Genomic DNA, 71,215 nt, shown 5'->3' on the forward strand with positions numbered 1-71,215 from the left:
TGTTTAGACCACCGAGCCTTTCACCATCTTTTTTGTACCAGACCCTTTTGGGCTACCAACCAGCTCCCAAATCACGACATAGAGACTTAATAGTTTTGAATGTTCAGCCTTTTAACTTAATTCATTTCTTTTCATCTATATTTTGCCTTGGGGCTTTTTAACCTTTTCTTACTTTCTGACTGTCTCTATTGCTGGCTGATGTCTCCCTGGCTTCTGGCCCTGTGCATGTCCCCCATCATTTTCCTCCTCTTGAGCCTAGAGTTCTATTATTCTCTCTGCCTGTTTGCCCCGCCTATCCTTTCTCTGCTTAGCTATTGATTTTTCAGCTCAAAGTTAGACCTATCACATACATTAGCTAGGCAAGGTGAAACATGTAACACATCTTTACATCCCTACATCGTCAAATACACCTTTACACAGTTAAAGTAATATTCTACAGCATAAACAAATGCAACACATCTTTGCCTAGTTAAAATAATATTCTACAACAGCATTTTTTTTTTTTCTTTTTAGACTGGTATTGCCAGAGTGCCACTTGCTGGAGCTGCTGGGGGGCCAGGTATCGGCAGAGCTGCTGGTAGAGGAATCCCGGCTGGTGTTCCCATGCCCCAGGCCCCGGCAGGACTTGCTGGGCCAGTCCGTGGGGTAGGAGGACCATCGCAGCAGGTGAGGCACTGGAAGAGGACTGCTGGTTTCTGGTCGCTAAAAGGATAGGGCAGAATCCATAGACATGAGTGACCAATCTCATGATGAGTCCGGGTTGTCAGGCTAACAGTGTTTGTGTGAAGAGGTGAACAGAAGATATTCCGGCCAACTGAACTGAGCAGTGTCCGGTGACGTTACGTGTACTTTCTCCTTCCATGTCGCCAGTCTTTTTTGGATAAGATCTTTCTCAAAAATATTTTATTTACTTACTTTTTTTTTTTAAAGATTTATTTATTTATTTATTATGTATACAACATTCTGCCTCCATGTATGCCTGTACACCAGAAGAGGGCGCCAGATCTCATTACAGATGGTTGTGAGCCACCATGTGGTTGCTGGGAATTGAACTCAGGACCTCTGGAAGAGCAGCCAGTGCTCTTAACCACTGAGCCATCTCTCCAGCCCATATTTACTTACTTTACACGTCAATCCCAGTTCCCCCTCCTCTCCTCCCACTTCTTCCCTTTTCCCCGACTCTACCCCATCTCCTGGGAATGTCTCCCCTGGGAAGTCAACTAAGTCTGTACTCAACTCCTTGTTGAGGTGGGATCAAGCCAGCGCCCCCTCCCCCCACCAAGTCTGAGCAAACATGTCACCAGTATTAACTAAAAGTGCAAGTGGTTTTTCCCAGGTTGGATTGGAAACACTTAATGTTAATGTCAGGCTAAGAGGCTAGAAATTAGGCATTTGGGCTTCCTGATAGCTGACTTTTACATGGGAAATCTGATGGCATGAGTTGTAACATTAGGAGACTTCAGGCTCAGTGTAATTGAGTTAGTGTTTTGTTTAATTCTTCTTTGTTATTTTAGGTGATGACTCCACAAGGAAGAGGCACTGTTGCGGCGGCTGCAGCTGCAGCCACAGCCAGTATTGCAGGAGCTCCAACTCAGTACCCACCTGGTCGTGGGGGTCCTCCTCCACCTATGGGCCGAGGGGCGCCTCCTCCAGGTGAGTATTTTCTCAGGAGACCAGTACTAATCGATCACAAATGCCTTAGCTGGATTCGTGATGACATAGATCCTTGACTGAAACTGATGATGAGTTTGCGTAGTTAAGCAGGATTACTCTGAGATCCAGCCTGGCTGACTGAGTTGGGAACTAGCTGGACAAGAGCAATTAGGAGCCCCACTCTGGCTCAAGGGACCCTTTGCTTTAGAGGCTGTGAGGATGGATTGATTGGGCTATTTGACTTGGTAGACAGCTTCATATGCTTTCCTTCCAGCTTTTAAGAAGTCTCTTGGGCTTTTTTTCTTTAGGTATGATGGGCCCTCCTCCTGGCATGAGGCCTCCTATGGGTCCCCCAATGGGGATCCCTCCTGGCCGAGGAACTCCAATGGGCATGCCTCCTCCTGGGATGCGACCTCCTCCTCCAGGGATGCGAGGTAAGTGCCTACAATAGTGGCTTTGGCTTCCTTTCCTAGAGTTTATTGAATTGGAAACTGAAGATTGACTTTAGACCAGATCTGGTTTTGAACCTCAAATTTAGGGAAGTGAGCTCTTGGAGGACGGCCGTGTCCAGAATGTAGAGAGGAGGGAGTAAGCATTAGCAGGTTGGCCTTGTCTCCTTAGTGGGACAGAAGTATATTCAGTGTCCAGTCCATCAGCCCTGGATGCAAGATGAGAGTCCCTGAGATCACAGTAGAGACTGTCCGATGCCCTTGACTATGTAATTAGAGAGTCTCTTTGCTGGGTATGGTGGCTCATGACTTTAATCCCAGCATTCCAGAGGCAGGTGGATTTCTGAGTTTGAGGACAGCCAGGTCTACACAGTGAGTCTCTTTGTCAAAACAAACAAAAGCCCAGAGAGCATCCTCACTACCAGCCCTGCGTTCTTTCTGTGAAGTCATGGTAGATCTTAAGATAAAAAATGATCAAATTTCATGACCATCTTATTTCTCTTTGATTTTGCTTTTGTGTTTTTTCTGGGCATAGCCCAATTAACCCATCCATGTCGTCACTTGCAGAGTATGGGAAGCTGGGGCTTGGGTTATAGATCAGGTTGTGACTAAACTTTCTCTTGCTTCAGGTCTGCTTTGATCTTCGCACAGCATTATGGCAGTAGTTTCACTGAGGTGTGGGTCCTAGTTCCCGGAGCTGAGTTACCACACGCCTCTTTGTTTGTATGCTGTTCATGGAGTCTCCCGGATCGTCTGGTTTCCCTTTCAGGGCCCCCCTCCCTGGGGAATTTGCCCTCCAAGGCTCTAGGCTCATCTTGGTTCTCCTCATCTCCTTGCCTGTTTCCCAAAAGGCTGTACATAGTCCTGTTTTTTTCCCGCTGTGACCCTTGAAGCTGGTTTATAATAAACTCTTAAGAGACTGTTATACATGCACGCGATATATCTGTTTGTCTTTAGAAGAGCCTTTGATTTGTTGAGTGCCTAATGGTTACCTTAGAAAAATTAACCCTACTCTTAGCTGCTTCCTGATATTTTACAAAACTGACCTACAATGAGGCTTTTTGTCCATCAGGTTTAAAGATGAGTTTGAGGAAATAATCATATGCTGTTGAGTGTTAAATACCCTGGGCTAGGCAGGTCTTTATGAAGCAAACACTAAAGGAGAGAACCTTGTGGGATGGGGTACTGCTAGAACATTGTCTCGGGGGTCACACATTCACAAACTGTCCCCTGACTTTTAAATGGACTTGCCATGATTTCTACTACCCACTTTGGATGGTAAGGTAATGAGCAGCATTTTGGTGCTTAGCACAGCAAGACTAGTGGTGAACCGTGGAAGGCCACGACAGCTCCAGGAAATCAAAGCAATAGCAGAGGTGAAGGTCAGGGTTATCTCAATAACACAGAGAACATTTGATTAAATCCTTTCATGGTCGAACTGGGAACAGAAGGAATTTCTAAACAAAACTCCCTCAACTAGGGCCTGGTAGGACAGTGGTCTGTAGCTTAGTGATGGAATATTTGCCCAGTGTCTGCAAAGCTGGATTGGATCTCTAGTACTGTCATAAGGTGGAGGAGTGGCTGTACAGGCAACAGCATAACAAGTTCCTGCTTATTCTCTTACTCCTTCCACTTGGTGCTGGAAGCTTAAGCTAGAGCAGTTGTGAAGAAAATGTATAGTTAGTGAAATAAATTATCTGCACGTAACAGGATCATGTGTCTAAGAAGTTGCAAACAATTCATAAGGCCAGTCAGTAGTGAATGAATAAAGCAAAGTTGTAGGGTAGTGGTCAGTCTGAAAAGGAAACTAAGAATTGTACGTGGAAATAGTTTATTAGAATTCTCTAGAACAGAATGTGTGTGTGTATTTATTAGAACATCTTACAACCTGCGGTCCACTTAGTCCAACAATGATTACCATTGGAAGATCAGGAATCCAGAAGTTGTTCAATCCACAATGCTGAATGTCTTAGTTCTTTAGTGTTTGCCAGAGTCCTGGAGAAATATACTCTGAAGGAATGGACTTGCCAGCAAGAGCAAGCAGAGTAGACTACTATATTTATATAGGCTGCCAGCAGGTGTGGCTTAGATTAAATATGGATCTTTCCACCTCAAAAGATCCAGATTAAAAGGGGGTCTTCCTACTTCAAATGATTTAATTAAGAAAAAAATCCCTCTTAGGTATACTCAGCTGCTTTGGTTTTAGTTGATTCCACATGGAATCACAGCAAAGAATAAGAATCAAAGAGGTCTAAGGTTCCACTCTGAAAATTGAAAACTTGTGAAAGGAAATGAGGAAAGACCTGTTTACGGGTTGCACCAGCTCATTGAATTCAGTACTCTTAAAAATTCTAGTGGTATAGTCAGAAGAAACATGTTAATTTTGTGTGCTGTTCTGAATAGCTCAAATCTTGTAAGATTTTTAAGGTATAGTTATCTGTCAAAGCTATAATAGTTCATTAATAGCATCTAGGTACAAACCTGTGAGTAGAGAATGGTACTGAGAGAAGCCCTTGAGGGAGGTAAGGTTGACAATCATTAAAGAGTACCTAGAACACATAATGCTGAGACAGAAATAACCACAGACCTCTACCTCACTCGACAATCTAGGAAAGTTATAACTATAGACTAATTAGAAGGAAATATAAACCATTCACTGAATTTACGGTGGTGGGTTTTAGATTTGGCACTGAAAGCACAAGCAACATCAGAATTATGAAGCCAACATTGAAAGAAGCATCTTAACGTGGTAGGATGACTTGGAAGAAAATGAGTCCTAGTAGTCAATCCTCGCCTTTTCTTTGTGCATTGGTTGCTTCTTTTTTTGCTTATTATATACTCAAAAATAAGTTTTCCCGTGCTGGAGAGATGGCTCAGAGGTAAAGAGCACTGGCTGCTTTTCCAGAGGTCCTGAGTTCAATTCCCAGCAACCACATGGTGGCTCACAATCATCTGTAATAAGATCTGGTGTCCTCTTCTGTAGTGCAGGATACATGCAGGAAGAACCCTGTATACATAATGAATAAAAATCTTCTAAAAAAAATAAGTTTTCCCATTTTTAAGGATACATATTTGAGTATTTTGGCTGTGTGTACCTAAGCACACTCTTGTCTGTTCAGTGTCCTCAGGCCAGAAGTTGCCAGATCCTGTGGTAAGTCACCATGTGGATGCTAGGAATGGAGCCTAACTCTCCAAGAGCAGCCAAAACTGTTAACCACTGTTCCATCTCTTTAGCCCAGCCTCTCTAATTACTAAATTTAGTGTGTGTGTATTAAGGTATATGGACCATGGTGTCAGAGGACACCTTGGAGTCATTTCACTCCTTGTGGTCCCAGAGAACAAAGAGTCACCATGAAAGCACTTCTACCTGTTGAACCATCTTAACAGCCCATAAAGAAATTTTGTTGTTGTCCTGGGGATTGACTCTTTAAGGACCCTGACCATACTGGGCAATTGTTCTGCTGAAGCCAATCTTCAGCCTTCTTTATTTTGAGATAATGTCTAAATTGCCCACTTTGTCTTTGAACGTACTCAAATCCAGACAGACCTTAAATTTAATCTCTTTTGCCACTTCCTGCATAGCTGGGATTACAGACTTGTACTGTCAAAAACATCCTCAAATCTTAAAAACATAAACCACTATTGATCCTTCTCTGTGACTGGACATTTAACTTATTTTTTCATTAACAATATGATGGCTGTATTTTGCATAAATATTATTCTATATTTAGCTAATTAAATGGAATTTCTGAGTTAAAGGAGGTAAACATTTTAATTATCAAGAAAGTTGATTAAAGTTAATTATATTGAAAGTGAGTTTATTTGGCCTGTTACAAATTAGACACACTTGACAGTTTACTAGGTGTGCCTTAGAATTGGTAACTACTAAGAAAAAGCAATCTACTCTGACAATCAAAAGATGGTTTGCCATTTATATATGTATTCTTATTTCACAGTGTGAAGTTAATTTCATCCACTGTGTTGAGGAAAAGATTGTGGGGACAATCATGCTTCGTGTGACCTCATAATGATTGTGATGGACACACTCATTTGGTCATTCCATTTTGAGAATTCATATCACTGATTTTTTTTAATGACCACAAATCAGACAGTAATGAATTAGATTGTGGGGAAATACTTTTCTTTTGATTTTCCAGTTTTTTTAGGAGCTATATGATTTAAAGGCAAAAGTCAGAAAGAAGACAAATGTTGAATCCAGATGCCCATATCCCTAGTCACTGCATCTAAGGAAATGGCCGATAGAGTTGTTTATGGGGGGAACCTGCTTTGAGAGGAGCAAGAATGAAAGGGAAAATCTACACTGAATATCATGTGGTGCCTGGTAAATATGTTTATCACCTTGCTTTAAAAATCAGACATATTTAAAATGATGAACTTTGCAACATCCACCAGGAGGCAGCATCGCTCTGCGGTGAGAATTGGGACGGCATGTGTGGGCTCTTGTACCTGATAGAAAGACTGGGGTTTGTGTCTTTGCTGTCTCCGTTTCTCCCTTCCTCCTTCCCTTACGGCATTCTTTTTTTTTTCAGGAGTGAGTCTGTAGCTGTGGACTTGCTGTGGAGTTTGGTTTTGTGCGTGTTGTATCTTTGTCTTTTTCTGTCTGGTAAACCAGTGTTTAGCTAGGTGTCATGAAAAACAAGCCCATTGCCAGAATTCCTCATTAAGGGCTGTGAACATGGCTGGGTGCTTCACTTAAGATGGGCCCGAGTGCATGAACTGACAGAACACAAGTCAGTCTTAAGTGGGAATTTTTTTTTATAAAGTTGATTCCTATGATTTATCATTTCAGTACTAAAACATGCACCCAATAGAAATGCTGACATTCACAAAAAGACATGTATAAAAATATACACAAAGCTGTCTGTATACAAAACTGTACTCACAAATTGGACACTACTTAAATACACATCAGTATTACATTAGACTACTTGTATATTAATGCAGTGGAGCATTTCACACCCAAGGAGATGCACAGTGGGTCTGCAACAACGCATGGCAGCTTGACTCTTCTACACAGGTTGTCAAGTAGAGGACGTCAAAGCCCAAACTCAAAACATCCGAACAATGTAATTCCATTCACAAAGTGTAAGAACTAACTGCTATAGTTGAGCTTGACCCAGACAGGGTCACACAGATGGCACAGGTGGGGGGCTGGGATGCTTTTTTTATCTGAGCCCTGGTTCCCCCAGGAGTGTGTGTGTGTGTGCGTGCATACTAGCCTGTGACAGAATTCAGTGAACTGTACCTGTTTTCATTGGTTGCTTTGCTAAGTAACTCAGGCTGGCCTTAAACTAATGATCTTCCAGCTCCAGCCCCCACCCCCACCCCCAGTTCTGCACATTCTTGATGTGAGTAAAGTTCTGTGTGTGAATAAACCCTGTAAGGATGGAAGAGCAAACAACCAGGAGCTCTTGGAGGCAGTCTAAAGAGGCATTTGAAATGTGGGAGCTGTCCAGATGACTCTGGCTGGTATTTGTCCTCTCGCTATGTGGTCCTAACATAATTCATTGATTCATCATTTTCATTGTGCACCTACTGTGAGTGCTAGACACCATTCTTTTCAGCTCTGAAGAGTAAGTAAACTCTGATTGCCTGTGCCCGAGGAGATTGCATTTTAGAGGGGACGGTAAAAACTGAAGGGCTATGTAAAGGAAGGATGCTGAGCGGTGAGAATTTCTGGTGGGGGAGATGGACTGTGTCTGGAATGTGATTCTGTTTTCTTAGTGACTGGAAAAGGTCCTCTTCATAAAGAACAAGTTCACCAGAAGCCTATAGGAAGCAAAGCAAGGGGACAGCTCATGTGGCTATGAGGCGAGCTGAGGGAGCCTTCCATAGAGTGTTAGCGCAGAAGGTGCTGGCTGGCCTTGCTTGGTTTTCCAGAGAACACCAGGAAGGTTTTCTGTCACCGCAGCTCCATCTCCATACACCTTGGTTTGTTTTTGTGATCAGGGGCAGATTTTCAAGTTTGTCAGTAGAGGGTGCTGGAGAGACATTGTCAAGCAAGGCTTTCTCTCTCTCTCTCTCTCTCTCTCTCTCTCGCTCTCTCTCTCTGAAAACGTGAATTTATTTTATTTTAAAAACAACCTTTTTTAACATACCAATTCCAGTTCCCTCTCCCTCTCTTCCTCCCACTCCCCTCACTTTCCCTACACCCCACCTCCCATCCACTCAGCAGAGAGGGTGAGGCCTCCCATGGGGAGTCAACAAAATCTGTCGCTTGAGGCAGTACTAAGGCCCTCCTTGCTGTATCTAGGCTGAGCAAGGTATTCCTCCATATGGAATGGGCTCCAAAGACTCCGTTCGTGCACTAGGGATAAAGACTGCCAGTGGCCCCACAAACTGCCCAAGCCACACAACTGTCACCCACATTCAGAGGCCTAATCTGGCCATATGCAGGCAGGTTCCTCAGCTGTCAGTCTCACTAGCTCAGGTCAGGTGTTTCCCCATCATGGTTTTGGCCCCTTTGCCCATAATATTGCTTTCTCCTCTCTATGACTGGACTCCAGGAGTTTGGCCCAGTGCTTAGCTGTGGATCTCTGCATCTGCTTCCATCAGTTACTGGATGAAGGTTCTCTGGTGATAGGATCAATCTAAGTACAAGGTAAGGTCATTTTAGGAACTTTCTCCTCTATTGCTTAGATTCTTAGCTGGGGTCGTCCTTGTGGAGGCAATAAAGAAAGCATAAACGGGGGCTGGAGAGATGGCTCCGTGGTTAAGAGCACTGACTGCTCGTCCAGAGGCCTAAGTTCAATTTCCAGCAACCACATGGTGGCTCACAACCATCTGTAATGAGATCTGGTGCCCTCCTCTGGCATGCGGGCATATATGGAGGCAGAATGTTATATACATAATAAATAAATAAATCTTTAAAAAAAAAAGACACAAATGGAGGGAATTCTGGAAATGGGAAATCTGAGTAATCTATCAGGAGGCCTTTTCTCTTGCAGCCCAGGTGGGGTGATTTCTCTGGCACCAAGATTCTGCAGGGAGATGGCTTTTGTAATGCACAGTAGGCACTGGCACTTAGCACCCTCTCTGGCATTCTTGGGTAGTGGTGCCACAGGGCCTGTGGGCAGCTCCTCAGCAAGGCTTTCCCCTGCAGATTTACTGCAAGTTCTGCTAAGATGTTACAGGAGCTTCTCCATCGATCCACAGCCTCCCTGCCCAGCAAGGCCTGGCTCTCAGGCCTGTTAGGGATGAACAGGGGACTATGCCTTTCCCCGGACACTCTGTCTCAGCCGTTGAAGTGGCATCTGCTCTAGAAACCCGTGCCTCTGCTCTTTGGTGCTCCGTTTCTTACTAACATCCTTACAGAACTCCTGCCTTCCGAGGAGGCCTGACCGATGTAGACGCCCAGTTCCACAAGAGTTAAATTATAATCAAAGCTGAATTCAGAGGAGTCAGGGAACCCCGAAGGACACTTGCTTTCACTCTGGGTGAAATGGGAAGCCTAAAGAGGGGAAGTTTTCTGGAGGGGGGATGGGGCAGGCACTGCAGAATCCCCAGCAAGGTGACAGCATGGGTCAGGGTGGAGTTGGTGATGATGGGAAGCATATTCTGGGTATTTATTGAAGGAAAACAGAAATAGATTTCTTTTTTTTTGAGACAGATTTTTCTGATTCTTGGTTGTCCTGGAACTTACACTGTAGACCAGGCTAGACTTGAACTCACAGAGATCTGCCTTCCTCTGCCTCCTGAGTGCTGGGATTAAATGTGTGTGCCACCACTGCCCGGCTCACATGGGACATTCTTGAGGATACATCATTCTAGGCTGTAAAATAAATCCCAATTACTTTTTAAAATTAAGTCTATTATTTTAAAATAACTAGATTCACATGCAACTGAAAAAAACAGTTCACCTAAGTTCCTCGTATCCTTCAGGAATGTTGGCCCGGTGCTAACATTGAAAAGCTGTAGGGCAATATTGTAGCTAGGGTGTTAGCCTTGATGTGATCATGGCAGGATGGTCCATTCCAGAAGACTTGTATGTGATTCCTTATATCCATTCTCACACTCTTTTCACTATATCCTAGACTTTGGGCAACTAGAAATTTGTTCTCCTTTCCTATCATTTTCTCATTTTAAGACTTTTAAGTGGAATCACAAAGGATGTGACCTTTTAGAATTTTTTTTTTTTAGGCAGGATCTCAAGTACCCAAGGTGGCCTTGAACTTACTATTTAGCCAAGAATAATCTTGAATTTCTCATTTTCCAAACGCTAGGATCACCACACCGAGTTTATGCAGGGCTAGAGAGTAAGCTTAGGGATTTGTGTGTACTAGGTGAGTACTCTGCCAACTGAGTGACATCCTAGCTCCAAGGTTGGTTTTTAAAACAAAAAATTGACATAATTCTGAGACATTCTTCCAGGTATATTACAAGATGTTTAAACACCAGTTGAAGGACAGACGTGTTCCACTTTGGGATTATGATAAACAGAGCTGCTGCAAGCATCTACGCACAGGTTTTTGTATGAGCACCATTTCTCTGGGTTAAATAAACAGAATTACAGTTGATGGACTGTATATGTGAAGTTGGGACTTTTTCCAGGGTCTTGGCTGGACCTGAGAATTAATCCCAGCTCCAAAGACATAACTTTAGAGGGTGTTCACCAGGACACAAAATGCAGAGAATCTGGATCTTTCCTCTGCAGCCCAGATCTATTGTTGAGGTCCTGGAGCAAAGTTTGCATTATGTTTAGTATGTTTCAACTCCAGAGTTTCTGTTTGATTCCTATAGAGAATATCTACTCCTTGGTGACAGTCTTTAGCTTAAGACGCTATTTCCATCATCGTTTAGCTTTTTATATATTTCTCCTGTGTGTATGGTGTATGCATATGTGTGTGTATGGAAGCCAAGGGTTGATTTGGGTGTCATCCTCACTCATTCTCTGCCTTGTTTTTGAGCCAGGGTCTCTTACTGAGCCTGGGGATCACCGGTTTGTCTAGACTGGCCCTGAGCTTCCAGGGAACCGCAGCCCTAGAACTCACATTACAGGCTCCTGCTTCCTGGTCCTCATGCTTGCACAGCGCTTCACTGACTGCGCTGTCCCTCTGTCATCTTTTAGCTCTTTGAACATTTAAAACAGCTGATTCGTGTAGGCTTATTGTCTGGGCTTCCTCAGGGAGAGTCTGTTTCAGAGGTTGTTGTTTCGGACCTGTGCCAGGTCTTGTTGCTTCTTGTATGTAACCTCACCTCTGCCCCAGAACTTGAGCTAATACAGCATGGTGAATCTGGAAGCAAGCTCCCTGCCTCCCCAGTGGGTATTGCTGTGGGTTTTTGTTGTTTGTTGGTGAATTTCTTGACCTAATTCTGTAGAGCTGTGTGTAGAAACTGGAACCTTGGTATATTAGCTGGTAAGTGCCTTAAATGGGAGACTCCCGGGCTTTACCAAGGTTCTCTGTGCTGTGGCACTCCTTCATTCTTTGGCAGGAAGTTTGCCACTCCTCATTGTCCCCCTACTTCCTGCTTGTGCACACCTGCAAAGTCAGCTAGAGGTGGGGTGATTGCTTAGGACTCCCAGTCTTTCCTGGGCAGTGCCCAGCCCTGGCTTGTGTGCAGTGCCCAGTCCTGCCCCGTCCTGGGGCTTGTGTGCAGTGCTGGGCAGGCTCCCTAGATCCTAGGCCCGTGTCAGAGCACATCAAAGTCTCCTATGACCAGCTAGCTTCCATCTTTCCTCTATTTAGATCTCCAGTCTGATTTTTGTTGAACTTCAACTTTGGGAAGCTATTGTGTTTTCTTACTTTACTGCCCTGGGGTCTGCAGTACAGCAGAAGAGCAATATGATAATGCCCAAACTCCCCATGGTTCAACCACACTGGGCACCCGAGAATGTACACGGAAATGCATCCCAGTGCCTCTGTCATTGGACTAGCTCAGGCCTGTGCAACGAAAGGCCTACATTAAATGAAAAGGTTTGAGTCCCAGGTCTCGCATCTTGAGGCTCACACAGCTCACAGACAGCAGCCAACCCCACAGGCACCTTCCTGACAACTCCTGAGGGAGGAGAGTGCGCAAAGGGACACTGCAGACTGGGCTGTGTCCCTTGACCTTTATCCTAGTAAGCAGGAGTTAGGAAACCAGCCTCATCCAGAAGCGCTTTAAATCTGAGGGATTCTTGGGACTGAATGAATAAGAAGGTATCTTCTTGAAAGAGTGCCTTTGGGCAGCCAGATGCCATATGGTGAGGAAGCCCAGGACAGGTGGAGGGATTGCGGGTGTGTGTTCAGGCCAGGTGTTCAATCCGGGGAGTCTGACCTGCTTCTGGTTGCTGAGAGCAGCTCTCCCCTCCAAACTCCATCCAGATTGCAGACGTATGAGCAATTTGTCATCATCTTAAGCTTTAAATTGTGGGCTGCTTTGTTACACAGCAGTCGATACCTGAACACAGCAAATGTGCTGTGGTAGAAGTCAACTAGCTAGGTCATTACTGAGGGTTCTGCCACCACCAGAAACACCTTTGCACATTTCCTCCGTCCTAATTTCTAAGGGCAAAGTTCCAGGACATGGCTGTCTGGGGCAGGGTCCTCAGCTTGGCCTGTGCTGGGGGAATGCTGCAGAAGGTTTAGTGTTTCGAAGAGGAAGAGGCTGTTGAGATGGAAGCCAAGAGTCACTTTGGGAAAGATGTCCTTGCTATCCAGGGAACCCTGCCACGCTTCTGATAGGTGTCCCATGGGTCCGTGTGGTCCCTGCTGTGGTACCCTCAGTGGATACTGGAGCTTTTAAGAGGCCTTGCTGGAAATCTGGTTACATAAGGGCAGACATTTGAAGTGGGTAAGACCCTGATCTCTCCTCTTAGCCCTTTTCATTTCTTGGTTACCATGGGTAAGGAATTTTGCTCCACCATGGGCTCCTTCCCATTATGCACTGCCTCAACATGGACCCAAGAGTAGCAAGGCCAAATAACCACAAAATGAATCTCCAAAACCATGAACCAAGGCGAGCATTTTCCTTTCCTTGCTTTTATTTATTTTCTTTATGTGTATGGGTGTCTTGACTGCACTTATGCCTATTTATCATGTGTGTGCCTCTTCCCTGTGGAGGCCAGAAGAGGGCATTGATCCTCTGGAACTGGAGTTACGGATATTTGTGAGCCACTGTGTGGATGCTGGGAATTGAACTTAGCCAGTGCTTAACCACTGGGCTATCTGTCCAGCTCCCAAACATTTCCATATTCATATATTGATTATCTCTGGTGTTTTGTTACGGTAACAGAAAGCTAAGGCAAACCCTAAACTTTCCTCTGACTGGAACAGGGTTTCCTAGACCTTTGTACAGCTGGCTCTTCACATGAAACAAACTTCAGATACCACAGACCACCACTTAGGTGTGTTAAGATTCTGGGATTGCTCAGAGATTCCCCAGTCTGACAATTAAGATTTTTTTCTCAGGTTTTATTAAATACTGGCTAGGACTATGAAAACTGGCCAGATCCATACCTGAGACTCATGCTCAGAATATGGTGTCAAATGACATTAAGTCAGGGACTTATAGAGGCAAAACCACAAGGCTGCGTACTTCCTGTCTTTGTGCAATTGGAGACAAGTACACATCCTGACATATTCCCTGACTATGTATGATCAAGCACACATTCTGTGCCCTTTGGGGCAACCAGACTTGTTTACAGATGCAAAAATACTGCCTTGTTATCTCACATGAACAACAGCCCCCAGCATTCCAGTTATCTGTCCTTAGGCAGGTGGGGCTCACAGTTAGAGGCATTTTTGCTTTATAGCTCTCTTAAGCACAGTCATTTAAACGTAATACATAATGAAAACCATCACAGGTGCTGTGTGATTGTCTGCAAGCGACCCTGTGTTTCTTTCTCAGTTGCAACGAGGGGACATGAGAGAGCCTTCGCAGGGAGTTGCTGTGAAAGAAAGACGAACATTTGTAAGGATCCTGAAGTCGCTCCCAACATGCACACTAGTTTGAGCACTATTTTTTTTATTGTAATTAAAACCCCAGCCTTCTTCTCGGAGAGTCTTTCTCTCTAAAAATAGGGCCATCACTTTGAGGGAGGGGTTGTCACTTTTGTTTTCTTTTTGGCACTCAACACTGAATTCAATTAGTCGATGTATTCAATAATCCGCTTATGTGTTTACTTCTGCTTCTCCTTCTATGTGTCATGCTAGAAAATGTCCCAAAGGACACCTGTCTTCACTGACTGAAGAGTGTGTGAGGGACATCTGGCACAGTCTTGTCCTTGGACTTACATAGCAGTCAGCGTGGGGACCGGACACAGCCCAGAGCCCCTTCGGTGGCGCTAATTGCTCACTGGTAGAGAGCACCACCAGTAGGATGTTATTGTCCATCCAGCGACATCCCAGCTGTAGAGCCCTCTCCTAATCAGCATCGTGTTCCTAGGCAAATCAGCGATGGCTTCCATCAGAGGAGAACAGCCCTGCCCATCATCCTGGACACTCTGACAGGCCATTCAAGCTCTGGAGCTACCTGAGGTGAGGAGAGGGGGACACATTGCCCAAGGCTGTCCCAGGGCCTCTACCATGGCTCAGCTCCTCTCTCTGCTCACGCCAGCTCTCCCAAGCCTGACCATGGGTGCTGGACCCCAGGTTCTACTCAGTCAATAGCTTGTACTCTGAACTCCACCTTCAAGGGGCTTCCCGGGAAGCCCAACCCTGAGGATGATGTGTTGGAGGAGCTAGGAGCCCCTTTCCACTGCTCTGCCATGACTCCTGCTGTGGAGAGAAGCATCCCTTTCAGTAGTAGCAGCAGGCGACTTTCTGTCCTGAGTTGGTATTGTCAATATCTCTCTGGGGGACATACATCAGAAGAGGGGACCTGATCAGATGTTCTGTGAGCTGGTTGGATTTTTGTCAACTTGATACAAACATAAACAAACCTGGGAAGAGAGGGTTTTTTTTTTTCTTTTTGATTTTTCAATACAGGGCTTCTCTGTGTAACAGCTGCCTCTGCCTCCAGAATGCGGGAGTTAAAGCTGTGCACCACCATTGCCTGGAAGAGAGACTCTTGAGGAGTTGCCTCGATCAGATTGTTCTGTGAGAAGTCTGTGGGGCATTTTCATGATAATGACAGCTGTGGAAGAGTCCAGCTCACTGTGGACAGTTCCAGTTTTGGGTCAGTGGTCTTGGGCTGAGTAAGCCATGCAGAACAAGAAAGCACAGCCCTCCATGGTCTCCTTCAGTTTCAGCCTTGACTTCCCTCAGCGATGGACTGTGATGTAGAAGTGAAAGCTGAAATAAATCCTTTCGTCACGATGATGCTTTGGTCGTGGTGTTTATTACAGCAGTAGAAATCTTGACTAAGCCACTGTGGGGACCACACCGGATACGGCTTCTTTCAGTGAGGACTGGGGCGGGCGGGGTGGGATCACATCAGATTTCAGTATTTCTGCCCCATATCCTTGAAGAGAAAGAAAGGCGATGCTTCGAGACCTGGCCCAGGCAGACAGTCATTTCCGCTCAGTGACTGGGACAGCAGATTTGGGTCCCATTTTAGAAGCCCAGCTTTAGAGAGAACAGCTGAAGCCAAGGCCTAGAGCCAGATCTCACCAAGGCTAGGGGTCTGTCTAGGGTCAGGAGTCAATAAAGAGGTTAGAGTCAGATCCTTGTGTCAGGTGGGAACCACAGTCTGGCCTCAGAGTTGCTATGGAGTTGGTCCAGGGGCAGTGTTAGTGTGGATTCTGCTTGGTACTAGCCAGGTCTTGATAACAAGGGTTAGGATCTGGTTTAGTGTCGGAGTTAATGATCCAGCCCCGATCTGAATCGCAATTCAATCTAGAATCGCTGTCCCAAGCTGAGAGTTTATCTTGTTTCGCTCTGGAGATCCTCAAAGCTTGCCTTAGCCCTGATGTGAGCTGAATGCTAGCATTTGAGTTAGCCTGCTGTTCTGTGGAAGGGTTGGACAGCTCCAACCCAGGGTGGGCTTGGCCTGCAGCCTATTTTAGATAACGTTTATCATACCACATATTTGGTTGTGCACTGTCTGTGTTAACCTAAACGCTGTAGAATCAAAGTTGAGCAGTTACAACAGAGGCCTCCTGGTTTGCAAAGCCCGAAAAACGTATGCTGGGCCTTGACATTGGCTTACAAACCCTAGGAAAGGGAGGGACTTGACTGTAGAAGACCAGATCCCTCACCTCTCGGTGTTCAGAACTTTCTAGAAAGCAGGTGGTCTTTCCTGAAAGCTGGAGTGGCTTACAGGAAACAGAAAATCCGAGTCTCAGATAAAGTCTCGGTGCTGCCAGTCAGAGCGAGACCATGCGTGAGGTCAGTTTGGTTCCATTAAAGTCCTGTCTCAGGTCAGCAGGGATGCACCGTGGAAAACAGCTGCCTGGCAGGCTATTCTCGTCCCCTAAACACAACACTGTCCCATTGGGTTTAGTTGCAGGATTGTGCAAGCCCCCACCCTCCTGGCTGTCACAGGGCCTTCAGCAGAGAGGTCACTCCCCCTGTTTACTTCTGCTCCCTCGACCTCTACCAGTGCTGATCCCTTGTCCTCAACATACTGTGACTCAGGTTGACCTTAACTCACTGTGTAGCTCAGGTTGGCCTTGAACTCATGGCAATCCTCCTGCTTCAAGCCTCTGACACATCTACTGGCCACCACATTACACATTTTGTAGACTTGTCAGAACGTGTGTGGGGGCACCTCAGGAATCACCTAGCAAATACTGTGTATTTGCTTGATTCTCAACATAAATTATTCTCATCTGTATTTAAAAAAAGGTTTTATTTTATTTCAGTTGCAGGCGTTTGGGAGGAGGGTGTATGTACACATAAATGCAGTTGCCCACAGAGACCAGAAGTGTTCGACCCCTGGAGCTGGAGTTACAGAAGGTTGTGAGCTGTCTGACATGGCGCCTGGGAACCACACTCAGACCCTCTAGAAGAGCAGAAAGTTCTCTTAACTGCTGAGCCATCTCTCGGGCTCCCTCATCTTCATTTGTATCCAAGAGCACCACATTGCTGATGCACCTGCTGTGGTCTCCAAAGCTCTTAAACTGTAGCTTGATTTTTAATTTCTTGGGCTGTCCAGGAAATTTCAGCGTTAAATTTCATATCCAGTGTCATATTCTTCGTGGCCCCGTGGTGACTCTGGTTCTTACCCCGGGTACCCGGGTCCTGCTTCGATTCCAAGTGTAAGATCTGCACAGTTGGCAGCCATCCTGGTTCCAAGAAAGGGTGGCTGACTGATCCAGGGTGATTCTGTGAACTCCAGGACGGCCAAACCCAGAGCACATCTGTACTACCTAGTTTAGGGGAGAGTTCCTTTGTCTTCTTCAACTGCTCCCAGGCAGCTTTAGCCCCTCAAATCCAGAGCCGGTGTCTCCACTGAGGGGAAAATCTGTTGCTGAAGGTCCAGTGCTTTTTCTTAAGACCATGAGTTTGGGGTAACAGTTGGGTGGATGGCATGGTTCTCAGTCCTGCTTCTGCTTTGCTTTATGCCTTCAGCAGGGTTCCTCTATCATGGCAGTGTTTTGGCCTGGAGAATTCTTGGGCCCAAATGTGTCCAGGACATTTGAAAAAAATGAAAGAAAAGCAAGGAGCGGTGAGTTGCCTGGGATGGATGAGCTGGCAGAACTAACGAGGCCAGGGCTCTCAGGAGGCTGGGACAAGCCATTCTTCCAGCAGAAAGGTGACGAGTGTTGGAGGATCCCTCAGCGCTTACATCACCCACTTGTCCCGAAGGGGAAGGATTACTGAGTCCAGCACCTCAGTGCACTGGGAAGGACCTTGCCTAAACTTGTGTAGTAGGGCAAAGACAGAAGCTAACCTAGGACTCCTGGATCTTATTTGGGAGAAACAAGCAAAGGGACAGAATCCTCCCAAAGTCACTCAAGGTCCCTCACTTGGCTGTAGCCACATGGATGACCACAAAGCCCTTGATGTCTGGGAACTGCGGGCTGACAAGGTCCACCTGCAGCTGCCTTGGGCCACTCTTGGAGGGGGTAATGTTGAACTGGATCAAGGCCCTCTCTTGAGGCTGCAAGCTGGGCACCCTGGAGGCAAGAGCATGGGAAAAGGCAGATAGTTAATCCTCTCTCCTTGAGTCTAACTCCCGTCCCTGAATCAACAGCTTTACCCTCATCTATCACTTTCTTCGCTTTGGCCATGTTAGCCCCTCCCTCGCCAGTGCTGGCCGTGAGCATGCCTTGCGCTTCCCTCCTTGGCTCTGGATGTAGCATTCCTTCCACCTTACTGCCCCTTTTCTTTACCAACCCACCAGAAACCCAGAACCAGATTCTCTCCCTAAAGAGACCTTCCCTTTCCATCAGAGACCTCTGCCTGGGAACCCCGTCTTCCTTCTCTATGCCGGAAAAGTACCTCGTGTTATTGTTATCATTTAGGGACCAGCCCAGATGCCAGTGGTACCAACGCTTCTCCCTAACCCCACCCCACCCCACCCCACCTTCTTTCAAGGACTGCCTCCGGTCCCCTAGAGTGTGAGGATTCATCCCTCACACTCTTCTCATGGCAACAGCCATTTTAATATCCCCAATAACATCCATGTGGCTCAGGGCACAGATTAGTATGGCAGGATTAAATGAGCAGAGAGTAAATGAACGCATGAATGAAGGTGGGCAAAGGAGAGAGCAAATTAAACAACGGAGGGCTAGGTGAGTGAACCAGTCAAAGCTGAGCTGAGCGGCTGAATAACTGATGAATGAGCTATGAATTAAAGAGTGGATAATGAATGAACTAAAGACAGACAATGAGGCCGGGGAGGTGGTTCAGAGGACCTACATTTGATTCCCAGCACCCTCATGGGGGCTCATAACCAAATGTAACTCCAGATCCATGGGATCCTAATGCCTTCTTGTGGACTCAGCGGGGACCAGGGCCACACATGGCACACAGGCATGCGGGTAGCACAACACGCTTATATATAAATATGAAAGATTAGAAGGCAAGTGCATGTTAAGTGAGTGGGAAATTGAATGAAAATGAGTGATATGTGTGAATTGTCCTGAAGGGTCTGCTAAGCAAGTGAAGCAATGGTTGAATGGATAAGGGCTGATATTACGGGCAGTGGGTGTGTCCCCGAAGCACACAGTCTCTCCTGCTGCCTTCTCAGTACCTTCTTTTTGGGCCCTGCCCTTGTCAATCAACAGTCCAGCACTTACTCAATACTGAGCTGCCCTTGGAGAAGGCCACTGCCCTCTACCATCAGCGTACAGTCCTTGACGCTCTCCGAGAGGGGGTTGATCACCATCACTTCCACAGCCACCGCCACTCCTACCACCGCTGGGCCCAGCACCTGGAGAGGCAGCATCCATGAGTCACCCAGCATCTTCTGCATCCCCACTTCCTGAAGCCCACGGCTCTGACTGGGCCAAAGAATGTGGCACCAATCACCCACCTCTGCCTCCACATACCCTGTTAAAATAGCACAGGCTTCCCTACTCTTGAGAGATGGAGCTGGTGCCCGAGGCTCAGACCCCAGTTTTGGATACCCTGCATCAGCCCTGTCAGAGACAGGGTGGTAGATGTGGACAGGAGTCACCTTGATGGTGATGAAATCCTCCAGAGTAATGTCCTTCTCCACCAGGAGCTTCTCCCCTTTACTGACAAGACACATGGCGGCCAACAGGATCTTCTTGTCCTCCGTCAGATCTTCTTTGTACTGAGAGTAAGATATTGTGACTGGGATCTTTTTCTCTGAAAGGCGGAGCACACAGGAAGCCAAACCTAAGGCTCAAAGAAGGTATTTTCCTACCCAAAGTCACACAGCAAGTACACCGAAGAATCCACATACACCTGGGTTCAAATCTAGGCCAGTGAATACCAGGATACCAGACTGTTTCTCCAAGGATGCCAAGACATCTGCACAAACTCCTCATAATTATGCAAGATGGAAATGTTTGCTACACCATCTGTCTGTACCACCTGAAATTTGTTTACTGCTTACTGAGGGCTTACTATATTTCCGGTCCAGAGAAGCGAGAACAAACAATAGCCTTCAACTTCCAAACTCATGGGGGCAACTTCCTTGTAATGCCTCCAAATATTGCTTGGCCATGAAGGGTTGACTTTAATCAGCTCCACCAATGGTGGACAGGCTTCACTGCTATTCCTTGCCTACACTCTCATACTTGAATTCCCATGGTCCAGATCTTTTGTGTGTCTCTCTCTCACCAGCTACACACGTCACCTAGGCACTCTCTTATGTAGCTCTCTACAAGTCATAGCTAGGTCTTGGTTCTGTTTGGATACCACACACATATGCAAGGGCTCCTCTTTTGCTTGACCCAGGCTCTATCATAATTCTATTGTTCTGCCATTTTATTTCCCTTTATTTCTGACCCCAGAAGCATTTGGGTTTCTACTTAGGAAAGATCCTTAAATGTCCCTGTTGGCTCAGAGCTTTGCACATAGCATGGTGTTCCTATACACCAGGAGCTTGGCCTCTGTGTTAGACTCTCTAAGGCACATCATATTGGTAAATTGTCATGCGTTGTTCAGCTCACTGAGAAGCTGGCTCTAGAAAAGTGGTTGTCCCTGTCCCCATTTCAGACATAAACATGTTTGTTTCATAGTGTCCTCCAAGGTCTGGGTATAGACTGCCCTACTCCGATCTGTGACAGGGAGGGGAGAGAACAGTAAAATATCCACAGAGTGAGACACTCTGTCCTTGAGAAGAGCTGGAAGGCAAACCATTTCCAGCAGAAATTACCAGTGTTTACCACACATGCTGAAGGGGCCTGGAGTGGGGAAGAGGTTCCACAAACTCAGCCACAGTGCACTCAACCGTGGAAAGAAAACTCAACTGGGAGTTCCAGCTGTCAGCCTCAACTTTCTCTTTAGTTTCTGTTGGAGGTTGTGAACACCAGAATTGGCAATGGTATCGCTGTAGCTGTTGCTATGTGTTAGACACCTCATCAGAGGGGGCATTACCCTGTCCTGACTCTCTTGATCGGGAATTCCAGCTGGCTGCCTTACAGGGGCTTCCCTCAAGTGCTGGGATCAAAGGCATGACTCCCTACTACTGGAGTTAAAGGAGTAGGCCACCACCACCTGTGGATTTGTTTCTGCATTGATCTTGTGTAGCCCAGGGTATTGAACTCACAGAGATCCATCTGCCCCTGTTTCCCAAATCCTGGGATTAAAGGTGTGTGTCACCATTACCTGACCTCTAGTGGCTTTAACTCCGCCTGGTCTTCAGACAACATTTATTTATTAAAATACAAATAATATACCACTATAGTATATTTGTTAGATGTGAGGTATTATGCCAAATATTTTATATTTATCCTTTACTTCCTTCATGGTCATAGACCATGGTTCTCGAAGAGTGGTCCTGGGAAACTCATTGGAATGCAAATTCCCGAGTTCCATTTTGGAGAACTAGCGTCTGTTACCAGTGATACCCTTGGGCAGAGCATTGGCACCAGTTCAGAGCCCTGAGAAAGGTGGCCCCTGTAAAGTGCAGATCCCGTGTCATGGATCTCATTCTTCATTAAGAACTCTGAGCCCCTTCCCCCCAGGCAGAGATTCTCCACAGCATCTCAGTCAGACGGGAGAGATAGACAATGGCCGACTATCCATCCAACACAGCAGACACACTTTCTTCTCAAGCTCACATGGAACACTCACCAAGACAGCATATTCTGTGCCACAAATAACATATTAATAACTGTAAAATATAGAACTAATGCAGTGTGTGCCCTCAGACCACGGGGAATCTAACAGAAAACAATAATAAAGAGAACTGGAAAATCCAAAATGCTGGTGATGAAAGGATATAATGCTTTAAATAAAAAGATAGACCTGCTACTTAACTCAGGCTGGCCTTGGACTCTGGCTCTGCCTGCTTAATCCTCCTGACCACTAGGATTAGATGTTCCACTGTGCCTAGCTCAATACACATGTAAAAGCATACGAGCCAAAGCAGAGATGTCAAGATAAAATTTTAATATTTTGAACAAAATGAAAATAAAAATATTTTGTGAGGAATGTCATAAATAGGGCTTAGGAGGAAACTTTTATTATATATATAAATAAGTAATTATATACATATATATAATTATATATAATGGCAGGTTTAAAATTATTAATCTAGGTGTCCACAGGAAACAGAAAAAATTAAAACCACTATATACCAGAGAAAAAGAAATAATAAGAGCTGGGCCTGGGAGGCTGAAGTAGAAGGATCACAAATTCAAAGCCTGCTGAGCCTACAGGGTAAGTCAAGGCTAGCCTGAGCAAACTGGTGAGACTGTCTCAAAATAAAGTAAAAACATGGAGGGGGCAGGGATGGTACTGGATAGGGAAGAACCGTCAAAGCATAAAGCTCCACACTCATTCAACAGCATAACAGCAACCACCAACCAGAAAAAGAAAAGAAGAAAGGAATCATACAAAAGGCACAACACAAAAGAAAGATAAAGGGAATAGCACTGATTAGAGTAGAAATCAATGAAAGCTAAAGCAAAAAAGAAAAAAAAATCAGTATTGAGAATCCACCAAATCTAAAGCTAGTCTTTTAAAAAAATTATCTTGAATTTATTTAAAAATTTAAACCAAGTAAAAGGATACCTAAGACGAGCTTTTAAAATGATCTGTAATATGCTATGTATGAAGGGTGCGCAGCGTGGCAATATTTAATTAGGACTATGCTTTTCAAAAGGCAAACAGGCAGTGCACATTTAGAAGGAAAACCTGTCAACAGTTTGTAGGTAGGTGGTGAGATAAGAGGCGAGTTTTCTCTTTTGCTTTTTGAGTTCTTTAATGAATATGCATTATTTTGAACATGAAAAAATGCTACGAGCCAGGAGATGTTAATTTATTCTATTACAAAGTGTCACTCTGTGATTTAGAGTTTGTGACAAGAAAATGACAAAGAGCTAACATCGTGTGGTGCCTCCTTCGTGCGTTTTTCTGCCTAAGTCCTCAAGGTGTCTGTGCAAGGAACTGTGCAAAGGGATGACGGTGGTTAAACTTCGTCCAGCTGTATCCTTAGAATTCAGACAGTGTGGGAGAGAAGTGACAGAGACAGACAGATGCCACACACAGACATACACAGTGCACACATGTGTTTAGAGAATTAGGGAAAGACAGAAATGGGAGACAGACAGAGACAGAGAGAACAGCGACACGCAGCTAGGGAGGCAGAAAGAGGGGCGATAGTGTGAAGAGTGAGGTAGAGACAGAACCAGAGGGAGAGAGACAGATTAGGAAAAGGAAGGAAGAATAAACAAATAGGGTCCATCTGGGAATTCACACATGAAGCGTGACTTGTTCAAGGCTCATGAAAAATATCCCTGACTGATTAAAAGAAAAACAACAAAGCCAGTTAAAATCATTCAAAAAAATTTCTACAGGCTATTTCACAGTGAAATGCCAAGGATGGATTTTGGATACATGCCCCACATGGGACGAGCCATCCACTGTGCATCCTGGAGATAAACGACTGAGTGCCGAGGTGCTAGGCGCTGGCAGTGTTCTGGGTGTGGAACCCTAGCCCCTCTCCACCCTGGGTAAGGAGTTCCTCTAAACCTGGCTGCCTGGGTTTGGGTCCTGCCACCACATGCACCAGGTGTGAATTTGAACTCTGGGCGTGAGTCTACTTCTCTGAAGGATGGAGCCATTGCTGGTATCTAGGATGTCTGTGGACTTTAGCAGCGTGACACAGAGCGTGTCCTGTGTCTGGTGACATGTTCCCAGCATGTGCTTATTTGGTCTGTAAATCATCACTTTGTTTGTGATGACTAGGTGATAAGTCACCTCACTCTCAAGGCCAGTTTGCCATTAGGTGACTGTGGACTTGACTTGCCAGTCTAGTAAAGTGAACCACAGGGCCATGATTTCCTCCCCTGACCTTCAATTTTCTTATCTGTAGAGTGGGGATGAGAGGCAGGGCACTGACATCAAAGCTTAGAGCTATCCTTCCTGGGGGTGAACATCAATCTGGGAATCTCCCTGCCTGCTGCTCATCCCAGTTAACCTGGAAGCGGAGGCTATTGACCAGATCCCCGCGAGGCCACCTGATCTTACCTTCTTGCGGCCCCAGCTTCACTGTGTGCGATTCACGCAGGATCTCTGCCACTGGCTTGCGGGTATAGAGGATGGTGGCGCCACTCAGATTGACTCGGACCCGCTGGGCCCTGGTGGTGAGGCTGGTCAAGCACAGAGCTAGCTTCAGATCCTGGCCAAGCACCGGTGGTTCCAGCACTTTGAACTTGCCAGTGATGCTGGGTTTGGTGGCCAGTTCCAGGAGGTCATCGCGCCAGACAGCACGCACACCGGCCCTGCGGATCCGCCTCCTCCTCCCCCAGGGTTCTATGCTGAGCAGTTTCTTCATAGCTTTGCTGTACACCTGCCTCTCCTTCCGGGACCCTGCAGGGCATCCTTACATCAGACACAGGCAGTACGCGCTCCCTCTACCCAGGTCCAGACTCTGCTGCTCTGGGCAAACCGCTTGTCACTTTGTATTCCCGTGGCTCTTGGGGGGCTCAAACTGGAAGCCCGAGAATCATAGGGAGCCCTTTGCCAAATGCCGGTGTTTGCTTCTCTCTTTAAATATCCTCTACAACAGTTGCTAACACATTAGGTCAGGAAATTTCACATAAAAATGCAGGTTTTCAGCATCTCTGACAACTAACTGGGGGAAAAGAAACTCATTAATGCCATCATTTTTGGCTGACTTCTTCTCGGGCCAAAAAACACCCCAAGACTCCACGTTCTGAGTTCCAGAAAATCTCTACAATGGCAGATGAGCTCTTCCCCCCACCAGCCTACCCTGATGTATCAAGAAGAGGACAAAGGGCTGGTGATCTCCAACAGAGAGGGGAACCAAGGCAATGCTGGTGCCTCTGAGGTACGGATGCTTGAGAGAGTTGAGGCGAGGTTTGGGGTGTGAACATGGAACACCCTACCACAAGGGGGAGGTGACCCCAAGGCAGTCTTACCAGTCTTATGGGGCCTCAGATTATCTGGGCAATACCTGAAAGACATGCTGTGGTGAGCACACCAGCCCTGGCAGGGACTTCTAGAACAGACTCACGCTGAACTCCCATAACGGCTAGCTTCCCTGGTTTGTGTTCAGGGAGCAGCAGGGACAAAGTCTGATTCCAGTTAGAACTAGATTTAATCACTTGGTAGCGTTTCTTAACAAGCATAAATGACTGGCCTTATGGGGTAGATTGCCACCCACCCCACCCAAGGATCAACTTCCCTATGGAAAAAAAAGACCTTTAGAGTAGAGTGTTGGAGGTGGCAATGAGAATAACATCCACCTGTCTTGTTTTTGTACCCCAACAAGTGCAGGTTCTTCCATAAACCAGGGACTGGGGCTGTGGCAGAGGTCTGGGAGGTGACAGACTCCAGTGGCTGCCACTGCTGCTTTGCACTGTGCCCAGTCCATGTTTCCTGCTTGTGCTATTGCTACCACCTGCTCCTGTTCCCGTGATCACTCCCTGTACAATTACTATCCCATTTGCATAGCTCCGCAGTGCTTGGCATATGGCTAATGCTTGAGGAAACAGCACTATTATTGCTGTATATGGGAAAGCTAGCCCAGGAGAGGTGGGGAGCAAGCAGAGAAGGCAGATGCCGGCAGCACAGACAACGCTGAGCTGCGGTTACTGTTGCCATGTTCACATTCGGAGAAGCTCTGGCTCCAGATTTTCCGTGGGCCTTCTGCAGCCCACAGACCATCGTGAGGAGGCTGATAAAGTCTATTCCATGGGCCTCACCTTCTGGATACTTGTAGAGGCCCGTGATGTCCACACGAGAGTCACTGCCCACTGCCTTGGTACTGATGCACCTGCCAATCTTCTTGGTGTCTGAGTACACGCGCTCCCGTCTCTGGTCCTCATGCCATAGCCAGGTGATGTAGTCTGCATTGACCTCGGCAAAGACGAAGGGGCCATCGTGGGCTAGATGGACATCACCCTCGCGGATGGCGGTGACTGAGGCAGGGCCGCACTGGAATGTGCCTGGGCAGGAGGAGGAGCATGAGCAGCGTGCTACCAAGTGGGGGCTGGGTCCACCCAACCATCCCTACCTTCACTCTCCTCTTGGGGCGTGGCATCCAAAACCTGCCAGCCACCATAGGATGGGCCCAGGTCCTGTCGTGCAAACCAGCTTTCATTCCAGACATGGAAATTCCTGCCAGAGACACATGGGTAAGGCAGCTGTGCGGATGCAGAGGCCCCGAGGAGGGAAGTCCCTACTGCAGATCAGCCAGGGCTGCAGCTCATGGACCACTCATCTGCTCCAATGGACATATATTCACATTTGTGCATGCATGATTGTGTATGCATGCTTGTGTGCACACATACCAACAACCTGCTTCCAAGATATCAGAACTCTAACTGTAGGTAAGACCAAAGATCTTGCCCTCATGTAGCTCACGCTGTCTCTGGTTAATGTCATCAGGCTGGTCTGTAATTCCTTACATACACCAGGCTGAACTCAGACTCCAGATCTTTCTTCCTGAGACCCTTAAGGGCTAGAATGACAAGCATGTGTTGCTGTGCCAGGCAAAAAGTCAGGGCCTCATAGTAGCAATTGGTGTGTGTGTATTTATGTATGTGTATGTGTGAGTGTGTTTATGTGTACATGTGTGTAGTTGTGTGTATGTATATGTGTGTGTAAGTGTGTGTTTATATGTGTGTATGTGTGTGTGCTTCTGTGTTCCTATATCTGCATGCTTGCACATTTGTGTGCATTTATGCCCTTGTGTGTATGAGGGCTCGTATGTTGGTGTATATTTGTATATCTGTGTGCTTGCATGTTTGTGGGGTTTTTTTGGGTGTGCTTATGTATCTTCTTACTTATATGTTGGTATATGTTTCTGTGTGATTACATGATGTATGTCTATGTGTGTCTGAGTGTATTTATGTGCATGCGCATCTCTGTGTGTGCAAATGTGTGTAAGATGTGCATATGTATGTATATCCTTGTGTACATATGTATGTGTTTTATTTTAATGAAGGGGACAGAGAGGAAGACAGGGAGCCTCGAACACTATAATAAGCAGTGTGTAGAAAATGAGGGGCTTGTACCAGTGAATAGCTGCTGGAAATCAACTCTAGGTAAATGACATCTAGGATGAGGCCTATATTCAAATGAATTAACCAGAGAAAGACTGAAGGGAATAGTATTCTGGATAGGAGGAACAGTATATACAAAGGTCAGGAGGCAGGACATTGTGGTAGGAAATGTGTAAGTGTGTTGGGTATGAGAAACAGGAGGGTAGGTAGGGTGCAGGCAGTGCAGACACTGTGCAGGCCCTGGTGAGGAGGTCTTGACTGTTTTCAACTTCCTGTGCTCACAGTGAGAATACGAGATTAGGAACTGTGGTGTTACTTGCACAAGGCTACATAAAAAGCATGCAGCGGAGGGAAATCAGATTCCTGCTTTAACTGAGCTGGTGTAAGGGGCAGTAAAATCCTCTGGGGAGGCCACTCTTGTTAAAAAATACACTGATAAACACCTAGGGATAGAGGGAGGTGATTGCATTAGGAAGAAAGGTTTGTATGAGGAGAGGAAAGAAGGATCCAATATTTAGGACTGGACTGGATAGCCCTTGACCCCGATTCTCAGTGGCCCAAGACCTACCACATACTGTCTTCTGTCAGGTCCTCCAAAGTCCGGCCAAAAGTGTCCACATATTTGTCCACACTCAGATTGCCATCAGTGTCATGGGCTGAGTTGAAGTTGGACACCACCCTGGTGGCGATCCCCAGGCACCTGAGGACTGTGGAGCAGAGGGTCAGAGGGAGGTGCCCAGCTCGCTGCAGGCTGCTCTACCTCTCTTGCCTCAGCCCCTAGTCTCTCCGCCATGGCTCCCCTCTCTCAGAACCACCAAGCCCTCTGGGGTCTCTCAGAGGACTTTTCTGGAGATACTCCTGTCGGCAGGCTTTGGATCCACGCAGCAATGCCATGAACCTTTCTGAGAGGATTCGAGGACCACAGCACTGACCTATGACACCCAATGAGATGGAGGCAGAAGGAGGATTTATGCCAAATAAACGAACTGTTAGTTTCCTCTCTTCTTTAACCGGGTTTCCATGTCTTCTTCATTAATGAGAACCGATTGAGGCACATGCAAATCTATGCAAACACATGAAGATCAAGGGGCTTATGTGCTGTTGAGCGCTTTCCTCTCCATACCTGTGCACATGACTCCAGCAAAGACCCAGCACTGTCCGTATTTGACTGGCTTGTATCTGCTCTTGAACCACTTCTGCAGGATGGCCACACTGCCACGCCAATTCAGTGGGCTGGTGCCACCGCCATATTTGCCCTGCCACTGGCCTTGTACCACACCCCGGTCATTGTTGCTGTTCACCTGAGCAGAGAAGGTATGAGTCAATCACTGGGCAGCCATGCCCAGTTTCATTGTAAAATCATTTCCAAATGTCGGAATCTCAAGTCAATGGAGTCACTCTTTGCCTTTAAGTTGCCTGAAAATGAGGGTACTCTGCTTTCTTAAAATACCTCTTTGTGTGTGTGCGTGTGTGTGTGCATGTGTGTCTAGAATGTACAGCACACGATTAGCAGGCAAAAGGCCTGGGATTTGATCTCAAACACCTCCCCAAACTAAATAAATCCCATTTTTATACTACTTATAACTTCCAATTATCTTCAATTTGGACAGGCTGTTGTCAAAAGTCATCTATGATTTGGGAGCATTTCCTGCTTTAAATAGCCATTTGTTAGTTAAATTTGGGACTATCAGTGATACTGCAATCGCAGTGGCAGTCTGGAGCCCGTTGAACTGTATGTCAGGCACTGTCCCAAGGAGTTTCCGTCTAGAGGGCTAACATGTTTTAAGTCTACAGTGTAAAGTCTTTTATCCTCCTGTCTCCCCCACCAGAGAAGAGTGAAATGCCAAGGGATTAGGAGTGATCCATGAACTCAGGACTTGGACTTGCAGTCTGTGTGGCTGTCACTGGACTGCAGGGTGTCAGGCCTGGGATCCTCTACTGGTGTTGACTCTCTGCCCTCCATCATCACTCTGAGGTCTTGGGAGGAACTGAGGGCACTGGAGAAATACACCTTTACTTTTAGAATCTCATGACACTGACACCTGCACAGAGTCGAGGCTGCCATTAATAACAGAGCAGAGGACCAGGAAAGCTGCTGTGAGATTGTGTCTCCTAGAAACGATAGGGAAGCTACACCTATGATACCGCAACAGTACGGCGGCCTAAACAGGACCCGAACTAGTATAACCCCCATAGATATGCTAACATGGAAGGGGGAAATCTCACGGGGCCCCACCTTTAGACAAAGAACCCTAGACAACTAGGAAATGATGAGACTGGGAGAAATGGTTTCCCCAGGGAGGAGGCTCCCTAATCTGTTATACAGTACCAAGTGGTCAGTCCTAAAATCACACATACACAAGACACACTAAACAGCCTAAGCAGGTTGTGTAGTGATATTTTGTTTGTCATCTAATAAAGCTTGCCTGAAGATCAGAGTGCAGAGCTAAGCCTCTGGTTATCCATAGAGGCCAAGGAATGGTGGCACACACCTTTAATCCCAGTACTCGGGAGACAGAGGCAGACTGATCTCTATAAATTCAAGGCCACCCTGGGCTACACAAGATTGAATCTGTCTAAAAAAGAAACGGAGCTCACACAAAGGTGATCCCAGGACTTGGGATTCCATGCCTGGGCAGAGAGAGGACTATAAGGCCGGAGGAGACAGAAGCTCAGAGCAGTCTGAGGTTTCAGAGACAGCTTTCAGTCTGAGGTTTTGTGGAGACAGGATTTTGCCCCCTTTCGGTCTGAAGATTCAGTAGAGGTAAAAGGTCTCTCTAGAGGCTGGCTCCTTTACTTCTCTGATCTTTCAGCATTTATTCTGATATTTGACTCCAGGTTTTATTAATAAGACCAGTTAGAATTCATGCAACAAGGTTGTATTATATATTTAAATATTATACATTTTAGTTTTGCATACACACAAACACAAACACACACACACACTAACAATGGAAGAAAAAGAGGTCATGCTTTTGAGAGACAGAAAGGGTAATGTTACATTGGAGGGACTGGAGGGCAGAAAGGGAAGGGGTATAATAATATAATTGTATTTTAATTAAAGAAATGAAAAAATACTGGGCTCTCTTCCGGCCGTCTGAGGCACGTGGCCTCCAGCTTATGACTGGTTAAAGTAGGCACTCCTTCCCTGGAGAAGTGGGGTCTGGGCCTGTACCCTTTTGTCTGAAATGTCCTGAGACCGCTTTGATCACAGAAGTGAGATCACTGGCCAGACCCACCAGCCTGGAGGCCTGACTGGGAAGTCCAGCAGCATGGCATGGGCAGGGAACAAGGAGCTACCAACTACCAGAGCTAAAGGCTCTAGCCAACATCCTTGGGGATCCATAGCCATTCAGGAATTCCCAGCAGAAGCATCCACGAGCTGGGCAAGCCAGTCTTAGAGTGTCCTGCCAAATTCTTAACCTACAGAATTGAATGTAACACAGGGTTTGATAGTGTCAACTTTGGGTGTGGTTCGTCATGCAGCAATAAGGAAACCTAGAAGTGACTTGATGAGATTCTTAGGGTTCGGTGCTGGGACTAGTTTGGGGTATCCTTGAAGGAGAGCTATGTAAGGACGGTAGTGGCCTCCTTACCATAGCACTGATGATCCTGGTGACATAGACTGGGTCGTGGCGGTGGGACACATCGGTGGCTGGGTCATCCTGGTGGCTAGGGCTTCGGTCCAGGATGGAGAGGCAGATGTTCAGGATGTCCTCTTCAAACTGCTCCCAGAGAAGCTATACTCAGAGGCCAGCGTCTTACCCACGTTCTAGGCCCTCCCTGATCAGCCCCATCTGATCTGCTGCTTGTGTTGGTGTCAGTTGGCGTCAGCTGCCGCTGGGGACATTAAAATCCTTCTTCAAAGGGTCATCTGGGAACCAGGAGTTCAACTTTCCCATGATTCCCCATGATGGTCCTTGAGCTACATACCTACCTTACTGACACACTCCTTTGCTTCACATGTTTCATGCATGTTTAGATCAGCTGACAACATTTAAGAACTAGGACTTTTTTATTCAAATTTTCTCTGACATTCTGAAAGTTTTAACAATGCTGGGCTCCCATGTAGGAAGAGGCTGTGGTTAAGGGCGGTAACTCTCTAGATGGACCCTAAACTTCCAGGGTATCATAAGTAACCAGTCTCTGAGCCCAGCTTTTGACCCCCAGCCTGTCCTTAGTCGGACAGTCAAGTCCCATGTGGCACCTGGAGCCTACATAGGAAGAGTCCTTTAGTAGACTCTACACTCCCTTGATTTCTACTCCTGGTTGCTCGGGATGCTCCCCCTCCTGCCCATCTGGGTCTCACCTACCTATGAGGACCCTAACCTAACCCATATGTGGTTCCTTTTACCTTCTGAGCTGCCTTTGCTCCATTCCATACACCTCCATCTTCTTCCCCCATTGTCACTGATCTCATAGCTACAGTCAGCCCTGTGTGGGTAGGTTCTGTATCCTTGTGTCTGAATTGGATATATGTATGGTTTTTCTCCTTGCCATTACTTGAACAACACAGCATAACTATTTAGCATTTCCACTGGTTTGGCGTTAGGAGTGACTTAGAGAGAGCTAAGGCTCTCACACAGCTCAGGCCCCACACAAATCTGTCTCTTAGAGAAGGGACTTGAGTGTCTGTGGGGTTTGGTGTCTGCAGTGGGTACCAGAACCCATTCTCTACGGATGTGGAAGAGCTCTCAAGGCACAGACCCAGACCAACAGTGGCAGAATGACTTGGGAACTTGTTTAAAATGCAGTTCCTAGGCCTGGCCCTACAGCTGCTCTCACGGAACCCAGCTACCTGCGATTACAGGAGATCTCCTATGGCTCTGATGCATGGTCTTGCTTGAGAACCACTGATTTAAACTACTTATCTTTCCACACAGAACTGGAGTCTAATTCGAACTGTATCCAAAGTAACTCCCACCTTTCCAAGGGTCCAGGACAGTGAACGAATGAACAGATTCACCTGCCTTAAGAGTCAGCCCTGCTCGCCCTTCCTAAGGAGGAGGTGGGAAGACAGAAGTCTCCCAGGCTGCCTTACCACCCAGCCCTGGCCCACCCCCTCTGGTTGTGCCCCTGAAGACCTGCCCGTAGTTCCAGCCCTGGGCCCGGATGTGCTTCTCCACGCCTCGGAAGATGATGCCACTGTCGTTAAGCACGTACTCCTGCCTCTCCTCCTCTGAGTCCAGAAACACGTCGTCCTCTGAAAAGCAATCAGCAGGCCCCATGTGGGTGGAGCTTCGTCCCTATTGGTCTGGGAAGGGCTTAGCAAGATGAGAGCCTGGAGGCGGTCAGGGAAAGTGACTTACTGGCTCCATGAATCTCTCTACTAAGACATCTTTTCTGAGTGTCCCACCCCCTCTCCCCAAGCAGGACCTAATCCCTTGAATCCAGATACGGTAGATGTTCCACCTGGATGCCAACGGCAGCCCTATATTTTCTAAACATTAATAAGGTCCTGATCCTAGCTACCCCCTGCCGAGGCCTTGTCTTGTGACTGTATGTTGCAGGACGAGCTGGATGAATTCCCAGCACATCTGCAAGAGTCAGGCACTGTTACTTTTCCCACCGTGCAGGTATGGAACCGGCCTCACGGAGGGATACAGCTTAGAACTGCGCCTCCCCTCCCCCGCGCACGCATGCTCTTACCCACTTTTGAGCCTCTCCTAATTCTCTCAGGCCTCCTTTGACCTCCTGGCCTCTCACATGAGAAGCCTCTATCTTCCGGCCCTTCTCCTACAGGTTCTGTTGTCATGCCTGATAGTGTGGGTCTTCTACCTGGTCCCAGCTCTCGGTTTTTGTCTTCCTATCTCTTATCTTGCTTCCAAGGCTCCGGTCCCCGCCGCCCCCCCCCCCCCCCCCCCCCCCCCCCGCCCAGCAGATAGACCTGTCTCTGAGGATGGCTTCCAGGGGACCCTTGGTCTCAGTTACAGCAGTTCCTACCTGGACACCAGGGATTGAACAGGAGAATAAACTGGCCCAGCTTGCGGTCACTGTGTTTCCGGCGGGAAGAGGCTCTGGCACTCAGCGTGTATCGGCCAATGACTGCGTTGGAAGGGCTCGCGAGGGTGACGGTGACAGTATTCTCTGTCTGTTCCTCTTTTGCAGCTTTCCAGGTGTCACCTATATCTAGCTCTGAAGTCTGGAATATGGCTTTGGTGTGGAGAGCCTCAGACGCGTGAGGTCCTGGCAGGGAGGAGAAGGGATCTAGAGACCCTGCCTCTTAAAAATGTTGCTTTAGAGAAACAGAACGCATGGGCCTAGAAGCCCAGAGTTTATCCCCCAAATGCTGGAAGGCTTTAAAGGGAAGGACAGAGCAAGTCTCGGGGGCCAGGGGCGGCAGGAGGACAGTGGACCCTTCTCAGGTTCCCTGACTCTCAACTATCCCTTGACAGCTGACCTCTTATCTGGCTGGAAAAAGAAAGAGGAATTTGGGCTCTGAAGGTGTTTGACTATTTCCCACATCCTTTATATACAAAGGACTCCGGACAGGTCACCTCTCCCAGCCGGCTGCTGTGTGCCTGTGGTGTTTTCCTCCTTTCCCTTGGGAACTGTGATTAGAAGCCCCCAGGACTCAGCCCACTTCCCAGGCACTTGCTTCCTTCCAAAGCCTGGGCTACTCACTGAAGAATCTCAAATTACTGGTCATAAAATCAGTAGTCTGTGAACCACTAGGGGTACCAGCAAGACCAGTTACCTGTCTCCACAGTGAAGATGAGGGCCTCCTCGCTGTCCAGGGCTCTGCTTAGATCCAGGGTGAGACTGAATAGCTGGCCTAGGGGTACCAACAAGATCAGTTACCTGTCTCCACAGTGAAGATGAGGGCCTCCTCGCTGTCCAGGGCTCTGCTTAGATCCAGGGTGAGACTGAATAGCTGGCCTCTTCGAACCACCAGCTCTGGGCAAGGGTAATCTTCGGTGTGGTGGGCAGCACCATTTTCTGAATGCTGCCAGTCCACCTTGGTGACTCGGACCCCTGAGCAGGGAGAGGAGAGAAGTGAGGTCAAGCTTTTGAGGCTACTTCATCCATCCCCAGTTCTGTCTTCCATCTGCTTCATGCCGTCAATGCTGGTCCACTTATTTATGACAATTGGTTCTTGTTATCAACACAATTTAAATTCTGTAAAGTTCTTAGGCCTCGAATCCCAGTAGAGGAAGGTGGATCTTTATGGGTTTGAGCCAGTCAGAGCTATATAGTGAGGCCTTGCCTCAAAAAACAAAAACAAAAATAGGAAACAAAAAACAAAAGCCCTGGCCCCAAATGAACTAACAAAACAAGCAAAAAACTCATACAAACAAAACACAAAAATATGAAAGTTGAAACTAGAAAGGAGTTTCTTGTTCAGATTCACCTGAGAATATGGATGTACTACCGCAAACTTTTTTTTTTTTGCTATTGTCTGGAGGTCTGTTAATAGCTAAGAAAGTGCCAAGAAAATTGATTATAGTGTTAAAAATAAATTTGAGCAAGTAGGCTAATTCTTATCTACAGAAAGATCAATGCCGAGGATTGGTGACATAGTCTTTGCATCAGCTTGGTGTCTGGGTGCTGAGATAGATTGGTGAACAAGAAAGACACGGTGTGGTCTTCAGTGACGGCATGGTGAAGCTCACTGCTCATGGGCGGGGCCCCTGAGTCAACTACAATGGCCAGAGCTTGACTTGACCATCTATTGGATGCTTGACTTGACCATCTATTGGATGAGCTGCTTTCTTTTCAAACTGTCTTTATCTTAGTTTCCAGTAAAATGGGAATAATGATGCCACCAGAGAGGTTGCTGGGCACCTTCTTGTCATTTAAATCACTCAAAGTGTGATAAATAAATATTCATTGTTATGTTCCAAATGAACAGGTGCATCACCTGGATAGCTGAGTCCACACTGGGCTAATTACTGTTTAGATACCCTCTGTCAGGAGCACAGGAGCTGAAAGGACAATGACAAAAGGACCTGGTGAAGTCTACAGAGTGACAAACTAGATCTCCTTGGGAAGGTGGCATTGGTGGGCCTGTGCGGGGGAGAGAAGAAAGATGAATCTGGCCTTAATCCCAGAATCCGCATGCTTTGTCTATTTGAGGTCCTGAGGTTTTGGTATTGTCTGTCATACTGGGTACTGGGGACCCTACATTCTACAGTGCTTCTGACATCTAAGGGTAGATTGTTATCATCAACAGGCCACCAGAACTTGGAGGGAGACCAGGAATGGACTGTGGTCTTGTATATCCATGGGCACTGTTGTACTGGTGCATTGCTTCTTGTATCCCCCACCCCCACTTCCTGTCTACCACAAGGGGAACAGTCCTCTTCTGCCACACGTTCTTGTCACCAAGTTGTTATGGTCAGGCACAGGTAGGGCCAAACTGAATCTTCTGAAATACGAACTAAAAATAAACCCTTCCTTCTTTAGGTCAGATATTTAGAAATAATACACCCATTGTTGGAACTTTCCAAAATGTTCTGCTATGAATAGTGACATTGCTTGACTTGAATTTGGCCTCCACCACACCCTACAGGAGTAAGTCTGCATTTGTAGCTAATAACTCCATGGTCCTTTACATGTTGCTTGTCCAGAATGCCTTGTATTCTGATAAAGCTGTGATAAGCAGTCATATAATTAACTATGTTGAACTAAAATCTGCTGTGGAATAATCCTTCTGTACACTATGAAGATGTGTTGCTCTCATTGTTAATAAAAAACTGGCCAATGGCTAGGCAGGATTTTCGGGGAAGAGAGAATGCTGGGAAGAAGGACAGAGTCTTAGAAGTTATGTGGAGACACTGTGAAACACAGAGCGAGCAGAATGGGAAGTGTGTACAGAGGTAAACCAGCCTGGGGACAGCACATAGGTTAATAGAAATAGGTTAATTTAAGTTATAAGAGCTAGCTAAAAATGAGCCTAGGCTATTAGCTGAGCATTTATCATTAAGTCTCTGTGTGGTTATTTGGGGACTGGCTGGCAGGACAGAGAGGTTCAGCAGTCTAGATGGAAAAGTCTGCCCACAAAAATTGATTTTTTATTTACCTTTTATAGTACAAGTAGAATATAATAATTGTTAAGTGATAAATGGAGTCAGTAATATACATCAAATTAGTTTCAAGAAATTAGTGATAAGAAAACTGATGTATTAGTAATCTATTACTGTTTAATCAATTTGCTTAACTCAGAGTTTGACTGAGGGAAACCAGAATTGCTGTGTGTGTGCTAGTAATTTCTTTGTCACCTTGACACAAACTATAGTTAACTGGGAAAACAGAACCTCAGACGAAGAATTGTCTTCGTCAGATTGGCCTATGGGGCATCTTCTGGATTGTTAATTGATATAGGAGGGTCCATTCCACTCTGGTTAGTGCCATCCTTAGGCAGGTGGGTCTGGGTTGTATAAGAAAGGTAGCCAAGCAAGCCTGGGGGAGCAAGCCAGTCAGCAGCATTCCTCTCTCTTCCTCAGTTCCTGCCTCCAGTTTCTTGCCTTGAGCTCCTGCTCTGGTTTCCCTTGATAATGGACTGTGACCTGGAAGAATAAGCTAAACAAACCATTTCCTCCTTAAGTTGGTTTGGGTCAGTGTTTTATCATAGCAGCAGAACGCAAACTAAGACCTGCTGTTTCTGGGCATCAGGAGCTTGCTCAGTGTTCATCAGGCCAGTGTACGTCTAGAGTTCCTCAAGGGTGTGATCACACATCAGCTGGACTGTACTTGTCTGAAAACCTGTTTGGGGCTGGAGGACCCGCTTCCAGTGTGCTTGACTCACAGGGTTGGAGAAGTGGATCTAAGTCGAGAACTTCAGTTCTCCACGTGAGACTCTCCCTGTGCCTAAATGTCTCAAGACTAGGGACACCTGGTTTCCCTCCAGGAAAGTGATCTAAGAGACCAAGGAGGAAGCTGCAAAACCTTTTATGCTGTGACCTAAGAGACCTTACTCTGCTATCACCACCGTGTTCTATTAGTTATGGCAGTTACAAAGGTCTGCCCAGATTCAAGGAGAGGAAACATTCTTCCTCTTGAAGAAAATGTGTCACTCATATTTTTGAAAAGAACATAAAAAGCAAGAAAGGTAGTGATATGTGAAACTCAAATGGTATTGTTATGGGTTAGATATAAAATGCCCACCCCAAAATGTGCTGGGGCTTTGTCCTCAGGTGCTGGTGTTATTTTGGAAGACCCTTGAAGCCTTGGGAGGTGGGTTTTAGGTAGAGGACATAGGCTACTCACTAGATGGGGTGTGAGTCCTTGGGAGATATTGTCCTTCTTGTGTCTGTTTCCTGTCTTCATGGGGTAAGAACCTCCTCTGCCTCATGCTCGGTCAGCACCACGATTTTCTGCCCAAATGAATGTTGCTAAGTGACCATGCCCTAAAGCTGCTGAAGCTGTCAGTCCAGATGAATCTTTATCCCTTTAAGTTACTCTCCCTAGCATTTTGTCATGGCAACAAGAATTGTACTGATACGAACATCTTTAAATAGTTATTTCCTGCCTAAAGGTACCTGGGATCTCACCTCTATTTTGTTTGGTATACAGCAGACATACACCAATTGTGGGTCTGGAGACATGGACTAGGTTTTATTTAGTAAGACTTCCTATGAAACAAGTAGTTTCCTAAATACTTTATAAATGTTGTCTTCTTTGATCTCCATTAACCATTTGAGGGATGTTTGTCTCAACCTTACGAATGGAAACATGAAAAGTCACAGAATTTTGCAAGCAGTGGAGCTTGGATACTTGCACTTGAGTCTGTACTTGCATGGAGCCCCTATGCTCTGCCACCTTTACTCCCACAAGCATCCCCAGCCCAGAAGTCCCAGACTCTAAAATACAACAGGAATCTGCATCATGGTCATTATAACAGGTTTGGCAAGGATCATGATTGGAAGAAGACAGGAGTGGTGATTTGGGTGAGAAATGTCCCCCATAGTCTCATTTAAGCTCTTGGTGGCCAGTTGGTGGCACTACTTAGGGAGCATTAGGTAGTCCAGTCATGCTGGAATAGTATGTCACTAGGGACAGACTTGGAGATTAAAAGCCTTGATCCACTTCGTGATCACTGTCTCTGATTCAGGCTTATGTTTGAAGACGCGAGCGCTCGGCTTCCTGCTCCGGCTGTCATGCTTGCTGCTAGCTGCCATGCTTCCCTGACATGGTAGACTCCTATCCTTCTGAAACCATAAGTCAAATAAACTCATCTATAAGGTGTTTTTGGCAATGATGTCTTTTATCACAGCCACAGGAAAGTAACGAACACAGGGTAACTAAAGCAGAAGTCGGCACCAGAGAGTGGGCTGCTGCTGTGAGGAGCCAGAGCTGTTGTTTGGAAGAGTGTGGAAGTCTTTGGAACTTTAGACTAGAAAAGTCTGCTCTGCGCTGGAATAAAGGGAAGGGTGCTCTCAGGGAAGGACCCCACCCAGCTAAGCTTCCAGCTTGTGGAGGAGCACAAGCAGTTCTCTTTGACCTGAAAGGAACCGGACAAAAAAAAGGTTGGTGCTGATGTGACTCGAGGGGATCAGGGTCAATCCCGTACTGGAGCCAGATTTGGCAGTGTTGTCCGCATGGTGCTGATTTTATGGGCAGAAAGGATGGAAAAGTAAAGAGATTGTGGATTAATCCTCTGTAGTTTCAGAGAGCTGCTAAGGCCAGCAGCATATGGCAGGGGAGTCCCTGCATGTGAGTGGAAGAGGCCCTCAGAGGTCACTGTGTGAAACTGTCAAAGTGAAGCTTGGATTGCATTGGAGAGCAAAGGTTTTGAAGATGTCAGATCCATGGGGCATCTCTCTCTAAGAGTTGCATACAGGAAGTGGAACCAGCCCGAGAGAGAGAGAGAGAGAGAGAGAGAGAGAGAGAGAGAGAGAGAGAGAGAGAGAGAGAGAGGTGTTCCCTGCAGAAAGGCTGGAAGGGTGGAGTCATACAAGCCCTTTGATGGCATGGAGCTATTGAAATTGATTTTTTTCTCACTGGGTTCTGATCTTGCTTTGGTCCAGTATTTCTGCACTATGTACCCATTCTACCCTGTTGGAATGGTAATGTATATTCTATGCTATTATATGTTGGAAGTATGTAATTTGCTTTTTTATTTTACAGGAGGTTACAATTAAAAGATTACCTGAGTCTCAGAAGAGACTTTGGGCCTTTAAACAGGCTTGGAACTGTGGAAGACTATGGGAACTTTGAAAGTTAGATCAAACACATTTTGCATTCTGATGTGACCACAAACCTCTGGGGACCAGGGAGTGGAGTGTGGTTGTTTGAATGAGAAATGTCCTGCAAGGTCGAGGTATTTGAGCACTTGGTCCCTAGCTGGTGGCACTGTTGAAGAGGTTTAGGAGGTGTGGCCTTGTTTGTAAAAGTGTGTCATTGGGGATGGGCTTTGCTGTTGGAAGCCTCACACACTTTTAGTTTCCTCTCTTCCTTGTGCTCTGGTTTGAGATGAGCTCTCGGCTCCCTGCTCTGGGTGCCATGCCCCCGAGGCTTGCTGCTGTGCCTCCCGACTGTGCTGGTCTCTGGAACAGTAGTAAGTCAAGTAAACTCTTCCTTGTATGCATTGCTTTTGGTCACCGTGTTTATAATAGCAGCAGAGAAGCAACCAGCACAGTAGACAATGATGCTTTCCTTTTTAATGAGTCTAGTATCTTTATTTATTTATTTATTTTAGCCAAGGACCATTTTATTGGAGTTTTAAAGAAAAATAACAGGACAGGAGAGTTGTAAATCTCAGCAGTGCTGGGAGGACAGAGTTGAGAGGAGAAAGAGGGAAGCCACGCTTCTTCAGTTAGGGTCCTAGGAAGCAGGCACATTTGGCAATGGGCATTGAAAGCCACTGTAGAAAGAAGCAGGGTTCTTCAGAGAAACAGAAAGAAGGTCCAAAGGAGACTCTGATCCCCCAAATTCCAAAAGGCAGCCCAAATATCTAGAAATGAGCTCAGCCTGGACTATGGGAGGATTCTGGGGGTTAGATAGAAGCCAGCGTTTCTAGGAACTTGTGAAGCTGGTTCCCCTCTACCAAAAGGAGCCTTTTCCCTTATCACTGGCAGAAGGAACAATGACTACCTATATGTACCAACATATATAACGTGTATGCTGGCCTTCAGCCTCACAAGTACCTGTTACACATTTCTGAGCCCACATCAGTGTCCTGGTCCTTTTCACCTCCCCTCGCCTGAATTCCCTTCAGCTCATGGACTTCTGCCTCCGGCTGCTCATTATCCTTATAACCCTGCTATTCTCAATATCTGACCACACCCCCTCTCTACTTGCTTTCTCCTCCCCCTTTTCTCCCTCATCCCACTCGCTCCCGCCTCTCTGTGAGAAGAATGCAGATGCCTCAGAAGGTGACAGGAGCTGGTGTGATCTGGGACAAAGAAAGAGGAAACCAGCCCAGATTCCCATGACCCTCACCAAATCTCACCCCCTTTTACCCACCCTGGGCCATGACAGGGCTGAGATAATTACCTCCCAATAACCTTATCTCCTACTTCTGGGATGAGTCAGGACCACCATATCATTACACTTGAATCTCAGAACCATCTCTCTCATGACTTCCTAGACTAGGGTCAAGCTTCTGCAGCTGACCCCCCACCTACTTTTCTTCCTTCCTTACCTTCCTCCCAGTCTCCCTTTCTCTCTGACAGTGTTTCGTGCCATCCAGGATTCCTTCAAATTCACCATGTAGCCAAGGATGTCTTGAATTCTTTTTTAAAATTATAGTTTCTAAAAATTTTTTGAGATTATAATACAGCATTTTCCCCAATTTCCATCCCCCACGTTCTTATACCCCTTGCTCTTTTAAATTAATGGCCTCTTCGTCTTATTGTTACTTACACACACACACACACACACACACACACACACACACACACACTCCTAAATACATAAATATATAACCTGCTCAGTCTACATAACGTTATTTGTAGGCAAACTTTAAACTTTATCCTTGCTTCTGCATCCTAAGTGCCAGCAAAGGCATCTGTCATTAATCCTAGCTCCCCCAGCTGAATTTCTTTAAAAAAATACATTATTATGCTTGTTTTTATACTTGCATGATGTGTTTGTAGGCATACATGTGCATGCATAATGAATGTGTGTGTGTGTGTGCACACATGGGTGCAGAGCATACATGTAGAGATCAGAGGACAGCTTTGTAGCCTTAGTTCTCTCCTTGCACCTTTACATGGGTTCTGGGAATTGAACTCAGTTTTCCAGCCTTGCACAGTAAGCACCTTCATTGCCTGCACCCGTTGAGCTATCTCACTGGTCTTCTGCGAATTCCTGCAGCCCTTGAAGAGGTAGCTTACCCCCCTAGACACGCCAGCAAGCTCCTCTTGCTAAGCTAATGTCGTCATTCTTTCAGTTTCTCTCCCTTCCTCTCCAATACGGCTCTTTCTTTCATGCCTTGGTGGTTCTACAGGGATATTAGCCGCGAAACCGTGACCTGCCATCTCGTCCCAGCTTTATACTTCTTCACAGTCCAGGAGGTCCCGGCCCCCATCTCTCTGTGATCTGCCCTTGGGGATGCCCCCGAGGTGACCTAAGTCATTCAGACCCATTGGCATCACACTCTCCTGACTTGCCGTCTGTGAAAGGATGGTCAGGACTCTGTGAGCTGGGAGGAGGGGGAAAAGCCACAGTTATGGTGATTACATCCAATTCTATCCTAACGGGTGTCTCCCTACTTGAGGGAACAGTGAGACCAAAAGCGCAGAGGAAGGAATCTTACACACGAAGCGGCGTAAAGGAGGAAGCAGATGCATACGTAGGTCACAGTTGTCAAGAAACTCAGTGGCACTTCCCCTTCAGCCCAGCTCAGATCCTGCTCTCTGAAACGAACGCTTCTGTTCATGACCTATGTTTAAGGATGTTTCAGACTTGTTTGCTCTAAGTTTCTCTCCTCTGGACTAAGAGCTCCATGGAGCTCAGCCCTGGTTCCTATCCTCCCTGGCCCCTGAGAGTCTGAGTTAGGGCTTGGGACCTCACAGACGCTCACTGAATTTTAGGTAAGAGATGAACCTCTCTCTCTGCCTCTTGGATGGGGTATGATAATGAATATAATGCTTACCAACCATCTGGGCCTACCCTTGGCGGACCAGACCCCTCCACATCATGCTTACCCTATACCCCCCACTCAAGCAGTCCTGTGCTGATCCTGTCTTTCTGCCTAACTTCTTACTTTTGCAAAACCAAGGAACAAGCAGCAGGGTATCTATGTAGCCCCTGATAAGACTGGCAGACCTGCTGCTAAATCCTGGTGAGACCTGGGCAAGCTGTTCCCTCTCTTCTGAGCCTCAGTGATTCTATCCGTGAAATGACCCAGAAAGGACCTTACGGTTTGGGAAGTCTGTGGCTAACTGCTGAAACAGGTACCTCTGGTCCCCAAGTGCTCCTTTTGGTCTCCTAGTCAGTGTGCAGATGTGAAAATGGTTACACAGCTCCTTGCCAGGTGCCAGGGAGGGCTAGGGCAGCCCTCCCTGATCTGGAACTTCTCTGGTTGACAGAACTTAAGGCCTGAGGACAGCGTGGAGGGCATATTACCAGTTCCTAGGCCTTCTCCCTTAGGGAAATGCAGGGTGAGCCTTCAATCCCAGGCTCAGAACCCACAGAGGCTCTGTGTCAAAGGTGGTGCCCATCAGGCAGAGAGAAAGAAGGACCTAGTGCATGTACTGTGAGCTCTAGAGACACCCGCCCTCCCCAAGGCTTTCCTACTTCCTTCCTCTTTCTCACTCACTGTCTCCCCTGGGCTCCCTCTGCATTTTTGTCAGGCACTGTGAACATAAGCTCAGAGGTACACAGCTGAGTTCCAATGTAGGTTGTGTTCCTTGTGGACCGTGGGAACTGGCGCAAGTGAGCGAACTCAGTCTCCTGGTGGGAACAGTTCGCTGATGATACCTGCTGTGGAGCATTAGAGGATTAAATGAAATGATCCACAGGAGTCAGAACATGACCTGACACATACGAGGAACTCAGCAAGTACGTTGTTAATCACGCTACTATCATCGGTATGTACACACTACCTCCTGGCTGCCACTCCAGTGTTCTGCCAATTGATACCATGCTGACTCATGTGCTTGCCGTCTCTGTGCCCCTGTGAAAATCGTTGGGCCCCTCTGAGGTTCAGATGCCCTGCCCTGAGTAGTGGAGGTTATAATGCCTTCCTCCGATGGTTTTGAGAAGCACTGAGTAAGGTAGACAATGACCAACTGTACCAGTTAGACAAGGAGATTTCGAGAGTGGAAGGGGGAGCCATTAACAAATACTGTAGAACAGCAGGCTCCAACCAGAGGGGATGACGTCCCCGTGAATTGGGCACTTAGTTCCAGAGCCACAGTTAGGGGCTTATGGGGGGGGTGTTAAAATTGTCATCTCCTTTCCAAAACCACTTCCTCTCTCTCTGCCCCTCCCACCCCCTGTGCACACACTCTGGTCTTCATTTCACTCTCTCTTCTGCTCCGGCTGAAGCTACTGCCCCGCCAGCCTTGGAACAATTTTTAGCTCATCCTATTTGATCCGTTCTGTTGCTATGGAGACACCGAGGCTCACAGTGATCAAGGGACTTCTCTCATTGAGTGAGTGTCAACATGCCATTCCTCCAGCCCCAGGGACAAGAGTTCTAGACACAGTCCATTGCACTCCAGGTTACTCTCAGCTTGGCCCTCGCCCACTCCTGTTCCTGCCAGCCTCATTCCCTCCTCTTCTAGCTTGTGTATTTATTGGCTGCCCCCAAAGATCAGCATAACAAGAGGCCCTGCGTATAGAAGGTTGTGTCCCACTCGCTCACTTGCTCCCTGCCATGATCTCCACACGTACCCTAGATTCTCACACTTTTCTTCTTCCACATCACAGTGACACCACAGAGCTATGTGACAATCCTCTGTCCCAGTCTGACATGGCACCTAACGAGATTGAGCATAAATACCCCACTGAAGCTGGTCACATCGTCCAGACTCAGGCCTCAGTATAATTGCTTTTTAATGGGCCCCATTATGGGTCTGCCCTGAGCATGCATCATGAGCGCCTGAGCCCCATAACTGAATGATTAATGGGGAGTTGGCCAAGGCCTTCCTGGAGCTGCTGCTTCATCTCCCTTTCCTTCCTGGTCCTTTGGAAGCCAGCGTCTCTCACTCAAGGTGATAGTGACCCATCAGCTTCAGCCAATGGTTCCTAAGAGCCAGTCCCACAGGGAGTATGTCACCATCCCTTAGAAGTTCTGAACTGAAATCGTTGTAATTCATTGATGGCTAAAGGTCTCGTTGCATTTGCTAATGCTGATCAACTGCTAGTAACACTGAAGACCCATGCCGAAGAAAATTCTGGGGCCATATCCAGGCTCTGTCAGAAAGAGCTCTGGGACCGACTAGTGATATCTGTCTGAACAGGACAGGAGGGAGGGACTTTTTTGTAATGGACATAGTCTCTGTCAGGCTCTGGTGCCCCATTTACTTATGATCCAAGGAGGGAACACCCCAAAGAAGCTAAGAGAACCCAGAAAGCATGGGAAATTGAATCCAAAGCAACATTCACTTTGTATGCTGGGCATATTGGTTCCGGCACTTCCTTTTATTTGTGGGTATGTGTGTGACATGTGCCTGTATGTTTGTGTTTGTTGTATGAATCCAGGCACATACATTGGAGGACAAAGGACATCTTCAGACGTCAGTCCTCACTGTCTACATTGTTGGGGACTGCTATTTCTCACTCTTCAGCATCATGGGAAAATGTGTCAATCAACTCTTATTTAGTCTTATTCTTTCAAGTGCAGGTGACCTTTCCTTGTCGTTTTGGTTTGGTTTGGTTTGGTTTGGTTTCTGTTTTTGGAGACAGGGTTTCTCTGTAGCTTTGGAGCCTGTCCTGGAACTAGCTCTTCCACTTGTCCACTTGTCTGCTGCTGTCCACACCAGGCTGGCCGGCCCATGAGCTTCCGGGGATTCTCCTGCCCTCATCTCCATCCCATTGCAGACCGTTGGGATTACAAATGTGTGCCACTCTGCCCGGCTTCACACGCCTTCTGGGGATTGGAACTCAGACTCTCAAGCTTGCACAGCAGGCCTTCACTCGCCGAGCCATCTTCCCAGCTCCAGACCCCAATATTTTACAGATGGAGACAAGTGGTCCCGCAACAAAATAGTCACAGATCTGACACTGGTGTTCCACCATTGGCTTTGTCCTTCCTCAGTAATAAAGTTTGGCCTTGCTAAATCAATGCTTACAGAAAGAATATGCAGATCGCGGAAAAAAAAAAAAAAACAAAACCAACCCAGAGAGAAACAAAGACAGCTCTCTCTATATCAGCCCTGGACGGGAAAGCAGCCTCAACTTAGGGAACAGCACCCTCTAGGAGCCAGGCAGGCATGACTGTCCACTAATGCTGTCCACTACCATGAAGACATATGAAGTTAAAATATGAGAGGGAGCCTTTAGTCTCAGCACTCGGGAGGCAAAGGTAGGCGGATCTCTGTGAGTTTAAGGCCAGCCTGGTCTACAAGAGCTAGTTTCAGGACAGGCTCCAAAGCTACAGAGAAACCCTGTCTCCAAAAACAGAAACCAAACCAAACCAAAACGACAAGGAAAGGTCACCCGCATTTGAAAGAATAAAACTAAATAAGAGTTGATTGGCACATTTTCCCATGATGCTGAAGAGTGAGAAATAGCAGGTGTAAAACTGAGAACATCCCTTAGAGACCTTCGACTGCGGGTTCCTGGTTCTGCTGACTGGTTCCCACTGGATTTCAACACCTAGCAGGGTTTGCTGTTTCTATTCCCTGTGCTGTGGGGAGCTGTGGGGAGCTGTGGGGAGCTGTGGGGACTCATTTCCTGAGTCTACTGTCTTTTAGGCCCATGTGAGCTATCGTGTGACCGCACAAAGTTCCCTGGGTCCCTTCCCAGCAGGCCTGTGAAGCTGTTTGCATTATAACGCCCATGGTTCAGAGGAGGCACCAAGGGGAAATCTCCTTGCAGGGGTCATGCAATTCTTTTCACCTCCGAGAGAATTGCTCTTGCCCTCAGGTACATGGGTTCAAATTAGGAGAGGACGTGGCTTATGAGGTTCCTCATGAGGCTTCTTTCTATGTCCCAACTATTTCCAGGAATGTCTCTGAATCTCCAGTGTGTGTGTGTGTGTGTGTGTGTGTGTGTGTGTGTGTGTGTGTGAGTCCTTCCCTCTAGTTTCAGTTCCTGCCTCCTCCATCAAAGCATACAGAGCAGGTCTGACCCTAGCTGAGCCTTGGCAGTGATTCACAGGTTGGCTTGGGGCTAGCTCGTCCATCTCGTGGTACCTATGAGAGAGAACCTTGTGGACTAACCAAATCCAAAATCTTAACAAGAAATGATCAAAGTTTGATCCCAATCAGCACCCCTCCAGCCCCACATGTGTGAAAGCTCCTCTCGGGGACACCCCTTGCCTGGGGTCCCCAGCCATTGCTCACTCACCTGCCATGCAACAGCCAGATGTACGCCTCGTCTCTGTGTCGCAGTGTGTCGAGTGTCAGGATTGTGTGCCAGAATCTCCAGTCAGATCCACGTTAATGAAGAATAACACAGGGCACTCCTAGGCAGCGAAGTCAGAGCTCAGAAGAGGCGTGGCCTCCTTACCCCAGCAACGACATCCATGAGACACATAATCACCCCGTAATTGCTTTGGTTTGCACCTAGAAGGTGTCCGGCGTGGGAGTGGCTCCAACCAAGATGCCTTTGAAACATGAAGGTGAGGGCTGCACTACAGGAGGAACAGGCCCAGGAAGGTCACAAGATGAACGAGGAGTGAACCAGGAGAACGGGAGGGAGCTAATGGTTACTTACCATGGCCAGTCATTCTTACCACTCACAGCCCTCAGAAGAACCCGGGAGCTCAGAGCTACTTGAAGACACGTGATAGTAAAGCGGTAGGGTTCGGACCAGAGTCCAGGAGTCATGGTACCCGGACCAGGTTTTCTCTTCTCTTCCAGCCAAGATGAGAAGAGTCCTGGGACCACAGCTATCCTCTAGGTCCAGAGGCATGGGTCTGAGATTTTACAGGGACAGCACCCAGCGCTCTGCAGCCTCCGCGGCACCTGCACACGCACCCGGTACGGGGCCTCGCTTCTGCTGAAGAGTCCTGAGCTCTGGAGGGACAGCCTTGAACCCACACAGCCTGGCCTGAAGCTCAGGTCCTCTTCATCCTTGAGTCTTAGCCAAGGAAGTACACTCTTCCCTTGTTGTTAGCAGGGGTTATTAAGATAACCAGCAGGCAGAGACAAATGCTTTGGAAGTTGGGATTAACTGTTCCTCCCCCATCACAGACTATGTGCTCTCCCCAACACCGGGAATCTGGGAGTTAGGGTGTTCCTCTAGTGATTCTATCTAATATTTGTTCTCTATGAGAGTTCTGAGCTTTGAGGGAGAAGACAGAGTCGCGAACATCTGGAATACCGACCTGTGAAGAGTCTTGCATGGTTTTGTACTTCTTGTAAGGCTTCCCTAACGTAGCTCACCTGCTGGGAGGAGGGGGCAGTGACCTGAATTCTTGGGAGGATGTAAATATGAAGAGAAAAGTTTATTGCTTGGTTAAGAGCCAAGGCTGATCTGCTGATTCTCTGAGATGGCCCCAGCCTGAGTCTTGCATAGCTGTGGCTTCTGGCAAACTTCCTCCCCTCCCGGAACCTTAGAGAATCTCTAACTATAAACAGAATGGACAGTATTAGTTTTAGAGCCAGTCTAGCTCAAAGATTCTGAACCCCAGAATCCTGCCATTCTAGCCCTCTAGATTTTTATGTGCAACTAAATAGAGGAATTTTATTTTTATAGAAGCTGGTTGGGAAGTTTCTCTTTGTAGGGGAAATGCTTTAATGGGTGACTTGAACTCGGAGAGCCCTGATGTGGGCTGAGCCAAGGCAGGAGGGGCGAAACCTGTGAGGGATGCTCAAGGAGGGGTGAGTAACAGGGGTGCGTCTGTGCTAGGTGACCCGACTGTGCCAGGGACCACCAGAACGTTCAAGAAAGTGTATAAAACGTCAAAAAGCACTTTATTTATTTACTTATTTATTTATTTAGAAAGTGACAGAGAGCTTGTGCTCTGCCCAGTGCAACGCAAACACGTTTAATGGGCCATTTCCAGGCCCACGTTGCCTTATAATTAACCGACTCCTGGCGCTAGCTCAGGGAAGCGCCTCTGCTAATGCCCTGGAGTCTGCTGCCTGGGCAGGGTCCGGGCTCTAATGAAGCTGCTTTTCAGCCTGGCAGGGTCAGGCTCCTCCCCACTAATGACAGTCTATCTCAGGTCCCTTTCATGTTTCATCCCAGGTTTGCCTAGACAAGGTCTCCCAGGGGATGGTCCATTTAAGGTGACTACACCCGCTCAGAAGGGATCCACACTCAGATTTAGGGACCAGCAGCAGTTTGGTTGAGTGCCTGCTTGTTATTTTGGAGATAAACAGCAGTACAGTCCTCAGTAAATTAAATACCTTTTCTGGACCTTGGTGCCCTCACCTGTCATATAAGGGTCCAAGCTATATTTTACAATCCCAACATTTTCTGATTCTAAGCACTCAGGCTAGAGGTGAGAAACAGCAGCCAAAGGCTAGTATCAGTTCAGAGCACCCCAGTGCAAATTCCTGGATCAGATCCAGCCTACCGCAGGTGCACGCCTTGCTAAAAACCCATGCCTGTGGAGTAAGCAGACCCTTTAAGAGAGCAGTTTAATCGTCCTTGCTGCTCTGAAGAAACACACACTCATGTAGAAAACTTAAGCAACATGGAGAGAGAAGAAACATGTGTATGTATCACCACAAACATATAAATGGATTTATAGAAACCTAATTGCACAAAGAAGCTATTTGTAAGAAGACCTTTTTAGTTAATCACATACTGTGCTCCTCATTGTGAAAGCACAGACTGGAGACAGGCATCGTCAATGTCGGCATCTGTTTGTCTTCATTTATGGCATTTAGCTAGCCACTCCCTAGTTGTGGGAATTTAGGTTGTTTCCGGTTTTCAGTCCTTATGAAGAAATGAAGTATGTCCCTATGTGTTTTCGTGTATTTTAAAGACAAGGATATATTTTTATTTATGTGTATCTCTCTCTCTCTCTCTCTCTCTCTCTCTCTCTCTCTCTCTGTGTGTGTGTGCGCGCTTATGCCACGTGAATGCAGGTGCCTTTGGAGAACAGGAGAAGGCCTCAGATCCCTTGGAGCTGGAGTTACAGGCAGTTATGAGCGGCCCAAAAATGGATTCTGGGAACTGAACTCAGATCCTCTGGAGGAGCAGCAAGCTCTCTTAACTGCTGAATTATGTCTCCAGAGGTTTCATTAGTGGAATAACTTGCAGGAAGTAAAATTACTGAAGTGCACCTATTCTTCAGGTAGCAATTTCCCACATAGGAATTTGTCTGGCAGATATATACTTTTGTTTAGACACTTGTATATACAAGGTATCTAATACAACATTAATTATGATGGAAAGCAAAAATACCTTTGTTGACTGAGGTTTCTGTCCTACCTGGTCCTGCAGCCATTAAGTCCCAAAGAATCACACAGAGGTCTACATTAGTTATAAACTCATTGACCCATTAGCACAGGCTTCTTATTTACAACTTACATTAGTCCATAATTCTTGTCTGAGTTATCCACGTGGTTTAGTACCTTTTTTGGCGAGGCAGTCACATCTTCCTTCGTCTGCGGCTGGGTCACGACTGCAGAATGTGCTTCTCTCTTCCCAGAATTCTCGTTACCCCCGCCTCTACTTCCTGCCTGGTCACCCCACCTATACTTTCTGTCTGGCTACTGGCCAATCAGCATTTTATTAAAAATAATACAAGTGACAGGATTAAAGACTATTGTCCCACAGCATACCTTTGTCTTGCATCAGATGTTTTCGTGTGTGAAAACGTGATGCAGTCATTCAGTAAAGGGAGGCTAGTGGATAAATGTTGATATGAAATACTATCTTAGATACACTGCGAAATTAAAAACAGAAAGTTAGGTGTTAAGCAAAGGGGGCAAAATGAAGGCCAGAAGTAGGTAGAAATGATTTTTGAACTCTTAGAAATATTTTACTGTGTGTCTATACTATCTTTTCAAAAAGATTATCTAAAAGAGTAGTAACACCACGGTGTGCTTAGCTTTCTTTCTTGTTCTGTACACACTTACCTTCACAGCGCCATGTCTCATATAGCACTCCTGTCCCGAGTGCCCCATGGCACATCATCGTCTGTAGAGCCCACTACTAAGCCTTGCTCTGGGCCTTCCATACTTTCTGCAGCACAATTCTAATGTTTGCTAAGTAGTTTTCTTTCTCTGTGAGAAAAGTCTGCCTCACACAGGGTCAGTAGCAGCTACCGCATCATCCCAACAGCACCATGGCAAGAAGATGCCGAAAGAGCTGTTTCCAAAAGTAATACTTAATCTTAAGGACTGTAGTGGAGTCAGGCATGGTGGCTTACATCTGTAATCCCAGCACCCAGGAGGCTGTGAAACAAGAGGATTGTTGAGTTCAAAGCCAGCCTGGGCCACAGTGTAAGACCCAATCTTCAAACAAGAAAGGATGAAATGCTATATACTACCAACTGAGTTTTGAGACAGGATACCACAGTCAACAGTGCGGTATCAGAACCTGAGTTATCTAGCACCCGGCAGAGATCTTGTGTTTAGAGAGGCTTGTGTCGTGCTATTTGCTTGAGATCTTTGCTCTAGAGTCAGACTACCTCACTCAAATTTCAGCTCCACCACCCTGTTGGTAAACAACTTAATCTTCGGTGCCTCAGTTTCCCCATGTGTAAAATGGAGAATGAAAACATCTGTCACCCGCAGTTGCTCTGGGAATTAAGTTCCTGTAACACTAAGCACAGAGAGGCATGCCTGGAAGAGAACCCATAGCTGCAGGCATCCTTTCTGGGCTGTTAGGATTTGGGGTTTGCTGTACTGGGGATTGAGCCCAGGGGCATTGCAGGACAGGTGTGCTACATGGATTTGTTCTATCTTTAAAGTCAGAGGAAGAGAGACCAGAAAAAAAAAAAAAACGGTATGCACCTTTGTTCTGCGCTTTTATCAGCACACCTTGGGTTGGACTGGTCCTTCTGCCCCATGTCTGTCCTTGTGTTTGTGCAAAACCCCCAGTCCAGCTGAGCTCCCAGCCCGGAATCCTGACCTGGCTTCAGCAACTTCGGGGATCTCAGTTCTTTGAAGCTCCCTTCACCTGTCTGTCTGTTCACACACCTCATATTGCAGTGGGTTGTTTTGCTCCACTTGAATCTCATCGACAGAGGTTGGTATGAGGACTTTGCACTCCGTAGTCCTCCCAACATCAAACTTTACATTCTACAGATAGCAGATTGTGCCAAAATCCTCTATCATGTTGAGGAGAGTAGAGAGGAACAAAGACTTCTTAATGGAAGATGAGAGAGGTACAGACATCTCCATGGAGTCTTGCAGGTCCTCCCCTTGGATTAGTGATGAGGGCTTCATGTGCTTACTCAAAGCAATCACCTTAGAGAAAATAAGGATTTTCTTGAGTTTACTTACTTCTGAGTTTACTGTTGTTTTGATACTGAACCCTATAATATTTTCAGGGCCTATGATATCTATCCAGCCCTGACTCAGGGTGTCACAGGCTTGGTTATGACTCTGGTAGTGTATATGGTCCTTGAGCTAACAGTTTCTTTATCTCTAGATTGCTAAGTAGAAATGCAGGCTGTGTCTTAGAGTCCTTCCTGTCTCTTGGATCTTGTCCTCTAAAGGCCCATGTATTAAAGGCCTAGTAGCCAGTCCTTCTCCACTGCTGGGAGATGGTGAAGAGGTGGGGCCTAGTGGAGGGTGTTTAGATCAGGGAGTAATAGGACCCAGCCCCTCTTCTTTTCTTGTCCTCACCAGTCCTAGTTATGAGGTGAGTGGTTTCCTCCAGCCATGTGCTTCTGCCATGATGTAAGTCTTACAGCAGGCCTACATCAATGGAAGCAGCTGATCATAGATGGAAAATCCCAAGCATGAGCCAGAATGCCCCTTTCTATTTAAAAAGCTCATTGTCTTAAGTACTTGTTATAGTAACGGAAAGCTGCCTAATACAACTACTAAACCAGAATCATTTGAGTAATCCATAGGGTGACACACACACACACACACACACACACACACACACACACACACACACACGATTTTGGGAAGTTCTAGTCCTCAGAGAAAGACTGAAATTCCTAAGACTTTTAATTAAATTCTGTAAAAAAGTATTTGGTTGTTGTCTTTAATTTTTTTCTCATGAGTAAAGTTTTCTAGTGGCTATATGAAATGCAATATATATATGCATATATATGTATATATGAATGGAGACTTCTCTTATGAGAATATAGCTGCTTTCAATTAAGCCTTCCATTTAATGAGCTATGTAAAAAATCCAAAATGTTCTCCCCAATACAATACAAAAGCAAAACAAAGTAAACAAATTGCTGAGCTATCTCTCTAGACTTTCAACACATTTTTAGAGCTGCGACTGGAATCTGGCTCCCTTGTGGGACTCCAGAGTCATTGGGAAAATGACACACTGACCCAACTCACAAGGGACGGGAAATAAGGCTAAATATGAGAACACCCCTAGAAAAATTCAAGGCATTATTCCCTTGTCCCCATGCCCCCATGGTATTAAGAACCACATTTCCAAATTCTGAGGCTCTAGCAGCCATAGGCATGTTGCTGCCCATGAGAAGACTCCAAAGTCTGAGCAGCCAGCTGCTGTGTACTCCAGCCAGGCGCCACCTACATCATCTTGGGGACTCATCGTCACAAGACAGTGAGTCAGAGAACACATCTGAACTGGTCTGCTAGCAGGCCATCCTCTCAATGGATCTTTGCTAATTCAGCTGTAAAACGCAGGCAATACTAATCTCTCCAGCTCTGAATGAAGTCATCAGATAACTAATAAAAGTCTATGAAGCCTTAACTCATTTCTTCATCGCCTTGTCCTGAGACCCATGAGTTCAGATCTTGGGGAGGGAGGTGCTCATCTGCAGGAAGCCAAGGCATCCTTATATCATGTTCAGAAGACCTGTGTGTGGGTTGGTGCTTATGAAGAAATTAGGAGAAGAAAGGTGGCTTTGCCCCATTCCCGGTGTCTAGACATTGCCGGATTGTTCATCTCTCCATCTATGATACTTCATTATAAACCCCAAGCTGCCATAGTAGCTACAAAATCTCATGCTTTCATCAGTTCATCCATTTTCCATTTATTTATTCTTGCCTAAATCCTTTTCCTATGGCCACGAAAGGGTCAACCATTGGAATGTAAAATGCCTGTGTCATCTTTTCTGTTACTATTCAATGTCATTTGATTCTAAATCTTCCCCTTAGTTCATGTTGGTTCATACATTCCAGGACAGAAACAGTGTTTTTGAGGTAATTTTAGCTGAACCCATGGAAGCCAAAGGCTCAGTAACTTGGGAAGAGGGAAGAGGAAGTGATCATATCCATCCGGAATGGACCACTTTGCTAGGTGTTTTGGTTTCATATTTTCGTTTGGTGTGGTCTCTCCTAAGCCGATGTTGTCTTTAAAAGTAGGCTCTGTCAAGAGAGGCTTTAGTAGACCCTACACTTCCATCAACAGCAAGAGAGATGCCTAGTAGCCTAGTAGCCTTGATGATCACTGTAATAAGCTGCAGTCACAGATCTTTGGACACACCATTCACAAATGTTCTTTCCACCGACCATAGATGAGAAGTCCATCTCTGATTGTGATGGAAAGGGAAAAGGGGACCAAGAAGAGAAACAGACAAGTTATTTGCCTGATTTCACTTCTTTGGGCCAAATTCCCAGAGACAGGAAAATAGAAGTAGCTATGGAGTTTCAGAGCAAAGCAAAATTAAGAGGATTTTTGTTTAGTAACTAGAGTGGGAGAAATGGAGGAGCGGGTGCCTTCCTTAGGGTTGGCGTGGGGGTAGAAGTTGATAGGGAAAGGCTGAAGGAAATTGCTGTAATAAATTTATTTAGCAAATATACTTAGGACATGTGTATTTGAACTGGAGGATGACTCCGCAGGTAAAGGAGCAGGCTGTAAAGCCTGACACTTGAGTTTGATCCCCGAATCCACATTGGTGGAAGGAGAGAAACCAATTCCTGAAAGTTGCCTTCTTACCTCCATACATGTACTATGGCATATGCGTGAACCCCTGCCCCACCACAATAAAATAGCTATGTATACAAAAGAATCCATGTTTCACTTAATGTGAACTTAATAACCAAGAATATTGTCTGCAATTTATTTTGAAATCCACCCCAAAATAAGGTGGCTGGATGGGCAGATGACGAACAAGTATAGGAAGATGTTAATGGTAGGACCTTAGGTGGTGGGCAAAGAATATTCCCTATTAAATCCTCTAACTTTACTCTTTGAAAAGCTTATTTATTTTAAAATAACTATCTCTTCTCATTTCACATACTAATCCCAGTTCCCACTTCCTCCCCTGCTCCCATTCCCTCTACCCTTCCCCCTACTGGACCCCCCCATCCACTCCTCAGAGAGGGTAAGGTTTTCCATGGGGAGTCAACAAAGTCTAGCACATTGCTTTGAGGCAGGACCAAGGCCCTCCCCATTATAGCTAGGCTGAGCTAGGTATCCTTCCAAAGAGAATGGGCTCCAAAAAGCCAGTATACACAGTAGGGATAAATCCTGGTCTCACTGTCAGTGGTCCCACTGTCTGTCCCAGCCATACAACTGTCACCCACATTCAGAGGCTTAGTTTGGTTCTATGCTGGTTCCCTTGCTGCCATGCTGGAGCTGGTGGGCTCCCATTAGCTCAGGTAAGCTGTTTCAGTGGGTGTCCCCATCATGGTCTTGACTTCTTTGCTCATATTCTCACTCTTCCCACTCTTCAACTGGATTTTTGAATCTCAGCCCAGGGCTCTACTGTCAGTTGCTCATGAAGGTTCTATGGTGACATTTAAGATATTCATCAATCTGACTACAGGGTGGGAGAAGAGTGGACAGAAGGAGAAGAGGAGTGGAGAAGGAGGGGGGTAAAACTTGGAGGAACGGAACGGTTGAGGTGGGGGAAGGACAGAGACAGAGGGCAAGGAAAGAGATATCTTGATTGAGGGAGCCATTATGGGGCTAGCAAGTAACCTGGCACTAGAGAAAAGTCTTATAATTAAACGAGAAAAGGGATTGGGCTCCATGGAGTGTCATGTTGTTGAGCTGCCCAATCTTTTTTTGTAAAATTAAAAAATTTTATTTGTGTGTGGTGGATAGTGTATAGTTTGTAAATGCAGTGTGTGTGTGTGTGTGTGTGTGTGGTGGGTTGTGTATAGTATGTGTATGTGGTGTGTATGTGGTAGGCTGTGTATAGTATATAGATGTGGTGTGTGTGTGGTGGGTTGTATATAGTATGCGGATGGTGTGTGTGTGTGTGTGGTGTATAGTATGTGGATGGAGTGTGTAGAGGGGTAGTGTATAATATGTGGATGGGGTGTGTGCATGTGTGTGGGTATGTGGCGGGTTGTATATAGTATATGGATGTAGTGTGTATGTGTGCGTGTGGCAGGTTGTATATAGTATGTGGATGTGGTGTGTGTGTGTACGTGTGGCAGGTTGTGTATAGTATGTGGGTGTGGTGTGTGTGTGGTGGGTTGTGTATAGTATGCAAATGTGGTGTGTGTGTGTGTGGCAGGTTGTGTATAGTATGTGGATGTGGTGTGTGTGTATGTGTGTGTGCATGTGGCAGGTTGTATATAGTATGTGGATGTGGTGTGTATGTACATGTGGCAAGTTGTGTATAGTATGTGGATGTGGTGTGTGTGTATATAGTGTATAGTATATGGATGGTGTGTGTGTGAGAAGGAGAGGGAGACAGACAGACAGACATGTGGTATTCTGCTCTATCACTTTGGTCTTTGCCTTGAGATAGACTCTTTCTCACTGAACCTGATGCTCACCATTTAAGCTAGGCTGGTTGGTCAGTGAGCTCCCAGGATCTGCCTGTCTTTGTCCCCTTCCCATGCTGGGGTTACAAGCATGCATGACCATGTCCTTCTATTTTTATTGTGGCTGCTGGGGATTTACACCCAGCTTCCCACACTCAAAGAGCAAACACTCTTACCCAATGAGACATCTCCCCAGCCTCTGCCCATCCCTTTTGAATGCTCTTGCTGGATGCTATGAATTTCTATTTTTAGACTCACTACCCAATGTTAGAACACCGAAGCTCAGGTCCCAGCTTCTCTTGTGTGTAGAATCACTGAACTTTGACTTGTACTTGTCAAATCAGGCCCAGGCAAGCAGGAGTCTGTGCAGAAGCTCACAATTAGAAGATACCGACACCAGTATTGCTGACATTGATGGAATGGGTATAGGAAGGCTAGTCGTGGCTATTAATTTCTTCTTTCTCAGGCCATTTCTGGGGTTCTGAACATCACTTGGAGACTGTGAGTTGTTGCTGATTCTGTGGTCTGTGGGTCCTCTTCATCCTCTTGAGACAAGTCTTACTATGCCTCTAGGCTGACCTCAGCTTAAGCTCCTTCTTGCTGGACCCCCCAGGGGTTGAGATTCCAGGTATGTACCTGCACAACTGGGCCTCCTCATCCTCTCAATAGGCAACTCATCCACAGAGGACTGGTACAAGTCTCATGTTCATAGCAGGTAGGAGTTCAGAAATTTCACATATCAAGGAAGGGAAAGCAGAGATGCAATATAAGCATCTGCTGACTAGGAAAGGTCTGGGTGTGGTACAGAAATCATGCAGACCGAAAACCTCTCAACTGGAGGCCCACGGGAGGAATCGCAGCCTCCAGGCATAGGAGCTAACATTATGACCTGAAGGCTGGGTGGAATGAGGCATTCATCAAATGCCACCAGTCATGGATCAGAGCAGATAAATATCTCTGTAAACAGATCACATGAATCTTAACTCAATCATGTGAACTCTCCAGATACAATGATAGAGAAGAACAAGTCTGATAACCTGAGCATCCATGTTGTCAGCCAAGTCTTCTCTAAGACTTTATGGAAAGGTCAAAGGTGCAATTGATACAGGTTGAAAAATATTTTCCTGGTACTTCACAGGACCAGGGCTCATAAATATTAGATTAGTGGTTTAAAATTTATATTCTTCATTCCTTTGAGGAATTATGCTACCGTTTGCTGTGTGCTATGTGGTGGAGGCTGCTGGGATCTGCTTCTCCTGGAATCCTGGAATCTGAGTCATTTCTACTTGTCAACCCTCAAAGTTGCAGAGCTACTAATGGAAGCAGTGAAAACTGGAACTCAGGGTGCTGGAGCTTAGAACACATTCTTTCCACTAGTGCTTATTAATTAATTGTTCTTTATTCTTTTTTCTTTTTATTGATTTTTAATGAGCTCTACATATTTCTTTGCTTCCCTCCCTGCCTCTCCCCTTTCCCCTTTAACCCTCCCCAAAGGTCCCCATGCTCCCAATTTACTCAGGAGATCTTGTCTTTTTTTACTTTCTACTTCCCATGTAGATTAGATCTATGTAAGTCTCTCTTAGTGTCCTCATCGTTATCTAGTTCTCTGGGATTGTGGTTTGTAGGCTGGCTTTCTTTGCTTTATGTTTAAAAACCACTTATGAGTGAGTACATGTGATAATTGTCTTTCTGTGTCTGGGTTGCCTCACTCAAAATAATGTTTTCTAGCTCCATCCATTTTTCTGCAAAATTCAAGATGTCATTATTTTTTTCTACTGTGTAGTACTTTATTGTGTAAATGTACCACATTTTCCTTATCCATTCTTCGGTCAAGGGGCATTTAGGTTGTTTCCAGGTTCTGGCTATGACAAACAAAGCTGCTATGAACATAGCTGAGCACATGTCCTTGTGGCATGATTGAGCATCCTTTGGATATATACCCAAAAGTGGTATTACTGGGTCTTGAGGAAGGTTGTTTCCTAATTTTCTGAGAAATTACCACACTGACTTCCAAAGGGGTTGTACCAGCTTGCATTCCCACCAGCAATGCAGAAGTGTTCCCTTTTCCCCACAGCCTCTCCAGCATAAGTTGTCATCAGTGTTTTTGATCTTGGCCATTCTTACAGTTGTAAGATTGAATCTCAGAGATGTTTTGATTTGCATTTCTCTGATGACTAAGGATGTTGAACATTTCCTTAAGTGTCTTTCAGCCATTTTAGATTCCTCTGTTGAGAGTTCTCTGTATAGGTCTGTACTCCATTTTTTTTTAATTGGATTATGTGTTCTTCTGGTGTCCAATTTCTTGAGTTCTTTGTATATTTTGGAGATCAAACCTCTGTCTGATGTGGGGTTAGTGAAGATCTTTTCCCATTCTGTAGGCTGTCGTTTTGTCTTGTTGACCATGTCCTTTGCTTTACAGAAACTTTTCCGTTTCAGGAGGTCCCATTTATTAATTGTTTCTCTCAGTGTCTGTGTGCTGCTGGTGGAAGTGGTTCCCTGTGCCAATGTGTTCAAGTGTACTTCCCACTCTCTCTTCTATGAGGTTCAGTGTGGCTGGCTTTATGTTGAGGTCTTTGATCCATTTGGACTTGAGTTTTGTATATGGTGATAGATATGGGTCTATTTCCATTCTTCTACATGTTGATATCCAGTTATGCCAGCACCACTTGTTAAATATGCTTTATTTTTCCATTTGATATTTTTTGCTTTCTTTGTGTGGATTGATATCCGGGTCTTCTATTCAGTTCCATTGGGCCTCCTGTCTGTTCTTATGCCAATACCAGCCTGTTTTCAGTACTGTAACTCTGTAGTAGAGTTTGAAGTCAGGGATTGTGATGCCTCCATCACATAGGATTTTATTACATAGGATTGTTTTGGCTATCCTGGGTTTTTTGGGTTTTGGTTTTTTTTTTTGAAGAATTTTGCTGGGATTTTGATGGGCATTGCGTTGAATTTGTAGATTGCTTTTGGCAAGAGTTCTTTATTCTTAATCATGCTACAACAAAAGTGAATTAGCTTTCTAGTTCAATAATTTTTTTCAAAGTGCTTTTATTTCTTTAATGTATAGATTGTGCTGCTGTGACTAAGGACAAGCCCAGCAGAAGTACCCAGAGGTGGCTATGCTCTGTCTTTGCTGATCTACATACTGCTTTGATTAAGGTTCAACAATTCATCTTCTCACCACACCATTTCACCCCCACATATATGCACGCACATACACAAGCACACACAACACACATACAAGCACACACACCACACATATGCACACACACAGACACACATATGTACACACACACACGATGTCAGTGCTGGGTAAGGCGCTACAGAGTAGTGGGAGATTAGACACAGCCCTGCAGTTTCCTTGTTTGGTAACGTGCCATTCTTCCACGCATCCTTTTATAAGAGGTTTGTTAAGACCAGCTTTTGTCAAGATGATAATGGGTAGGGGAAGATAAAAATGAGCAAATATACAATCCCTAGCCTAAAGAAACTCAGTGTTATAAGAAAGAAAAACAAAGACATAATAGATATGACAACACAGCAGAAATTGACCATTTCTAAAGGATGCATAAACATCTCAAAATTGGGAGAGGAAATTTCTTTTTTATCAAAGGTTTCCTAGGAAACAGAATAAAAGTAACTTAATTCTGCAGGGAGAATGATGTTCTTCCTCTGAGTCCTAAAGTCATAAGTGCTTTTTTATATTGTTATTATTGCATCCCAAATTGAATTGGCTGGGAAAATATTCTTACAATCAAATTCCCATTATTTCTTGTCCTTAGAGAAAACTCCAAGCACTTAAGGAAGACGAGAATGAAGAAAAGAAGAAGCATTTGGGCTTGAGAGTCCAGAAACATACAAAGCCGTGCACAGCCTCACACCCCAGACAGTCAGACAAGGGTGCTGCTTACCCAGCTACAAAATGGTGACCCTGAGAACTTTGTTGGACAGATAAGTAAAGGGGTGTGGGCATCAGAAACTGAACCGGATATTTGTGGCTATTTTTTGAAGTCTCACCAAATGACAGGACAGTTCTAGTGTTCCATAAATAAATAGCACAGTGTGTATGGGGACTGTGATTAAGGAGAGCCTACTGCCTGCTGAGGTGTATCCAGAAGAGGGATACAGAAGAGGGACTTTGTGGGTTCCCAATACAAAGAAATGCTAACTACTTGTGGTAATGAATTTATTTTTTTACCCGATTCAATCATTACATACTGCGCATGTGTATCAAAATGTCACATCATACCCTAGAAATAGTTCATGAACAATTATTGTGTGTTGGTTAAAAATAAAAATGAATTTCTTCCATAAAGGGCATAAATGCACAAAGTTAGGCAAGCCTAGAAGAAGGTAAAAATAGCAAACATTTATAGCTGGAAATTCAAGGGAAGTTCAGGAAGTGATTTAGCATATATGAAAAATGATTCTTAACCTGGTAATGGGGTGGTCCAGGCAATGATGCAATCCTACCCAGAATTCACTGCAGAATCCTCTTAGGATCTCTGGAATTTAACAGGGGATTCTGTAGGTGGAGGTTGGAGTGGGGCTGGGCTTATTTAATAAAATAAAAAGAAATTGTCTGAAGGTTTGTTTATGAAATAGTTAATCCCAGGTCTTTTCACTTTGTGGGCCGAATGCCCTTTTCTTTCTCATGTTAACAGAAGTCTAAGACTTAATATTTTTAGAATGGGTAAAGCAGAGCTGAGGGTTTATGTCTGAAACACAGCAAGAGCTGCTGCAAGCTGGGAGGTCACACTGAAAACCTAGGGGCACATTCGCAGTGACTGCTGGGACTGAGTCTCCATGTTCTGCCTGTAGGTTACAGCCACGAAGCTGCGGTCAGGTGTTTACCTACCAGACACCTCTTGGGAGGTAAAAAGAAAGACGGAAGAACAGTGAGAGAGTTTCCAGCTGAAGGGCTCGCGGCAGGCACCCCACAAAGATGCTCTGGTTCAATGAGCACACCCTGAGAATGTCTAATCGTCTTTGGGGTCCCCACTCTGAAATATGAATAGGCAAGAACTGCTAGTCATCAGAAGAAATCAGACACGGAAGAGGAAGGAAAAAAGAGGGACAGCAGAATGGAAAACGGAGGAACAGCCCTATTTGATGAGAAGAATCTTCATAAAAAAATTACTGTTTTTTGGTATCTGGTTTAGAGTGTGGAAAATTACCGCTAGCATGAAGTAAGAACTGGGTTTGCTGTGTAAGCATCTAAACAAATGTCTTTAGGAAATTGTGAGCATGGCAACAGGAACATCTCAGTACACAGATAATGCACAGTAGGAGGAGGTGGTACTCAGTACACACACACACACACACACACACACACACACACACACACACCATTACCAGTGGTTCTCAACCTTCCTAATGCTGCTACCCTTTAACACAGTTCCTCATGTTGTGGTGACCCCCAACCATAAAATTATTTTTGTTGCTACTTCCTAACTGTGATTTTACTACTGTTGTGAATCAGTCAGCCAAAGGGGTTGTGGCCCACCAGTCCAGAGTCGGAGTAAATGGCTCAGTTGGTAAATGTGCTTACCATACAAGACCAATGCCCAAATTCAATCCTCAGAACCCATGGAAAAATCAGAATATGGGGATGTGCAGCTAATCCTATGGAAGAGTGGACAGTGGAGACAGAATACCTACTTGGCCAGAGTTTCACTGACAGGTTAGCCTGGAGTGGTAGTGCAGAAACAAGAGCAGCCCCACCTCAGAGACAAGGAGAAAGGAAAGAATTGACCCAGAAGTCATTCTGACCTCTGCACATGCAGCATGGCGCATGCTCCTGTAATTTACAAGGTTCAAACGTGTGTGTGTGTGTGTGTGTGTGTGTGTGTGTGTGTGTGTATGTGTGTGTGGTGTATGTAGGTGGCGGTGGGGAGCAGAAGGAAAATTATCAACAAATCTCTCTCTCTCTCTCTCTCTCTCTCTCTCTCTCTCTCTCTCTCTCCCTCCCTCCCTCCCTCTTCCTTTCCCTCTCTCTTAATGCTGGAGATTGAGCTCCACCCTCTCATATGCTTAGGCAAATATTCCACCACTGGGCTATGTCCCTAGCCCCCATTTAACCTTTAATTTCAAGACATAGTCTCACTGGGTTGACCTGGAACTTGTACCCCTCCTGCTTTAGACTCTCTAGTAGTTGGGATTACAGACTTATGCCATTGGGTCTGGTTTTAATAAAGTACCTTAGGAAAAAAAATAGCCAAAGGGTATGATGTTTATTTTTGAACATGGCACATACTTATGTCTACACACACACACACACACACACACACACACACACACACACCCTGTACTCTACAAGGTTCAAGTGTGCATGTGCGTGTGTGTGTGTGTGTGTGTGTGTGTGTATGTGTGTGTGTGTGGTGCATGTAGGTGGAGTGGGGAGCAGAAGGAAGATGTGTTTCTTGGAGGCAGCAAAAAGATGAATTCTGTTTTCTAATCCAGTCTGCTAGTCCATGTCTTTTTGTTTGTTTGTTTTTTGTTTGTTTATTTTTGAGACAGGGGTTCCCTGTGTAACCCTGGCTGTCCTGGAACTCACAGATATCTGCCTGCCTCTGCCTCCTGAGTGTTGGGATTAATAGTGTGCACCACCACTGCCCAGACAGTCTGTCTTTTTATTGGGGGAATTGAGACCGCTGATGTTCAGAGTTACCACTGAAAAGTGTGCATTGACTGCTGTAGCTGGGAAAGAGGAACACAAGGAGCTCCAGCTTCTAGGGATGTAGGAACACTTTAAAGCCTCAGAGCAGGCCAGTCTGTGATTTGGAACAGTACAAAGGCGCCCACTCTCTGCACTCCTGTTTGGAACAGTGTTTGAAGACCGGAGCCAAACAAGAGAAGCAACTGGGTAAAAAAGAAAGAATCCACGGCATCCCTTTTTGCAGATGACATGATTTTATACATAAGAAGCCCTAAAGTTTCCATAGATAAGCAAATAACCTGTTAGAGCTGATGAATATCTTCAGCAAAGTGACAGGATACACAGTTAACACGCAAAAATGAGTACCTTTCCTATATACCAATGGCAAATACGTCAGTAAAGAAATCAGAGAAATAACCCCATTCACCACAGTTACACACAAACAATTAAACATCTGGAAACAGACATAACCAAGCAAATAAAAGACCTCTACAATGAAAGTTTTAAGAGACTGGAGAAAGAAATTAAGGAAGACATTAGAAAACTTAAAGGAATCCTAGGCTTATGCATTGAAAAAATTAATATGAAAACAACCTTCTTGCCAAAAGCAATCTGCAGAGTCAATGCAATCTCAATAAAATTGCAAATTCATTTTTCATAGACATAGAAAAAACAATCCAAAAATTTTTATGGAGGCACTAAAGGCCAAGGATAGCCAGAGCGATCCTGAGGAAAAAGATCCTGCAGGAGGCACCACCATGCCTGGGTTAAAGTTATACTACTGATTTTTGTGTATTAATTTTCTATCCTGCCACTTTGCTGAAAGTGCCAATCAGTTCTAAGCGTTTTCAGGTGGAGTCTTTTCAGTCTCCTGTGTGTAATTATGTGATCTACCAAGGTGGCTACTTTGATTTCTTCCTTTCCTTTCTGTACCCCTTTTATTTGCCTCTCTCCTGAGCTTAGTAGAAATGTTTGAAATTCTCACCTCCATTTAATATAATATTGACTGCAGTTTGTCAGATGTAACCTTTATTATATTGAGAAATGTTCTATCTTTTCTGAGTTTCTTCAGACTTTATTATGAAGAAACATTGGATTTTGTCAAAAACTTCTTTTGTGCCTCTGAAAATGACCATGTGATGTGAATGTCCTTCTGTATATGTGTTGCTTCATTGATTGATGAATGAGGCTGTTTTGGCAAATGGCTTAGCAGAGTGAAGTCAGGCAGGAAATGTGAACAGGGATAGAGATAGAGAGATAGATAGATAGATAGATAGATAGATAGATAGATAGATAGATATAGAGAGAGTAGGTAGAGTCAAGGAGACTCCGTGTAGCTGCTAAAGAAGAAAGGTGCCGAGATCTTACTGGTAGGCCACAGCCTCGTGGTGATGATACATAGATTGGTAGAAATGGTTTAAGGTGTAAGAGCTAGCTAGGAATATGCCTAAGTCATTGGCCAAACAGCACTGTAATTAATATAGTTTCTGTGTGATTATTTATTGATTTATATGTATGGAACTATTCCCCGTGTTTCTGAAAATGAAGTCTACTTGATTATGGTGAACGATCATTAGGAGAAATTTTTGAATTCTATTTGTATGTGTGTGTGTCTACATTAACCATGGAAGCTGATATGCAATTTTTCTTTTCATTGTGTCTTTCTATGGTCTTGGTATCAAGGTAATACTGGAATTGCAAAGTGAATTTTGATGGTTCCTTCATTTTCTATTTTATAAAATATGTTGAGAAACGTTGGTATTAGTCCTTTTGAAGGTCTGGTAAAACATCTGAACCTGGGCTGGGAGATGCTTCAATACTTGTTAGAGATCTGTTTAATTATTTGTATTATTTTGGTTTAGTTTTTGGTAAGTTATATTCTGTTTTCAATGTACTTTTTTTTTTTTGTGTCTCGTATTTTGATTATAATAGGATGAGTGCAGGTTCTTCTCTGGGTCCAGCTGTTTGATGTCATAAATGCCTCCTATATCTGGACTAGTTGCTCTTTTCCTAACTCTGGGAAATTTTCCTTTATGAGGCTTTTTAGTAGGTTTCCTATGTGTAATCATCTGTAGATTTTGTCTGTTTCGAGTGTCCCACATATCTAGGAATTCCCACTGGGAATGCCTATGCTCCTATTACTGCCTTGCTTGGTTGTCCCAGTCCCTCTATCCTGTCGCTGTTCTCAGATATTTTGTTCTTCCCTTGACCCATTCTGTTGGTGGGACTTTCCACAGAGCTTTTTTCTTTGACTTTCTGTGTTTTTTATTTCTAGATTTCAGATCAGTTTGTCTGTGGTATTTCTATCTTTTTGACAAATCTTTATTTCACTTATTTTTTTTTATTTCATGTATTCTCAATAATGAGCTTAACTCTGATTTTCTTGAACATACTTACAACCTTTCTTTTGAGCGTTCTGTCTGGAATGTTGTATAACTCACTCTTGTGAGATGCTATTATTGTAGGATTAGTAATTTTGGGAGCAGTTATGTCTTGGTCCTTTGTGTTTCTTATGTTAATGTCTTGGAATTTATGCATCTGGCGTTATTTCTTTGCTTTAAAAAATCAGCAATACTCTGCCAGCTGAAGCCTTTGCAAGGCTCACATCACATTCTCTTCTTGTTTTCTTATTTTTATTGGTTCTTTGAGAATTTCATGCAGTGTATTTTCTCTCTCATTCCCACCCCCTCAGATCCATCCCTCCTTCTCTAAAGAACAATTTAGTGTCCTTTTTCTTTTGTTAGCCTATCAAGTGCAGTCTATGCTGTCCATCTACCCTAGGATGTGTAAATTTCACTGGAGGGCAGTCTATCCACCACGGGATTTACCCCTGAAGAAAACCGACTCTCTCTCTTCCAGCAGCTGTTCATTGCCTATAGCTCCTTAGCTAGGAGTCGGACTTTGAGCCCACTTCTTTCCATGCAGAAACTTTGGCCTGATCACACACAGAAATTGTACATATTATTGTAATTACTGTGAATTTAATATATACTAATAACCTTCTGTGTCCAAAAAACAGTGTTTTCTTGTAAGCATACACGACCTATGGCTTTTACAGTCTTTCTATCACCTCTCACTCTGCATAATTCCTGAGCCTTGAGTACAGGGGTATAATATAGATGTTCTGTGTTGTTTTACCTTCATTACAGCACCACCCTTTAAACTGCTAGAGTCCCAGCTGCTAAGACCGTAGTCTGGGGGATTCTGTTACCCCAGGCGGGCGCTGTTGCAGCCACTAAAGGTAACTAGATTCCTATTGTTCTAATAAAACACAAGATTCAAAGGCTAGGGTGAAAACCTGTGAGCTCAGAGAGTTAGAACAGCAACTTGCTACTTTCTTTGTTGGCCTCCCAGAAGTCACTCCCTTCTACACCACCCCAACTAAAAAAGCAAACAAAAAAACAAAACAAACAAACAAAAAACAGGCTAAGCTCCTCCCTGCTACTTCCTGTCAACCACTTGCTAACCCCACCTCTCTGAACCCAGGTTAGTTTTATTTAATTAATGCAAATGCAACTTATCTTTACATAGTTAACAAATGCAGCGTGAACAAAGGCAACACATCTTTGCCTGGCTAAACAAATATTCCACAACAGTTCTGTTTAGGCCTGAGCATTCTACAGTCTCTTATTCTGTGTACCTTGGTCAGTTGTGGGTCTCTGTGTTAATTAACATTTACTACATGAAAAAGTTTCTCTGATGAAGGATGACTGATGCAGTAATTTATGGGTATAATGATAAGTCATTAAGAGTTGTTAAATACTATGTCAATTTAGCAGAGTAACTATATTAAGTAATTATATCAATTATATTGTCTCCCTTAGGGCCTATGACCTGTCTAGCCACAGGTTATTGGCCATAATAACACTGCCAGGTAAGGGTTTCAACTTGTGTAGCAGGCCGTAGGTGCAACAACAACAAAAAAAATGATTGGTTGCTTCCGTAACATTCCTGCCACTATTGCACCAGTGGCCATGCCTTGTCAGGTCGGTTCATTGTTGTAGCTCACAGGGATCACACCTGTGTAAGATTTGTGATTCCCTTTCTTTTCTGGTAGTGTGAGTAACACCTTACAGCACCACGAAAGCTAGTCAGTAGGATGAAATGTCCAGGTGCGTATCAACTTGACTTTTCCATGTCATATGAATCTAGTGTATGGTGTTCTCAGCAACAGAGTCTTACTGCCAAGTTCTGAAGGGTTAACCAAAAGCATTGGCAATCTCCCGTGAAATTTGGGGGTCCACGGGCTCTCACTTGCCAATGAATCCAAAAGAGATAACCCATTCTTGGAACTGATCTTTTTATTTGTTATTCTGTGATGTCTTGTAGAGGCACTGTTGCCCTATTATGGGGGAATGCCCTTTAAACTCTTTATATACGTACCTGATTTCTGAAATGTCTTCAGTGTTAGTTACACCACACGCAATATTCCCTCATCTTCCCCCATCCCCCTCTGTATTAAACTCCTCTTGGACCATTATATCAAGTCTTTAAGGCACTCTGTTCTATCCCCCATCACTTGAGATGTCTCACATGCCCCCTTTCTAACTTTCTTGACCTCTGTGGGTATTTTTTAATGCAATTTTTAATTGATTTTTATTGAGCTCTACATTTTTCTCTGCTCCCCTCCCTGCCTCTCTCCTCCCTTTCAACCCTCTCCCAAGGTCCCCATGCTCCCAGTTTACTCAGGAGATCTTATCTTTTTCTACTTCACTCTGTGGGTATTTTCAATGAAACATATGTATCTGAAGATTTAAAGCTAGCATCCACAAACAGGAGAAAACATAACATTTATCTTTCTGAATTACCTCACTCAGAATGATTGTTTTAAACTCTACCCATTTATCTGTGAATTTCATAATTTCATTTCTCCTAACAGCTGAATAAGATTCTATTGTGTAAATGTACCACATTTTATTATTCATTTATTGGTTGATGGACATTTAGACTATTTACATTTCTTGCCTATTGTCAATAGAGCATCAGTGAACATGGATGGGCAAGTATCTCTATTGGAGAATACAGAGTCTTTTGATATATGCTCAAGAGAGGTATAATTGGACCATGTGATAAATCTATTTCTAGCTTTTTGAGGAGCTTCTACACTGATTTCCATGGTGAGTGCACTGTTTCACATTACCACCAGCAGTGAATGTTTTTCTTTCCCCATATTTACACCAGCATTTTTATCTGTCTATCTATCTATCTATCTATCTATCTATCTATCTATCTATCTATCTATCTATCTATCTATTATTTGAATTTTAGTCATTCTGATTTGGATAAGATGAAATCTGAAAATAGTTTTAATTTGCATTTGCCTGATGTCTAAGCATGTTGAATACTTTAAAAATGTTTCTCAGTCATTTGTATTTTGTCATTTTGAGAACTCTGTCTTATTCTACCACTGCTACCTTTTTTTGAGGCAAAGTATCTCTATGCAATCTCAGATGTTCTAGAACTCCCTGTGTAGAACAGGCTTATCTAGAACTCTCAGAGATCTACATCCATCTCTGCCTCCTGAGCACTGGGAGTAAAGGCATGTTCCACTACATCCATCCTTCCTTCACCCTCCATTTTTAAATTAGATTTGTTCACTTGATGTTTATTTTTTGAGTTCTTTATATATTTGAGATACCAACACTCTGTCCAACATACATGCTGTTAAGGATCTTTTTTCCCATGTAGGTTGCCACTTGACTCAAATGATGGTGTCCTTTGCTATATGGGTGATTCTTAGTTTGAACAATCCCACATATTGCTTGTTGATATTAATGCTTGTGTTCTTGGAGGCCTGTTCAGAAAGTTCCTTCCTGTGCCAATGAGCTCAAACACATTCTCTATTTTTTTCTCATCTATGAGATCTTTTGTTGAAGTTTGACCCATTTCATGTCAAATTTTATTTCAAAGTAATTCTGGCTTCTTAAAAAAGAATTTGGGCTGGGCGATGGTGGCACACACCTTTAATCACAGCATTTGAGGGGCAGAGGCAGGCAGAGCTCTGTGAGTTCGATGTCAGTCTCATCGACGGAGCAAGTTCAGGACAGCCAGAACTTATATAGAGAAACCCTATCTTGAAAAAAAGAAAAAAGAATTTGGAAATGTTCCTTCATTTTCTATTTTGTGGACTAATTTGAAGAGTATTGCCATCAATTCTTCTGGTGGATTCTGTGCTGAATCCATCTTCCCTGGGCTTTTTTAGTTGGGAGATTTTTAATTATCATTTCCATCTCATTGGGTGTTGTGGTTCTTTAAAAACATTTTTGTCATATAGATTTAGCTTTTGCAGGGCAATATATCTAGAAATCCATGTATTTCTTTAATTACCCAGTTTGGTGAAATATTGATTGTAAAATATATCCCTATGATTCTCTGAATTTCGTTAGTGTTTATTGTAATCTCTCCCTTTTCATCCCTAATTTTATTAATTTGGATCCAGCAGCAGATTTTCATTTGGGCCACCAACCAGCTCCCAAATCATGAAGTGGAGATAGTTATTAGTTATGAATGTTTGGCTTTATTTGAGCTAATCTTATCTAATCTTATTTTAATGTGTTTCTCTTTACCTATGTTTTGTCTTGGGGTTTTTTACCTTTCTTTTTCTCCTGTATGACTGTAGTAAGGAGGCCACTAGTTAGTTCCCGGCTGCTCAGTGCTGAAATAATCACACAGAAACTATTACTTAAATCACTGCTTGGCCCATTAACTCTAGCTTCTTATTGGCTAACTCTTACATCTTAATTTAACCCATCTCCACTGTCTATGCATCACCACGAAGTCATGGCTACCAGCAAAGTTTCAGCGTGTCTGTCTCTGACGGGGCTCCATGACTTCTCTCTGACTCTGCCTCCTTTCTCCCAGCATTCTGTTTAGTTTTCCCCACCTAGTTCTGTTCCTCTATAGCTCTGCTATAAGTCCAAAGCAGTTTTTTTTAATTAACCAATGATATTCACAGCATACAGAGTGGAATCCTACATCATATGACCTATTTTCACTGCTTCTTGTGTCTGTCTGACTGGTGACTGCCTGGCTTCTGGTCCCATGTGCATCCCTCTCTTTTTCCCTTAATTTCTTCTCCTTCTCTCATTCTTCTCAAGTATAGATTTCTCCTCCTGTTTATTCTCTCTGCCCACCAGCCATGCTTATCCTTCTCTGTCTAGCTATTGGCCATGCAGCTCTTTATTAGACTAATCATGTGTCTTAGGCAGGCAAGGTGAAACAATTGTACATCTTTACATAATTAACAAATGTAGAGTAAACAAATGTAATATATCTTTCATCATTAACAAAGGCAGCATAAAAAACGTAACACACCTTCACGTAGTTAAATATTCCACAACAGGATACCTTCTCTCTTTTTATTGGTTAGTTTGGCTAAAGGTTTGTTGATGTTGTTAATCTTTTCAAAGAACCAGCTGCTCGTTTCATTGATTCTTTGTATTTTTTTTTGGTTGTTTCCACTTCATTGATTTCAGCACTTATTTTGATTATTTCTTTCAGTCTACATTTTTGGGGGTGGTGGAGAGCGTGTGTGGATTGTTCTTGTTTTTTCAAGGTGTTGAGGCGTTGATTTCTTTCTTTACCAAATCACCATTCCGCAGTGTATTGTCTAGTTTCCATGAGTTTATGCACTCTCTGTTGTTTCTATTACTGTTGATATCTCTATGGATTCTATTGTGGTGAAATAGAATGCATGATATGATTTGAGTTTCCTGTATTTGTTGAGTCTTGCTTTGTGTCCCAATATGTGGTCCGTTTTAGAGAAAGTTCTACAGACTACTTAGAAGAACAGGTTCTTTAGTATTTTAGGTAGAATAGTCTAGGTATTTGGTCCATTTGATTTATGATGTTATTTAACTTCAGAATTTCTCTATTTAGTTTTCCCCCTAGATTACCTGTCTATTTGTAAAACCGGGTTATTGGGATCACCCACTGTCATGTGTTGGATCAATCTGTAATTTTGTTGGGGACAACTTATAGCAGGATTGGGATTTCAATTTCCTCTGTTTGTCTGGTATTTGGGGGTGAAGCTTCTGTCCATGTCTTCTGTTTCTTTGCTGTAGTCTTCTGTCTCCAGCAGTTTGGTCTAAGAGTCTAGAACAAGTTTCCTCTGCCAGTGTGATCATAGCCTGGCTTTCCCACCTGGGTAGGACAAATGGAGATTCCAGTCAGGCAGCTGGCAGGACTGTGGGATTCTGGGTCACAGGAGATGACTGAAGGGTCCCCGATGGGAATATAGCTGGAGTCTGGTGAGGGTGGGGGACAGGCTTAGGAAAGAATGCTATCCCTGGCAAACAGCCATGAGACTAGGGTGACTAGAGGGAATCGTGGAGGGAAAGCCAAGGTAGGCAACCTGGGTCTCAACCACAGGCAGTCACAGGGTCTCTAGTACCAAGCAGGGATGGCATTAGGATAACCCTCAAATAAGGAAAATAGAACAGGGTTATCCCTGGCAAACATCCACCTGACCAGAGAACTGAGAATTGAGTCGGGGGAGGGAGAGTCCAGGTAGACTGTTTGGGTGTGAGCCTCATGTGTGGAGTCCTTGGTCGCAAGGCAGAGATTCTAATTTCTGGACCAGAAGTTCTTAATGGGCCTTTTTGTTGTT

At 45.1% G+C, this 71,215-nt stretch overlaps 2 protein-coding genes and 1 long non-coding RNA gene across 6 annotated transcripts in view; 2 read left to right on the forward strand and 1 right to left on the reverse strand.

The window, feature by feature from the left end:
• The window catches only part of Snrpb (small nuclear ribonucleoprotein polypeptides B and B1), an 8,336-nt gene extending 5,309 nt beyond the window's left edge, over positions 1-3,027 (forward strand). Inside the window, exons 4-7 of the mRNA XM_048459804.3 lie at positions 514-666; positions 1,515-1,653; positions 1,962-2,087; positions 2,732-3,027. Coding sequence (XP_048315761.1) covers positions 514-666; positions 1,515-1,653; positions 1,962-2,087; positions 2,732-2,742 — 429 coding nt within the window. The 3' untranslated portion in view covers positions 2,743-3,027. The remainder of the gene's footprint in view (positions 1-513; positions 667-1,514; positions 1,654-1,961; positions 2,088-2,731) is intronic.
• A 4,426-nt stretch (positions 3,028-7,453) lies between these two features.
• On the forward strand, positions 7,454-15,364 carry LOC125416812 (uncharacterized). 4 transcript variants are annotated; one of them, XR_015739076.1, is made up of 3 exons: positions 7,454-8,724; positions 14,490-14,581; positions 15,032-15,364. It is a non-coding gene; the product is annotated as an uncharacterized LOC125416812 (long non-coding RNA). The 4 variants fall into 4 exon arrangements; XR_015739077.1 differs by having other exon boundaries at positions 15,050-15,364; XR_015739075.1 differs by lacking the exon at positions 7,454-8,724 and having other exon boundaries at positions 11,747-14,581.
• A 1,452-nt stretch (positions 15,365-16,816) lies between these two features.
• Tgm6 (transglutaminase 6) lies at positions 16,817-46,637 on the reverse strand. Its single transcript, XM_085696317.2, has 13 exons — positions 46,507-46,637; positions 33,904-34,077; positions 33,046-33,288; positions 32,187-32,305; positions 30,699-30,827; positions 28,226-28,403; positions 27,671-27,809; positions 26,112-26,215; positions 25,801-26,043; positions 24,101-24,442; positions 19,611-19,765; positions 19,231-19,364; positions 16,817-18,105 (listed from the first exon to the last, which is right to left on the reverse strand). Exons 1-13 carry the CDS (start codon positions 46,511-46,513, stop codon positions 17,952-17,954), a joined length of 2,121 nt encoding a protein of 706 aa, XP_085552443.2. The 5' UTR covers positions 46,514-46,637; the 3' UTR covers positions 16,817-17,951.
• Between the last annotated feature and the right edge of the window lie 24,578 nt (positions 46,638-71,215).

Source organism: Myodes glareolus, chromosome 10 (assembly GCF_982192425.1).
Source record: "Myodes glareolus chromosome 10, mMyoGla1.1, whole genome shotgun sequence".
Classification (NCBI taxonomy): Eukaryota; Metazoa; Chordata; class Mammalia; order Rodentia; family Cricetidae; genus Myodes; species Myodes glareolus.

Bases quoted from the DNA above. Each gene is read 5' to 3' on its own strand.
- Tgm6 (XM_085696317.2), bottom strand. The intron at 32,306-33,045 runs GTAGGAACTGCT...ATTGCTTTTCAG, and splicing joins GTTCAATCCCTGGTGTCCAG to AGGACGACGTGTTTCTGGAC. The intron at 30,828-32,186 runs GTCTTCAGGGGC...CTCTGGGAGCAG, and splicing joins AGGGCTGGAACTACGGGCAG to TTTGAAGAGGACATCCTGAA.